The 68,743-nt window shown below is 35.5% G+C and overlaps 8 protein-coding genes, 2 long non-coding RNA genes and 2 pseudogenes across 22 annotated transcripts; 3 read left to right on the top strand and 9 right to left on the bottom strand.

Annotated features, from left to right (window-relative positions):
- Nucleotides 1-14,326: 14,326 nt before the first annotated feature.
- On the bottom strand, nt 14,327-21,056 carry LOC147536149 (uncharacterized). Its single transcript, XM_086640195.1, has 16 exons — nt 20,484-21,056; nt 20,282-20,387; nt 19,501-19,563; nt 19,237-19,407; nt 19,054-19,127; nt 18,538-18,640; nt 18,372-18,414; nt 17,911-17,973; nt 17,363-17,592; nt 16,488-16,608; nt 16,307-16,407; nt 15,898-16,011; nt 15,649-15,819; nt 15,411-15,557; nt 14,852-14,997; nt 14,327-14,635 (listed from the first exon to the last, which is right to left on the bottom strand). The coding sequence occupies exons 1-16, from the start codon at nt 20,545-20,547 to the stop codon at nt 14,487-14,489; spliced, it is 1,866 nt and encodes a 621-aa protein (XP_086496321.1). The 5' UTR covers nt 20,548-21,056; the 3' UTR covers nt 14,327-14,486.
- A 701-nt stretch (nt 21,057-21,757) lies between these two features.
- LOC147536148 (GDSL esterase/lipase At5g33370 pseudogene) lies at nt 21,758-22,542 on the bottom strand (annotated as a pseudogene).
- Nucleotides 22,543-22,844: 302 nt separating this feature from the next.
- LOC147536147 (uncharacterized) lies at nt 22,845-24,074 on the top strand. The gene is made up of 4 exons (XM_086644532.1): nt 22,845-23,107; nt 23,184-23,291; nt 23,397-23,425; nt 23,536-24,074. Exons 1-4 carry the CDS (start codon nt 23,099-23,101, stop codon nt 23,756-23,758), a joined length of 369 nt encoding a protein of 122 aa, XP_086500658.1. The 5' UTR covers nt 22,845-23,098; the 3' UTR covers nt 23,759-24,074.
- A 2,078-nt stretch (nt 24,075-26,152) lies between these two features.
- On the top strand, nt 26,153-30,604 carry LOC147536145 (uncharacterized). Its single transcript, XR_015226325.1, has 3 exons — nt 26,153-26,282; nt 29,727-29,818; nt 30,081-30,604. It is a non-coding gene; the product is annotated as an uncharacterized LOC147536145 (long non-coding RNA).
- Nucleotides 26,394-29,564, bottom strand: LOC147536146 (GDSL esterase/lipase At1g71250-like). The gene is made up of 5 exons (XM_086644530.1): nt 29,147-29,564; nt 27,944-28,071; nt 27,597-27,842; nt 26,956-27,211; nt 26,394-26,856 (listed from the first exon to the last, which is right to left on the bottom strand). Exons 1-5 carry the CDS (start codon nt 29,439-29,441, stop codon nt 26,639-26,641), a joined length of 1,143 nt encoding a protein of 380 aa, XP_086500656.1. The 5' UTR covers nt 29,442-29,564; the 3' UTR covers nt 26,394-26,638.
- Nucleotides 30,605-31,131: 527 nt separating the features above from the next.
- LOC147536144 (transcription initiation factor IIA subunit 2) lies at nt 31,132-35,753 on the bottom strand. Of its 3 annotated transcripts, XM_086644533.1 has the most exons (6): nt 35,376-35,550; nt 35,139-35,223; nt 33,243-34,027; nt 32,937-33,092; nt 32,787-32,837; nt 31,132-31,484 (listed from the first exon to the last, which is right to left on the bottom strand). In XM_086644533.1, the coding sequence occupies exons 4-6, from the start codon at nt 33,063-33,065 to the stop codon at nt 31,344-31,346; spliced, it is 321 nt and encodes a 106-aa protein (XP_086500659.1). In that variant the 5' UTR covers nt 33,066-33,092; nt 33,243-34,027; nt 35,139-35,223; nt 35,376-35,550; the 3' UTR covers nt 31,132-31,343. The 3 variants fall into 3 exon arrangements, with proteins under 3 accessions (XP_086500659.1, XP_086500662.1, XP_086500661.1); XM_086644536.1 differs by lacking the exon at nt 33,243-34,027 and having other exon boundaries at nt 35,164-35,223; nt 35,376-35,753; XM_086644535.1 differs by lacking the exon at nt 33,243-34,027 and having other exon boundaries at nt 35,376-35,574.
- A 1,952-nt stretch (nt 35,754-37,705) lies between these two features.
- On the bottom strand, nt 37,706-44,435 carry LOC147536143 (uncharacterized; annotated as a pseudogene). The gene is made up of 16 exons (XR_015226318.1): nt 44,161-44,435; nt 43,952-44,057; nt 43,161-43,223; nt 42,893-43,063; nt 42,716-42,789; nt 42,199-42,301; nt 42,053-42,095; nt 41,630-41,692; nt 41,104-41,334; nt 40,223-40,343; nt 40,042-40,142; nt 39,633-39,746; nt 39,383-39,553; nt 39,145-39,291; nt 38,573-38,718; nt 37,706-38,003 (listed from the first exon to the last, which is right to left on the bottom strand). The product of XR_015226318.1 is annotated as an uncharacterized LOC147536143 (transcript).
- A 2,246-nt stretch (nt 44,436-46,681) lies between these two features.
- LOC147536142 (GDSL esterase/lipase LTL1-like) lies at nt 46,682-49,232 on the bottom strand. Its single transcript, XM_086644527.1, has 5 exons — nt 48,840-49,232; nt 48,469-48,596; nt 47,953-48,195; nt 47,450-47,702; nt 46,682-47,157 (listed from the first exon to the last, which is right to left on the bottom strand). The coding sequence occupies exons 1-5, from the start codon at nt 49,120-49,122 to the stop codon at nt 46,925-46,927; spliced, it is 1,140 nt and encodes a 379-aa protein (XP_086500653.1). The 5' UTR covers nt 49,123-49,232; the 3' UTR covers nt 46,682-46,924.
- Nucleotides 49,233-51,437: 2,205 nt separating this feature from the next.
- Nucleotides 51,438-56,591, bottom strand: LOC147536141 (uncharacterized). 4 transcript variants are annotated; one of them, XM_086644523.1, is made up of 6 exons: nt 56,274-56,591; nt 55,610-55,756; nt 55,130-55,209; nt 53,032-54,927; nt 52,556-52,706; nt 51,438-52,473 (listed from the first exon to the last, which is right to left on the bottom strand). In XM_086644523.1, exons 1-6 carry the CDS (start codon nt 56,566-56,568, stop codon nt 51,746-51,748), a joined length of 3,297 nt encoding a protein of 1,098 aa, XP_086500649.1. In that variant the 5' UTR covers nt 56,569-56,591; the 3' UTR covers nt 51,438-51,745. The 4 variants fall into 4 exon arrangements, with proteins under 4 accessions (XP_086500649.1, XP_086500651.1, XP_086500652.1 ...); XM_086644525.1 differs by having other exon boundaries at nt 56,205-56,516; XM_086644526.1 differs by having other exon boundaries at nt 56,034-56,513.
- A 2,337-nt stretch (nt 56,592-58,928) lies between these two features.
- On the bottom strand, nt 58,929-59,931 carry LOC147536140 (uncharacterized). Its single transcript, XR_015226326.1, has 2 exons — nt 59,388-59,931; nt 58,929-59,345 (listed from the first exon to the last, which is right to left on the bottom strand). It is a non-coding gene; the product is annotated as an uncharacterized LOC147536140 (long non-coding RNA).
- Nucleotides 59,932-60,018: 87 nt separating this feature from the next.
- LOC147536138 (LOW PSII ACCUMULATION-like protein) lies at nt 60,019-67,772 on the bottom strand. 7 transcript variants are annotated; one of them, XR_015226320.1, is made up of 8 exons: nt 65,985-67,772; nt 65,331-65,888; nt 64,565-64,615; nt 64,288-64,458; nt 63,305-63,501; nt 61,993-63,214; nt 61,580-61,934; nt 60,019-60,524 (listed from the first exon to the last, which is right to left on the bottom strand). XR_015226320.1 is itself a non-coding variant. In XM_086644529.1 (4 exons), exons 1-4 carry the CDS (start codon nt 66,224-66,226, stop codon nt 64,320-64,322), a joined length of 990 nt encoding a protein of 329 aa, XP_086500655.1. In that variant the 5' UTR covers nt 66,227-67,772; the 3' UTR covers nt 64,072-64,319. The 7 variants fall into 7 exon arrangements, 1 of the variants encoding a protein (XP_086500655.1); XR_015226319.1 differs by having other exon boundaries at nt 61,993-63,501; XR_015226321.1 differs by lacking the exon at nt 61,993-63,214 and having other exon boundaries at nt 61,580-61,759.
- Nucleotides 60,127-61,479, top strand: LOC147536139 (photosystem I reaction center subunit IV, chloroplastic-like). The gene is made up of 3 exons (XM_086644531.1): nt 60,127-60,502; nt 60,810-60,875; nt 61,242-61,479. The coding sequence occupies exons 1-3, from the start codon at nt 60,242-60,244 to the stop codon at nt 61,344-61,346; spliced, it is 432 nt and encodes a 143-aa protein (XP_086500657.1). The 5' UTR covers nt 60,127-60,241; the 3' UTR covers nt 61,347-61,479.
- Nucleotides 67,773-68,743: the final 971 nt, after the last annotated feature.

Genomic DNA, 68,743 nt, shown 5'->3' with positions numbered 1-68,743 from the left:
ACCAAAAACTAAATAAGCCCTCACTCCTACATACTTAATACGAATTTCTCTTAACCTGCTTTATAAATTGGTTCGCCTTGCTCTGCAAATACCAACGGCCATGAGTAAATAGGTAGTGATTTTACTCACTTGCACAATGGGTTTTTTTTGCCGCAACTTTGGAGCATAAAGAAAACTTTCTAGGACAAAGACTTAGTCAATCGAGATTAGGTGTAGAGTCGTGCAGGTACGGGGGCCCACGAGTTCGAGCGGGTACTGGAACCCACGGATAGTCAACTTCCGGGTTCTGGCGGGTCGGCTAGGAAACGGTAATGGCTATTGGGGCAATTGGGCGGGCAAAACTTCAAAATCTACTTATCAAAGCACACCCCGAACCCGATACCAGTTTCGGGTAGGTCGGATTTTAAGCCATGAAAGTGTCAGGTATAACTAATATTTAATACAAATAAAGAGTTACTCAAGAAGAGGTACTACTATTCCATTTGCTTTCCATTTACCTAACCACTTTTAAAAAAACTGAACTTTTATAAACAATTATATCATTATGAGATTCAATTTGGATTATTCAACTGAGTTTATAGCTAAGAAACTTCATAACTGATTCAACCCATCAACTTTGATTTTCTAAAGACTAGAGCACTTCCCAACCTTTCAAGCTCGGGTCACAATCTATTAACTCATCCAAACTACCAAACATCTATATAATAAAGGAGGAGAATATTTTTTTTTCTTTGGAATATACTCTCATCTTTAGTGGCTAGAATTACACTTTTCAGATTGGTCTCCAAGGATTGAGATCACACCATCAAAACCTATATCCAAAGATTGAGATTACATCTTCCAAACTTATCTTGAAAATTGAGATCATACCTCCCGAACATATCTTTAGTGGATAAGATTACATCTCTTCAACTTATCTGTAACGGTTAAAGATTATAGAGTTGTTTGCACCCATTGGACAAAGGTTATATGCTCGCTCAAGAGCAAAATGAATAGAAAGCCATCATTCTTTTCAACTAAAGCGTTTTTGGTAGTTAGTATTACTAGTGTGTCATCTCAGTAAATAATTCTTAATTAGTGAAGGAAATAAGTGTTTCTTTTGTTTAAAGATCAGAATGGATTTGTTTGCTAATATTATTTTGTTTCAAAATATTTGGTTGTCATTAAGAACAGATGCTCATTCAAAGAATTGTTCTTTTTCGCAATTTGAGTAGCAAAAAAGGAATAAATGAGGTTGTTTATGTCTATGAAATACTAGACAAAATAGAAATATTATAGAAGATATATATAAAAGAAATTCTTGGATTTTCACTTTCTAGAAGACAAATCTATTTCACTTCATATTAAACTTGTCACAAAAAGTAATGTGATTGTCACAAAAAGTTGAAGTCAAAGTTAAATTTGTCACAAAAGCTGAAGTCAAAGTTAAACTTATCAGAAAAAGTTAGAACCAAAGTTAAGTCTAGAACTTGTAACAGAAGAAAAACACGTACGGTGGCCAAACAAGCTACATCAAAATCAAATGAAGCATGCATCTACGGCTGGACCACCACTAGACACCCTTCATAGGCATCATGGATCCTGACTGCTAGGAACGTGCCCTTATAGGGAGGGGTAAGGGAGTAGTAGCCTTTGTAAGGCAGAATGCATTGTCCCTTTATTTTCAAGGGATTTCACCACTTCATGAAAAGTGTTCTATCATACTCTGAAATAACATATTAATAGTTAGACACAACTTTAAAAAAGAAAGTAATAATGGAAATTAAACAACATTACTGTAGATTATTCACCTCAACATACGCCTTCTTCCAAATAACATCTTCTTAGAACTCAACTGGATGGGAGATGGTAAGTCATATGATTATACCTCCTCCGACGGGCCTTCTTCTTGAAGGCGTTCAATCTCGCCAACAACTAAATGAACCTACAAACAAATATTTGATTTTTATACTCTGCTTTACTAAATTGTAAAGATAATTTAAACTTAAATGAACTAAAGTAACTTACCATCTCCCATCCAGTTGAGTTCGAATCTTCGTTGTGTTTCATTGTTACTCCCCCCATATACTTATTGTCGAACGAAATGCTGGACAATATAATTGATAGCCACATCATATGCCCGCAGGATGAAATTTAAACATTGTATTCATAAATGATGGATTGTGAGGATACCAAGAGATACAAATATGGTGTACACGAAATGGGTTATTCCTGACTAACTATTAATTTCTTTCTTCTCCCCTGTCATTTCTTTGTTCAGAACCCTGAGGCAAGGAAACATTAGATATTTCTTCTAAACTTAACTTTCCAAAAGTTCACTAAAGACAACAGTCATCCCCTATGAACTTGTTTGCTTTGTAAGACACTTTTTCCAAGAACCAACTAACAACAGAGGAAACCCTATTCCTCTCTAACAATCTCAGCGTCACATAAATTGTCCTAAACTCAACAACTATCAGGCAAAATAATAAAACGAGTGGCAAACATGAATTGCAAAAGTAAAAACAAATATACATACAGTTCCATAAACGAAGGGGAGGAGGGGTGAGATCCTTTTCCTTAAGTGGGTGACAATAGCTTCCACGTAGTATCTCTCTTTGTTCACCTCGACCTTTTAAGTGAATTAATAATTAAATACATCCAAAATTTCATTCGTAAGAAACTAAGGTAAATAATTTAATACTTACTAAGTTATTAATAGGGTTATTTCCCTAATAGCCCCCAACTTTATGACCAGCTTCCCGCCTGACCCCCTAAATTAGCAAAAATACCCATATGGCCCCCTATTTCAGTTATCTTTCATCCGGAAATTTGGCCGGCCGGCGACCTCTGCCGGAGAAGGTGATGAGGTGGCGTAACAGATGATGTGGCGTGACTTGGCAGAGAGAGAAAAAGAAATGGAGGAGAGAGAGTAACGGAAAGTTAAAGATAACTGAAATAGGGGGCCATATGGGTATTTTTGCTAATTTAGGGGGCCAGGCGGGAAGCTGGTCACAAAGTTGGGGGCTATTAGGGAAATAACCCTTATTAATATGACACGTCCTAATATGGAAATTGATCTTGGTAGAGCATACCGGTTCTTCCATATGTATCCTAAATTCTTCCAGGCTAGTACAAACCAAAGTTTCAAAAGTTAACATTAAAACTATATATCTTTAACAACGATAACATATAAGTCTGAAAAAAATATAATAGACAGTTGAACTTCTCTGTACCATTTTGTTTTGGAAACCCAAATGATAGTTTTCTTAGATCTTCTAAACTGAATTCATAATTGAAGTTTGTGGTTTTGGTATGCCACCTTACAGTAAAATAAGCAAATAAATCTCAATATAGACCCCTCTTAATACTACCAAATCAAGTTATACTTTTAGAAACTATTTTTCTTACCAAGTATACCAGGATTTGAGATATCACAGTCTCTGGATCGAAACTCCCGACCATCACAAATGTAAAAGCCGACGGATCTTTAAAACATCTAGAGAAGTAGTCGCATGTTGCGCGACTGTCAACATTCTCAAAATCAGATGATTTAAACTTCTGCTCCAAACGAGAAAACCCCTTAAGAGAAACCAACCTTGAATAATATAATTCATGTAGCAGTAAATAAACTATACCCTCTTGACTTCGTGTTTTAATTTGTTCATCCGGCTAGTCAACATTTCCGAGGGTTCACGATCATTTTCCTCTTTGCGCCTTTTGGTAAATTGTAGCACGAATTCGGCTTCAGCTTCTGTTAAAATAATCTCAGTTGTAAACAACTGATAGATAAGCTGCAAAGAAAATTTCATAAAAGATTTAGTGGACCAGAAGATCCCCTCTATCAATAAAAAACATCTAATACAAATATTTAAACATACCTTTAGACCGAATTTTAAATCGCATGTCGAAAAAATTCCGCAAAAAGTTGATTTATAGTCTCCAACATCGACGCTATGTTTAAGAGATTTTCCACACAAAGTGTCTTGTAAGTCATATGGGTCATGCCCATATATTCCCTTCGATCTAGAAAGGTTTAGTCCTAATGAATATGATAAGTACTCGACATCTGAAAGTTCAGAAAATCCTCCTAGTTCAAACATATAAAACATAACCAAAAAACAAGAAATGAATATATAAGCCAAATTTAGGGTGATACTTAAAGCGTTAATTCAGCTCTTACAAGAACAAAACAAGATAGTACCGCGTTTCAATGATCTGTTAGCTTGTAGCACACTTTTAGTCCATTTGATAGAACCATTTCTATCACACCGATACAAGGTATGCCAACCTTATGGTCAATCAACCTGAATTAATACTAACTAAATACGAATGGTGCATAATGCATACATATAATGGTGTTTCGTAAATTGCTCTCAAAGTGGAACTCACAAGCTTCCCATTACTTCTGAAATACTCACTCGCCATTATGGCATTATATCAACTCAGGACATGCTTCGGTATAAAGTCGTTGAGAACACTTGTTATAACGAAAAACTTATCGTCTTCTCTATGTTGAGCAATATCAATCTAATGATGGCTGATGAGGTCAAAACCCCTTCCGATCGATATAAAACAAGAAATTGAAGTTAACTAGACATTTGAGATGAAGGTTCAAAATTGTAGAGATAGATAAAACCTTAAAATGATCTATAACAACTCTTAGAAGTGGATTTCTAAGCTTAGCAGGTATATCAAAGGTCAGTCAGAAGCTATGCTAGTTGGAGATAAAACTCGACACCTGGCTAGGTTTAAGGATGGGACTGCTTGAGTAATAAGAAGGGTTTGTTAGTATGGGCACGTCGAGTATGAAAAAGAGATAACAATCGTGTTTCCAATCCAACATAACTGTGGAGGCTGACAGCCTAGCACAACCACATGTAATCATTCAAGGACAAAAACCCCTTTGTAAATGTTTAATAATACAAGTAATTCAAACTTCCAAACATATATGAAGGTCTAAAAAGGATAAAGATAATGCTTACCCTGCAACAGGAATGGTAGTCAAAATATCTCTAAAAATATAATCATCGACCCACTGAATTGTTGCGATGTAACAATTGTTGGATGTTGAATTGTTGCGATGTAACAATTGTTGGATGTGAAGTAGGGACGAGCATACTTGCCGATCTCGTTAGCTGAAATTTCTGCAAGACAGTACAATGTTTATATATCACAAAGTAAACTGAGAGGTTCATATAGATTAATTTTAACTACATATGGATATATTAAAGACACGGATTAAGTACGAAACTCCTTTGATGCTCATTTTCATCATCAACATCGAAGACACGTTCTTGATTATACAGAAAATGCTGAGAAATAACATAAGTAAGTTAGAAGACGAAGTTCGTATGGGCCTATGACTATTACAGCCTATAGTGTTACAGTATGAAGTGCGTGTGATGTAAGTGTACGTTGCGTTGATTCATTTTATTTTGTTAGAAAATGAATACATTAAGAGGAAATCATTACAATAATATACGAGTCAGTATCAATTCGGATGGGCTCAAAACAACTAGCTAGGGTAGGTTCTAAACAACTCACACCTTATCAAAAATTAGTTTCACAACATACGAACCAAGCTACTGTAGAGAGTATATGGATATAAAGCATGAGAATTCAAAATGAAGTAGATGATCTGAATAAAGAACACCTCATTATATTTACACAACACCGGTTCCACTGAGATGTGTACATTCTCCGACATAGAGAGCAACAACTCTCGGATACGCGTAGGTTCAGTCTTTATAACTCCATGAAGTCGAATCCTCGCAATCTAAGATGAGGGCAGAAACAACATGAGCTCACTTTTAAGGGAAAAAATATATATAAAGAACATGAGAAGCTAATCCTCTGCGTTTAGACACCTACCTCGTTGAGAATGAGATCTAAAGCTTCCACACCTTCCTTCTCATCCATAAAACTCACAAGTTGACAAAAGTGTATGGGATGATATACTAATTCTTCTTTAAGGACATAATCAGTACCAATTATTTTACCGATTCCCATAGTAAGGGTGTTTGGAAATACCATATCCATCAGACTACGCCGGTGGCCTTCAGAGGAATTTAAAAGAGAAAATTGGTAACTTAAAATAACCACCAGGGACAGACTCACGTAGAGACTCGTGGGGTCACGGGCTCCCACGAGGTAAAGTTAATTTCTAGTTTCAGATATAAAAATGTAATGATATATAAATAAGAAGAGCTTTACATGACAAGATATAAGGATTTGTGGGATGGTGTGGGAGAGATTTGTCCGTTTCAAGACTCAGGTTCGACTCCCACCATCCCCATCTTATTTAGTTTCTTTCATTTTCTTAAGTTTGTTTGGTTAAATTCCTTTTAGCCCCTTCTTTTGTTCTTAGTTAGTGTTTACCCATTTACTTTTCTATTTTAACCCCTACTTATAAATCAGTTTTTCTTTAAAAAAAAAATTCTTTGTTAATTCGATGTAGGCTTTCATTAACTTTGTTAGGGTCATTTTTCTGTGTATTATTATGTCTTCTTTTTAATTTCATCTATGTAAATATAAATGTATTATTATATTTTCACTATTTTTTTAAATTCAGTCTATTGTCTTTTTTTAAATAATAAGATACGGTCCTCATTATTAAAGGCATAAAAGTTTTCTTTGTTTTGAAATAAAATTTATACATTTATTTTTTTTTTTATAAATTTTTTTTTTTTAAATTCTGTCTATTGTCTTTTTTTAAATAATAAGATACGGTGCTCATTATTAAAGGCATAAAAGTTTTCTTTGTTTTGAAATAAAATTTATACGTTTATTTTATTTTTTATAAAATTCACATATAAGATCAATTATACATATATTGTTATACATTGATTTTTTTTTAAAAAAAATTTCGACTGTCTTTTTTTTAACTATTTTAAAATTCGAATGTGTATAAAATTAATTATTTAAATTAAGACTATAGTTAATGGAACTCACAAGTCAGCAGTAGTCGAGTTGGCCAGCGGTGCAGTTATAAAAATAGAAAAAGCATTCGCTTGAATATTATAACTCGAAAGAATACTTGTGTTTGGCTTACCGATGAATCTTATGGATCGCAGATGCAAGCATCTTTTGGTTGTCCCTCGTGAATATTGTGGAAAAAAACGTCGAGGAAGTCGGAGGAGGGCCGGGAGGTGATAATTTTGCTCCGAAGTGACCTTTGACGAGGTTTAAAACATCGGAGACCTTTGAAAAATCCCCGACAATAATAATCGTCAATTCGTCATATTTCAGAAGTCAAAAATATCTCTAAAAATATAATCATCGACCCACTGAATTGTTGCGATGTAACAATTGTTGGATGTTGAATTGTTGCGATGTAACAATTGTTGGATGTGAAGTAGGGACGAGCATACTTGCCGATCTCGTTAGCTGAAATTTCTGTAAGACAGTACAATTTTTATATATCACAAAGTAAACTGAGAGGTTCATATAGATTAATTTTAACTACATATGGATATATTAAAGACACGGATTAAGTACGAAACTCCTTTGATGCTCATTTTCATCATCAACATCGAAGACACTTTCTTGATTATACAGAAAATGCTGAGAAATAACATAAGTAAGTTAGAAGACGAAGTTCGTATGGGCCTATGGCTGTTACAGCCTAATCAATCTATATATATATATATATATGTGTGCAATTTATTTAAATAATTTAAAAAAATCTCAATTTAAATTAAATAATTAAAAAAACATTTTGGTGATCAAAAGAGACAAATAAAAAGAACAAAAGAAACAATAATGAAACACACAAAAGGAGGGCTTATCAACTAATCAATCTATATGTATATATATATATATATATATATATATATATATATACAATTTATTTAAATAATTTAAAAAAATCTCAATTTAAATTAAATAATTAAAAAATAGTCTTAATTTAGATAATTTAAATAATTAATTTTATACACATTCGAATTTCAAAATAGTTATAAAAATCGAATTTCAAAATAGTCATTCACTAAAGTCTTAATTTAAATAAATAATTTAAATAAATAATTTAAATAAAAAATTTAAATAAAGAATTTAAATAATTTAAATAAATAATTTAAATAATTTAAATAAATAATTTAAATAATTTAAATAAATAATTAATTTTATACTCATTCACTAAATCTTAATTTAAATAATTAATTTTATACACATTCGAATTTCAAAATAGTTAAAAAAAATTGACAGAATTTAGAAGAAAAATCAAAATATAACAATATATGTACAATTGATCTTATATGTGAATTTTTATAAAAAAAAAATAAAATAAATCTATAAATTTTATTTCAAAACAAAGAAAATCTTTTATGCCTTGAATAATGAGCACCGTATCTTATGATTTAAAAAAAAAGACAATAGACAGAATTTAGAAAAATAGGCAAAATATAATAATACATAGATGAAATTAAAAAGAAGACATAATAATGTATAGAAAAATGAGTCTAATAAAGTTAATGAGAGCCTACATCGAATTAACAAAGATTTTTTTTTTTTTTTAAAGAAGAACTGATTTATAAGTAGGGGTTAAAATAGAAAAGTAAATGGGTAAACACTAAACAAAAGAAGGGGCTAAAAGGAATTTAACTAAACAAACTTATGAAAATAAAAGAAACTAAATAAGATGGGGATGGTGGGAGTCGAACCCGAGTCTTGAAACGAACAAATCTCTCCCACACCCAGTGGCGGACCCAGAAAAATTTCTCTGTGGGGGCGCATTTCCTTACAATAGACAATCGTAAATTCTCTAAACTATTGACGTGACATTAAAGTAAGTAATTTTTACATTTTATTATGATATTCTCGATCACAACAACTACCACTAACTAGTGAATCTTATTGACTACAATGTTTAATGTAGATAATTGGTTTTATATACCTTTCAATTATATAAAAAGAATATATTTAAATTTTATTACAAAAGAATGAGAGTCATTTATGTCTTGAAAAACATCACTACAATTTGCAGTTTTAAAAAGTTAAGAAAAGAGAGAACATAGTATCTTCTGAAAATATATAGATATATATATATATAAATATGTATGTATGAAAAAAAGAAAGCATAAGAATATTTATAAAAATATTTGGAACAAAATTTAGTTGTAATTAATAAAACGAGTGAAAGTCAGATTTATAAAGTAAAAGGGTACTTTGTAATGGGATTGAGTTATATGGTCTTCTTTGTAACTTTAATATTTTGGTTTGTTTTCCTAAACAATGGTTTGTTTTCCCTAAAAAAATAAAAGGGAAGTTTTATAAGGCCTCCCCAATTTTGTTAAAAGGCCTCCCTTTGTTAAAAGAGCTCCCATGAACCATTTTACTTGCTAAATTATCACGTAGGGGAGGCCTTTTAACAAAAACGAGGGGACCCTATAAAATCTCTCAAAAATAAAAGGGTAAAAAAATAAGTGATTTGAAAATACCGATAAAAAAGAAACAAAAAAAGAAGGGGGACAAGGTGATTCAAACTCTAGTGGTGGTAGTTTACATGAGGTAATCTAACCAACAAGCCAATACTAATCCCATCATCATCGTCATCATCATCATCATCATCGTCGTCGTCTTCATCATCATCGTCATCGTCACCATCATCGTCGTCATCCTCCTCCTCATCATCATCAATTTCGTCATCGTCGTCGTTGGCGTCGTCATCATCATCCCCATCGTCATCTTCATCATCATCATGATCATCGTCATCATCATCATGATCATCATCGTCATCATCATATTCTTCATCATCATCATCATTATCATGATGATCATCATCATCAACAGCATCGTCGTCGTCATCATCGTCATAGTCATCGGCATTGTCGTCGTCATCATCGTCATCATCATCATCGTCATCATCGTCATCATCATCGTAAATCGTCATCTCTTCTTTTTTATCATCATCATCATCGCCATCATCGCCATCATCACCATCATCACCATCATCATCGTCGTCATCGTCGTCGTCATCATTATCATCATCCATCATCGTCATCGTCTTCGTCGTCATCATCATCCTCATCATCGTTATTGCGTCATCATCATCATCATTATCATCATGATCACGAACTTCATCATCCATCATCATCATCGTCATCGTCATTGTCGTCGTCATCATTCATCATCCATCATCATCATCATCGTAATCATCATCATCCTCATCGTCATCATCATCAACATTACCATCCATCATCATCATCATCATCATCATCATCATCATCGTCACCATCATCGTCGTCATCCTCCTCCTCATCATCATCATCATCATCATCATCATCAATTTCGTCATCGTCGTCGTCATCATCATCATCGTCATCATCATCATCATCATCATCGTCATCATCATATTCTTCATCTTCATCATCATCATGATCATCATCGTCGTCATCATATTCATCATCGTCATCATCGTCATCATCGTCGTCGTCGTCGTCGTCTTCATCATCATCATCATGATCATCCTCATCGTCATCATCATCATCATCATCATCATCATGATCATCGTCATCATCATATTCTTCAACATCATCATGATCATCATCGTCGTCGTCATCATCATCATCATCATCGTCGTCGTCGTCGTCTTCATCATCATTATCGTTGTCGTCATCAATCATCATCGTCGTCGTCGTCATCATCATCATCATCATCATCATCATCATCATCATCATCATCATCATCATCATCATCATCATCATCATCATCATCATCATCATCATGGAATGCCTGTGATGTGTTTGATAAATGCTTGAAAGAGATGTTGTTGCTTGGAATGCAACATTAGTTGGTTATACACGACTTAGTTGGTTGAAATAGCTATAAAGTTGTTAGATGAAATGCCTGTGAGAAATATTTTTTCTTGGACAATCATGATTGGTGTTTATGTTCAAATTGAGAATTTCATGAAAGCTTTGGAAGTTTTTCGAAGAAATGTAAAGTGATGGTGCTAGAGCTTATAAAATGACTATTATGAATTTGTAGGGGTTTTAGCTAGTTTTTCGATACAACATTCTATTAGACAATATATAATAATTTGTAACAAATTTCATGTTAAATCAATTCAAAAACTAATTTGCAAACCATTTGCATGGCACTGCAAGGTGTTTGCAAGGCTCTGCAAGGTGTTTGCAAGACTCTGCAAGGTATTTGCAAAGCTTTGCAAGGTGTTTGCAAGATTGTGCAAGATATTTGCAAAAGTCATGCAAGGTGTTCGCAAGGCTCTGCAAGGTGTTCGCAAGGCTCTGCAATTTGTTTGCAAGGCTATCCAATGTGTTTGCAAAAATCATGCAAGGTGTTTGCAAGGCTCTGCAAGGTGTTTGCAAGGCTTTGCAAGGCAGTGCAAAGTGTTTGCAAGGCAGTGCAAGGTGTTTGCAAGGTATTTTCTTAAACTGGGGTTAGGTTGGTCTTTTTACTGAAATTGAAAATTACATAATTGCCATCAGGGAGGTGAAGCCTAAAAAACTTTGATGAATCCTTTTTAACCAAAGTCATAATTTCCTAGGGAGTTTTGACCAAAATTTCGTTAAAATAAAACTTCTAATTCTTAGAGGGCATGACAGAAAAATCATAGAGTGATGTCCCCTTAAAACAGTTGTCCATATAAAATTTCTTCATTTTCTAGTTGTCCACATAAAGTAGTTGTCCATATAAGAAATTAGTTGTCAACATGTTCTGTTTTTAAAACATAAGTTGGATATGACATACAAATCAATTTCAACTATCTCCAATGAACTCAAACTCTAAAAATTTAGAGTGTCACTTAGAATTTACAGATTTTTAAGCATTCATGGCAGAGAAAGACAGAAATTAAATAGATGTGAATGCATCATTAATTAGAAAATTTAATAGATTAGTAGCCCAGCTGGTAGAAGTTTAGCCTTGCAACTGTTAGGTCCTGGGTTTGATTCTGTAGGAGTGATTTCCATAACTTTTTTCTCTCTTTAGAGAAGGGTTGTAATCACTTTTTGGCTCTCAATTTATAGTTAAATTCTGATTTCACCCCTAATTTGAAACCAACTGTCTTTTTGGCACTCATTTGTGTCTAGGATTTCTTTTTGGTTCATTATTTTTTTCAATTTTGTGTTTCTTGTGTTGTGTTGTATTTTAATTTTGTTATTTTTTTACATTGATCTTTCTCTATATCACTTTATCTTTCTCTCACCTATAATTTATTTTTCTCTCCTCTTTTTTCGTCTTTCTCCACTCATTTATGAACTATTATTCTTAATTTATTATGAGTTATAAATCTTAGATAGTTTCAAATTTCGTTAATTAGTTGAGTCTGTCTAATTGTCAATTGACATTGTTTATTGATTCATATTTAGTTTATTTGATAGTCGATTAATATTGGTTGATGTTTGATTTATCTTAAAAAAAAATTGGTAGAAATTAAATAGGTGTGAATGCATCGTTAAAAATGTATTATTATCACTATAAATTCCCTTCAAAGTTTAGCCCCGTGTAAGTTTAAATCCTGGCTCCGCCCTGTTTCTAGAGTCGGTTATCTCTTTTTCTTTCTATGCATTTGGTGAGTTTATAATACTAACATTTTTGTTTGTCTCGCGGTCAGGAGCGAGCTCACATAGGGGCCCGTGGGGGGCCATGCCCCCACGACCCTAATGTGACTCGTATGCGTTAAGTTGCACTTGCCACTATATTATGTATCTATATTTTCGCCTTTAAACAAAGATCTTCTCTAGCTCAATTGGTGAAACGCCTGGATTACATTGTGGAGGTCTTGGGATCGACCCACACACAAAACACTAATTTTTCTACAATTTTCACTACTTACATTTTTCTCATAGAATATCCACTATTTACGTTAGTTAAAAGTATTGTTTGGTTTAGGATGAATACTTATTGGAAATACTTTATAAATTGCATGTGTTGGTCTAAAATTGGTTCTTATTAATTGAACTTATTCAATTTTGACCTCCTCAAAGTGACCAACTTAATAAAAACAGTTTCGTAGAGATAATGAATTTTCTAAATAACTCTCATAATTTTTATTTGGTATGACTTTTTAGTGACTTGTATTTTGGACTTCCAAATTTTTTTACACGTTTGTATAGTAACATGTTGTCAGAAAGAAAAGTTTATCTTTATTTTTTCTTCCAATACGATCACTTTCTCTTCATCATAGTTTTCTTAATCTTCACCACTATCTCTTCATCCCTTCCTTCTTTTTTCAAAATATTTTTTTGGAATTCAGTTGGGGAAAGATGCTAAATCATATTGATGAGAAAAATTAGAACTTACTTGTTGTACATTAAAACTACCACGACATATCTGAACTACAAATAAAATTTTGTTGAAATTTTGTTTTTTGATTCTAACCTGATCGTATACTACAGAATTCTTTCACTAACTATAACAAAAAAGTGTCCCCACTCATAAAATTTTCTGGCCTCGCCACTGAGTCGCAGTGAGGAAGAAGAAGCCACAAAGGCTGCGTCACTGTTGCATTTCATCTCCTGAAACAATCTTCCAAGTAAGAAATTTTAGGGTTTAGTTGTTGTTGTTGTTGTTGTTGTTGTTTATGTTACTAGAAGATCGATCATATCATATTTGACTGATTAATTAATTTCCTATGTTTGTTTGTAGAAGTACCGACATGAATTATTCCCTAGTAGGTAAGTATATGTTTTTGTTAGTGTTGAACTTGCTTGAGTTATGATGTTTGAATAGGTGTTTGATGTTTGAGTTATGATGTTTGAATAGGTGTCTGATGTTTGAATTATGATGTTTGAATAGGTGTTTGATGTTTGAACATAAATTAGGTGTTTTAATGACTACTATTAGTTAATGGATTATGATGTTTGAATTATGTCTTTGAGATCTTAATTAATGGATTATGATGTTTGAATTATGTTTTTGAACTATTATAGTTTTATGAGATATCAAGTCTTCTAGCTCCTTCTTTTTTTTGTTGACAGAGTTCCTTTTTTATTATTGTATTTGGCCGAGAGAAGGTTCAATGACTTTCGTCTTCCATTTTCTCGTGTATCCACTGGTTCTTTACCTCTGATTTTCTTGTTCATTGAAGAGCTCCTATCACGGTGGTTATGTTTACGTGAATCGTCTTTCCTTAATTCATTATAGAGCTCCCACTATGTGTCGAGAAGCTCTTTTCTACACCAAGCTATGTGGGGCAGAGCTGTGGTCTAAAGCTGTTGTGGCCGCAGTTGCTATGCCTTGTTGTTAGAACTTGACTGTCCTTGCTTGTTGTCCCCAATCAATGGCCACCGCAGGGTGTTCCAACAACCTACCAGGAAATCCTATTAGACAGGAAACATAATTTATGACGACCCGACTGAATAAAATTCAAGATATCCAAAGATTTATACAAAAAAAATTCCCATCTTCTTTACCAACATAAGATTGATCGACAAATTATTTGATTGAGGATTCAAAACGAAAGGGAAAGATACAGATAAAAGATAATAATTTAGGCGAATAAACTATCAAAACAATGAGGAAGTACTTGACGATCATTTCATCTAAGGATCATCGTCATAAGGAACAAAGGCGACAGGCGATGGAAGAATCATAATAGGTCTTCCACGATATTGAAACTCGGCTAAAATGGAAGAATGAGATGGTTGGTAACACCCAGAATTTCCTGTTAAGTCAAGCTGTTCTAATCTACCTGCACAAAATAACAAATATAATTAGTTCAAGATGTTTCTTCATTTTTATTCAATTAAGTTCAAAGTACGAGTAATTAAAGTATCGTCACCCTAAATGTGTCCCGGTTATAACACAATTAGAACCTGATTTTATCATTATCAAGCAATCTGAGTTTATCACAGAGGTTCATGTTGGTATCATCGCTTAGTGCAGCAGTTCGTACGTAGAGATGTACCTTTTGAAAGCTTCAGTGCAGAACATATAAATTCCAATGATTCCGAAGGCATAAAATTATACGCGGCATTGATTCTGATAAGTTGGGGAGTCCTGGAGATGAGTTCCACAATGAATTTTGCAGCTTCAATTCCACCTCGGTTCTTGCTGTCAAAGATAATGACATGTTAATATTCCAGAAGCAATTAAGTTTGAGTTCAGAAAAAGTCCATATTTAGCTATAAGCAAAAGAGCATTCTAAATTTGAAATAATGCATATTCAGTGAAAATGGAGAAAGTGGGAAACAACAACATTTTATGAAATTTTTTGGAAAAGGTAGGAAGATGATAGCATCTAACAACAAAGCTATTGATAAAGTACCCCTAGATGACCCAATCGTGCCTCGCTTGTCCAACCATTTGAGATCTGTTTCATTTTCGGATTTTGGCGAATCGGCCCAACAAGCAAGGCTCAGAGATTAAAGGAGGTGGAATTGGGCCATTAGAGAGATGGTATTGATAGAACATTTCATAAACCTAAACGTCACAAGTGGACTAGACATTAGAAATTGTATAACAACCTCATGTTGATGTAGGAAAGTTTCATCTCCTTCGGTAGTTTCTCGCAGAGTTCACAGAAGCCCGAAGTCCCCAGCCCAATTTCTTCAATATTGAGTGAACTAATGTTTGATGCACCCAAAAACTTCGCCAACGGTTCGGCAACTTGCCTGGACCAAAGTGAAATTGATATCAATATTTCTAGATGAACTTTAAAATGAGAAGTAACAAAAAATTCATTTAGAGCCAGATTTAAAGTACCTCCCAAGATCATTATCTGCAATAGAGAGAGAATCCAATACTTTCTTCAACGTCGAAAGTTTATCCAAAAGTTCAGTTACTCCATCATATGAGAGGTCACAATTCTCTATCTTTACATCAGATAAAGGAGAATCTTTTTCAGACGCCTCAACAAAAAATGGGATCAGATTTCTGCAAAAGTTGATTAATATTGTTGAAAATTTTGGCCAACGAATGTGAAGATAGGTTCGAGGAACAAGAACAACTTACCTGATTCCATCATCGCCAATAGGATTTTCACTTAAATCCAAGCTTTCCAAGTTAGGCATTTGGTGTAAAGTATATCTAAGACTGTTTATATCATCCTTGCGCAAGTTATTCCCCCTAATGTCAGATCAATTTTTTTTGTCAATATCTTCAATCAAATTTCCCAAGAAACAAAACAAAACTAAGGTGGTGTTTGTTTTCTTTCTCACTGTCTGAATTTGAATCATCTGAATAAAATAAACCCAAAATCAGTCATTAAGGCGAGTCTGACATCCCAAGTTGGACAAAGACAAATAGTCTGAAATCGACTCGAGTCAATTCAAACCTAAAGTGAAATTTCAATTCCAACTTGGAGAAAAAGAAAGTACTACCTAGGGGGGATGAAGGAAGAGATAAAGGCGGAGTCAAATACCGAAGATTAAGCACGCGCAAAGACCACAACGACTTGCTTGTTCCTACTGACGGCAAGCAGTTCGAGAATTTTCTGTTAACACCAGGAAGCCAACCTGCAATCTGCAAGCATTATCTATGGTACTTCTTACTGCTACAATTAGTAAAATGCAATAATCACTGAGCAGGAGTGCAGAACTCACGTTGTTGTCAGATAGGTCCAGAATAGAGAGACCAGATGAAGCATCGAGAAGGGTATCAAAAACCATCTTTGCAAAACTTGGGCCTAGGCGATTCTCGGAAAAGTGTAGGAAACACAAGGACCTAAAGCCACAAATACTTGTTTCAATAGCCAATACGAATAGTTGAAATTAACGTACATGTGCTGAAAATACAGTAGTTTCTACTCCATGAGAGACTTATACCAAGCATATAGCTGCAAGCCAGTTTTTACAATGAGAAATTACGAATCTACGACCACTTGGCCAGCTAACGACAGAAAATAGATAATATCATATTTTTCCCACCCTTACGTTTAATATAAAATCCATTCGTTTTCAAAAAAGATAAAATAATATCTTGTCCTTATTAAATATTTGGAGTTATACATTATAATTTATTCTCTCCCCGTTTCTCTTTTTCATTCTAACCTTCAACTACTTGGTTTTCATACAACATATTTATATGAAACAATAAATTCGTGAATCCACATTTCCTGTGTTTTTGGGTTTGGTATGTCTTCAAGTTCCAGTATTAAGAGTCAAACCAATTGTGGGTAGATAGATTTAGATATTTACACTTCAAGTCTTCACAGTCAAAATTTGCTGCACATTTTTTCCTAACAGTTTTAAGAGAAGTGATATTTAACAGCTTTATAAACCCCAAACTCGCGTCACCAAAGAAGAAAGATATTAGAATCTCTCTGCAACTCAATAATATCATGGTAACTGATAAGAAACCTCTCTGAAGGGCGAAGGTAAAACTATTCAGATATTTATAGTTAATTTGTAATTTGATTAGACAGATGACTATCCCAAATGGATGAACCAATGTGTAATGCCAGAATAACAGTTTATACCTTCCTAAGGAAAGAAAAGATACGAGTCCCGATGGTAAAGAGACATCATTGCTTTCAAGAACACTTGATGCTTTTATTGAGAAGCACTGAACCCCATGTGTTTGAATCCCATCGGTGTATAAAGAATTACAAATTGCATTGGTCACAGATGATGAAAATTTGCAGTATATGAACTCAAGTGATGACAATGCATCACTGTTCTGTTTCAGAAGCTTGCATGTCCCATTGACCTGTGCCAAAGTTGATCAATTTTTTTTTCCAATCCCAAAGTCAATCGATATTTAATTTAAAATTCCAAATTGAAGTTGACTTGTTACATACTAATAGGCAAAAACAACTTATAGATATGACATAGTGAGTGAAATTGACTCATATAAAATTTCCATGTCATGTTCTTTTGCCAACAAGAAATAAATGAACAAAAACAGAAAGAAGAAGCTCATGTTTTCCAACCGAAATAACAAAATGATGGCACAATCCTGGGTTTCTATTGTCAGAGTTCCTAATGTCTATGAGCAAAAATACCTATGAAATGATGTAATACTTACGTGCTCTTCGGATTTGATCCCTCGTATGACCAAGCTTCTTAGCTTGCTGTACCTTAATAATCTCTGGTAATTATAAAGTCGTTAGTTCAAGTAAACGACGAAGGGAAGTATCTACAAACATACTCAACAATTGAAATTATGAATAAAGATTTTCGTAGGCTTTTCTTATACGTTATTTTTCGGGTTTAACTGGAAAAGTAGAAAAGGACTCAGAAAAGATGACATACGGGACTATCAGAACAAAATGCTCGATATTGAAATCATTGAAGTCCATACTCATATACTTATTCGCAAGTTTCTAAATTGTAGACATCCAACAAGAAATAGCAAATATGCATAATGAATTCTAATAACAAAAAAGAAGTCTGATTGAATTTCCAGGGCGAGAGTGATACTGTATCTAAAGCTAAATAACTAAGAACAGATTTAGTTGTCCTCTATTTCTATAATGATGTACTTACAGATATCTCGGGAACACAGAGCACATTTTGAAGTCTCAAGCATCTGGAAGGAGAGAAAAATAATAAACAGTATTAGAAAAGAAAGGGAATCACATTTCCTGATTCTGAATCCCTGATTATAGTTTATATTGGAAGTGTGAGATACGGTGCTTTTAAATGCTATCACCTGGTGTAGCACCCAAATTCATGGCAATGGTAGGATAGTTTTGAGTAGGCACAAGTTGTGTGACATTGGCATCTTGTATGGCCAATAGATTTCAGAATAGTGTCTGCGCATATGGAGAAAGATAAGATAAATAAATTCTTTTTAACTAATTCAATGTGAAAGAACATACGAGAAGTTAGAGAACTAATATCATTACTATGTTAAATATAACAGAAATCTCCATTAATTCGTCTCGTCTTTATTGTTTCCTTCTTTCTATCATGCTTGCTCGATCGTAACCTTCCTTGACCAATGGCTAGATTGAGATCATGGCAATAACAACTTAACCACTAAATGTTGGAAGAAAATAATACTACAGTTTGTCTTTTTGTCATTGCTTCTAGAAAAAGAGTAGACCCTCGCTTGGCATAAAATATTGTCAAAAGGATGTATGTTACATGGAAGAATTAAGTATGCTAGACGTAGAGATCAGCATCATACAAGATCACGTACTAAATAAGTGATTTATAGCTTTACCTGGAATTCTTATTTCACCGAGACATCCATCAAAAGATGGAAGTAGTGCTGCCTCCGCTGATTTATCTAAGCAACTGTTCTTTCAAATAAATAGAAGCAGGGTTCTCAGTAGTAACTTAAAAATTCAAAAGCGAAAAGAGAACAGGACTCTGAATCATAGTTTCAAGAAGAAAGAAAACGCACTTCTGTAGATGTGTTTCCCAGTACATCTGCTGCCAGTCACCACTAAAACTAGTCAGCTCAAAACCTGGCAGAGTTTGCTTTGTCAACTGATTGATTGGTTGAGCCTGCCTGACACCATCAGGCCATCGTAACTCAAACAATGACTTCCAACTTAAATTGAAGGCACGATATCTGGAAATCAAGCATTTGAATCACAGCTGTACAAGATTATTTATACACACAATAAGTACCGAAAGACGTTGGATCATTGATTCAGTGCCAAACCTTCCACGTTTCTTTCCGTCCTTAAAACCATCAATTGTAGATTCATCAAAATGCTTAAATGACCTGTTGAAGAAAGAAGAACAAAAACAGTTACAATCTCCCCAAGAATATGTATACAAATTCCTATGGGCGGGCTTCTACTGCCGACTCCCATCAACAGACAAGAACAACGAACTTAAAACGAAATCACATTTGAACGTGGAATCACATCCGGAGCTGAAGCTTAACGCATTCTAAGTAACTTCGAAGTATTGCTAGAGCTGAAACTCATAAAACGTGTGATCTATAGTATATACAAATACAAATTCCACCAGCTAAAAAATATACTTTCAACCTGAAACGAACACGGAAAAAAGAAAAGAAAATATACGAGCATGTATGCGGTCTAGTAAATTTAAGATTTACGATCAATTCCTTACTTCTCTCTTCCAAGCAGATATCAGCAACCCATCTCTCTATTGAGACGTAATTCGAGTCAACTCTTCTTCATTATATTATATGCAACCCATCCGACAATCACACTTTCACGAGACATATACTGATTTCAGGAACGTAATTCACTTATCCCGTCCTAATCTTCTTACTTTAGGTACATTAGATATCATATAATTCAAATACATTCAAACCCACAAACTAAACTCATAACTCAACCAAATGTTAAAACTTTTTTAGCAGCAGACTAATTTCAAAAACATAGTTAGAAGACCACCCCAATCTGCCATTTTTGCAATTAAAATCACAAACAAGGAAACATCAAAATAAATAGAATTAAAAAACTAACATTTGTTGATGCAATTTCTGCAAACCCAAAGGAGGTAAACGGGTAACCAAGCAATCAAACAAGTCAGTTGGGAGTTCAAATACGTTTTGCAAATATCTTTCATCACCTGGGAAGGCAAAAAAAAACAAAGGAATTTAGTAGGAATTTAATCAGATAATTGGGTAGTAAAATTGAAGCTTCACCAGAGTAATTAGAGAAGTACCATGGATGATTTCTGATGCAGTTGAATCCAAACACAATGACAATAAATCTGGAATCTCTTTCATTTTTCAAAGCTAGTGTTTTCACCCCCAAAAGTAGAAGAAAAGAGAAACCCTAGAAGAGGGTGATTGGGGGAATTAACATTAGAGGTATCACATGATCTTCTAGGTAATAGGGTAGTTTTAGAACAAATTATGGAGGGAAAATAGTTTTGGTAGAAAATTTAGGTCTCGAGTCAGATTTTTAAACCTAACTTTCATGAAAAGCGAACAAAGATAATATAATGTTTGAAATTGTTGAACAGAATTTAGACGAAATCTGATGTAGACACCCAGGTTTCGCATAGATAGATAGAGAAATAGGGGTCGATATCTGGTCGTCTACGTCAAATTCTTGCCAATTTCAGTATCTCCCTTTTCGAACATATATTCATTTTTGATAAACAACACTATCTTAGTCTCATTAAAATATTGCAAATTTTGAACGTAATGTAAGAGCATATGAGTCCCATATCTTTCGAGGATGTAATAACTGGATAGTTAGAAAAGACAAACAGTCAAACACTACTCATATTAGAACGAAACCAACACCTTCATTACGTGGTGACTCTTTCACTTTCTTTATCGACTTTCTCACTCTTCTAATGGACAGTTGGTTCTCATCCAAGTTTGGTTTGTTAGCCTTTTCTATCATTTTTTTGTTGGTTCTCGTCCAAGTCTGGTTTGTTAACCTTTCCTATCATCTTTTTATTTTTCTGTCTAAAGTATCACTACGTCATTATAATTTGATTTGTTTAGTCAATATTCTAACTCATCAATGTTGTCCTCCCGAAAAATAATTTTCAAACTAAATTTCAATTTAGTGACTCAACTAGTAAACAACTGCGAGAACTCAAAAAGTGTATAGTTTTTCATAGAACTCTATTTTCGCCATCGCCCCATTTTGTTATATAATAAAAAGTTAAGTAATATCTACTTTTATGTTTTTATATTTGTGACTAAACAATATATGAAATCTTAATCCAACAATAAGAATAAAATGAAAGATCACATAAATTTCATTCTTACTAATATAAATTGGTTCACCATAAACTTAAGAAAAAAGACATCATTAAATTCAACTCAAGAAAATCTAACCCACAAGAATCCAAGATCAAATCCAAACATCTCAACCCTAATTTTCTTAAAACACACACTAGCTAATACTAATACTTATAATAATATCATGAAATCAAAACTAAGATAATATGAAGGTATTTTTGAAGGTAAAGCAAAATTAGGGCAAGGTGTCCATGGCCATGATAGTACTTAGATTCATTGGGTGCATATATTGTTTAGTCATAATTTCAATTGTTGAGTATGTTTCTGACAATGATTCTATTTGCCTTTTCAGTTGGATGGAAAGGATCCCAAAATGCATATTCATCTCTGTTGGGGCATATTTCTGACACAATTGAGCATATTCCAATCCCATTATATGGTCCTTGTCCACAACAAGCTACTTCTGATGTAACAAATCCTATACCAAAACACACACATAATACCAAGTTAATAATATGAGTGTTCGAGAAAAACCGAAAAGCAAAAACATTCTGAAATCGGGTCAAGAGGATGAAAAAAATGTCCCATAATAAGAGGGTCACGTAACGTTAAATATAGTCGCTAAAAACATGCACTAAGAATATTAAAACCGAGACTTTTACAAAATTTATTATCGATTCGTATTAACATTTAAATCATCTTAACAAGATACAAAAATGAAAAAGAAAAACATACAAAATTCGAAACAATTCTATATTGAAATATCTTACCATAAGCTATTGGATTAGTAATGAAATCATCATGCATGTTAAATGCATCAGCATAAATGAAGACATTTGTACCAATTTCGTTGTTGAGATCATTCAGCATTTCAACCAGTAGGGCTGGTGCATTTTGTAGAGCTGGTGCACACTCTCCATTCCTGCCTCTCATTGCCCTCTCTGCTGGTACACATCCCATTGGGCCTGTCCCCGTTAAAAGGACCCGTCGGGCTCCTAATTCGTATAGTCTCTGTAACATCATTCATTTTTACTAGATCACCTTACTACAGGAAAACATTTAAAAGAAGCGTAAAAAGAACTGCAAAAGTGTAAAAATCGTTAAAAAGAACACCTCATTGAAGCTCAAAGATTGGTGTAGACCGAGTGTATAAGAACTTGAGTACTTAACAAAGTCAATTGGGTCGGGGCAGGCACCATAACTCCAACTCCGTTTAGAGTTTGTAGAGAGCTTCATTACGGAAACCTTGAACAATGTTCATACAAAAAGTAAGAAACCCACAAACAATGAATATATAATTAGGAAACTATATTATGACATTCATGGTTTTGTTTTGATAAATTTGTAGCTAATTGATATATTTGAGTGCTCTTCGACATTGCTAAAGCAGTGTCGGGAGGAGAATTCCATATGTATATGTACTACGGTGCTCTAAAAAGAAACATAAAAAGTCAATCTTATTTTAAGAAAAGTCTTTATTCTCCGGAGAATTTTCATTATTGGTCAAAGTCGGGGCCATAATTTATCATCCATCGCAGAGAAAGAGAAAGGCAGAAACAAAGTTTCTAGGGTTTCTATGGCTTCGGTGAGTTTTTAATACTACTAATATTTCTTTTTAACCGACGATGATGAGTATGATGATGTGTTTGATGGGATATTAGGAACCATGGCCGAGTAATCGAGATCTTTCCGACGTTCTAGCGGGAAGGAAGAAGATTCCACACAGGCTGAGTCGTCTTTTAATTTCACCTCCTGAGACTATCTTCCAAGTTAGAAATTCTAGGGTTTAGTTGTTGTTGTTGTTTATGTTGTTGTAGAAGATCGATCATATCATATTTGACTGATTAATTAATTTCCTTATGTTTGTGTTGTAGAAGTACCAACGTGAATTACACCCTAGTAGGTAAGTAGTAATTTTTTTTTTTTATTTTCTTAGTTAAAAAGTTAAAACCTAGGGGCCGCTAGAGTTTGGTTTAGGGTTTTTGATGAGTATGGATCTTTCTATCTATGCAGTAACGTTTTTTGCTGGATGGAGAAACGTATGAACCCTAAACGACTATTAACAGAGGGGTTAACTTTCAAGCAAATGAAGAAGGCTACTACTGATCAGGCTGCTGCTGATGATGATGATGAGGAAACAAAAGAGGAGGGTTCTTCTTCTGATTTGATGATGAAGAAGAAGAATAGTAAGAAAAGACCATTTTCTTCTTTACTTATTGAGGGTTCAACAACATAAATAATACTCCTAGTACTAGTTTATGTTTTGTTAGTGTTGAACTTGATGTTCCAATAGGTGTGTGTTCGATGTTCGAATAGGTGTTTGATGTTTGAACATGAATTAGGTGTTTTAATTACTATCAGTTAATGGATTACAATGTTCGAATAGGTGTTCGATGTTCGAATAGGTGTTTTTGAACATGAATTAGGTATTTTAATTACACTATTAGTTAATGGATTATGATGTTTGAATGTTCCAATAGGTGTGTTTGATGTTTGAACATGAATTAGGTATTTCAATTACTATTAGTTAATGGATTATGATGTTCGAATTATGTCTTTGAGATATCTTAATTATTGGATTACGATGTTTGTATTATACTATTATAGTTTTATGGGATATCAAGTCTTCTAGTTTTATGTTGTCGAAAGAAGGTTCAATGACTTTCGTGTTCCATTTTTCTCGTGTATCCACTGGTTCTTTACCTCTATTTCTTTAATGGTAGAATAAGGTTCATGCTGTACTGGAGATCTAATGTGGTTAAGTTGAGCTGAAGCTAGACTTTGTGTTCCAGTGATAAATCTGGAATATAGATGGTTTCTTTTTTTGGTATAGCACTTCACATCTGATTTTCCAGATTACCCGCCAAGTAGTTAGGATGTAGATCAAGGAGTTGTAATATTCCTTATCCAGAGACATCAATACAAAGAGCGAAGGGTAAGGCAAAGCATACATTCCTTGAAAAAGGCCATTCAAAAAATATGTGATGCGAGTGATTAGTTTGAATATTATGTGACCCACATAGTCTAAATTCTAGATTTATGAACCTTGAGAGGACTTCAGTTGTTGGAAGCGAATTATTGGACAATATCAAGAGGAAGAGTTGAATTCTTGGAGTGCATTCAAGCGCAATTCAGGTTGTTAATTTCTAGTGAAGATATTATACATGGATTTCACAGTATACACTCCTGACTTGGTTGGGTTCCAATGGATTTGGTCTTCACTTGTATTATTTAAGGGGATAATGGTGATTTTATATACTATATCCTCTGAGAATAGTTAATCTAGCAATTCAAGATTCCATTCATGGGTAGTAGTTGTTGGATTGGTTTCTATAAACTAAACTTAACAGTGTGGAGACGATTACCGACAACAGGAAGTTACTCATGGTAGTGTTTTTTAGCTAAGTCAGACCGAAATCTGATGTGAGGTTTTTATTGACTCGAGTCAGATAATCAGATTTCATAATGTTTGGTTTTATCTGCCTCGTCTAAATGGCTGATTTGGGATGATTTTAGATCCATTTGATTCAGACAATTGAAACCTGAAACTAAGAAAAAGAAGAACGAACTGGTCCTAAAACCTGAAACTAAGAAAAAATTAGAATTTTATTTTTACCCCAAACAACTAACTTTTTCAGCTTCTTATTTCTTTCATCTACCACCACCATCTCCGGTGAAGTCCACCATTTCCGGTGACAATTTTTTTTTGTTCTCCTCTCCATCTCCGGCGAAGGGGAGGAGCCCCTTCGCCGGAGCTCTGGTTTCCAGATGAAACTAGATCTGGTTTCGTCTGGAAACCAGACGAGTTTGGTTTGAAGAACAAACCAGACGAGCTCCGGCGAAGGGGAGGAAACAGAAAAGAGAAGAGACATTGAGAAGAAAGAAAGAACAAGAGAAGAGAGAGAAGAAAGAGAGAAGAGAGGGAGATGACAGAGAAAGAGAAGAGAGAGAAACATAAAAGAGAAGAGAGAGAAGATGATGAAGTCGCAGGCAACATCCGGCCGGCGACTTTTTTCCGGCGACATTAAAGGTGTGTTTAGTTTATTTTTTTTATTTTCCACGGTCTTTCCCGGAAACTTTTCTGCTTTCCCCAAAACAGTGGCCTATAGCTATAGGTTGTAGAAACATATACCTTTAATGTTTCCTTTATATGATTCAAATACCTTTGATGTTGAGGGCAAGTTAGATAGAGCACGAAGAACACCTTCTTCTCCTTGAATGATGAATATTAAGAAACCATCTTTTTTTCGATTAGAATGAGAATTTTGTTAATTCCGGAATTCCCCTTCATATAGTATGCAAAAGAAGAAACCCTTACATAGTCTAGACACAACTAGGATGAGGCGGTGGGAACCCCATCTTCCTCTAGATGGCTGCCTTCTTGGGCCCGGCCTTGGTCTGGCCATGGCCTTAACCTTGATCTGGGCATGGCCTTGGCCTACGCCGAGGCCTTTACCCTTAGGCCTGGCGTTGCCGAAGCTAGGCCACGTGACAGGCCCGGTGCGTCCCATGCACGACACCATGCCCATGGTGGTCTCCACCCCTTTGGTCAAGACCCGCACCTTTCTTCCTTTTTTTAATTGCAACTTTTGATCAAGTCAGACATCCTTATGTGTGTAATCCGTTGTAGGATCCAGTTGCCATTAGCCTGGAATCAACTATTTGGCTCGACGATGGTAGTTGGTTTCCAGCTAAAACTCCAATCCCTAATGCGATTGAACTTGATGATCTTTACCGATCCTTTCCGACTATTTGATCAAGTAAGTTTAACTCTCCGTTCGATTTACATATACAGTCATGCCATGAATATGCTATGTGTGTATTTATAGTTGATTATTAAGAAGCATGAAGATCCGGTTGGGGCCTTTTCCGCCACATATCAATGAAATAATATTTTTTTAAACGCAACGAGTGCGCGCATCATGCATAGTGACTTATGTGAATACTTGCAATGAAATGTATTTTTTTTCAAACAACATAGAAACTAATTATAACTGGAAAATCAAGCGTGTCTCAGAGTTATTCCGGAGTAGTTACACAACCTCAGTTCCATTTTTACCGATATGTATAGTAGTATAGACTGAACTAGTACCCGTTCATGGATCGTAGGGATTTATTATATTTGAGCCATTTGTTGCATGTTGATTGGGTAACAATCAGAAGGTGGACCTCTCCAAACTCTTTCGGCAAGGATCGCATTCACTGCTTGTGTCGGATGGAAGGCATCCCAGTACACATATTGATTCCTGTTTGGACATGGAACTGAGAAGCGACGACAAGTTATTCCTGGACTTCCTTCAATTCCACAACAACCTCTGTCGACCACATTTAATCCTGCCAAAACCATTACCTTAATGTCAAGTTCACCACAACCAAACTTGTAAGTTATTTTGGACTTGAATATGAAAATAATGAAACATCGATCGATCTTACCATAAATAGCTGGATTATTGAGAATATCGCCGAGGGCACCATACATATTAGAATAGGCAAAGATGGAACCTGGATGATTTTGATTGAGTTGATCAACTAGTGTATGAAGACCAACATTGAAGGTTCCAAGTATCTCGTTCGCGTAGGAAAAACACCTTCCCGGTGGAGCTTGACCCGTAGCTAGTTGATTAGGAGTGCATCCTAATGGTCCTATACCTGCTATCAGAAACTTCCTTAGCCCTACACTGTAGAGTGCCTGTCATTATGAAAATAAAAAATTAAAGCATCTATTATTATAGGTAATGTTAAGTTTGTGATCTTCTAAACGAAAATCAAAGGGGAGAGGATCTAGACATTATATTCTTGGTACTAGATTGTTGTTCTCCCGTGTGGTACTATTTTCACAGGTAATAGCAAAGATATTAAATTTGGGTCTCTGCCGGAAACAGAAAACTTTTATGGGAATATTTGGTTAGTATGGAAAACATATTGCTCATTGCCTGTTATTCCTTTTTAGTTGAGTTTTTTTTTTTTTTTGAACTTTTAGTTGAGCTTGAAATCGAGATATTATGGTCACTTCGGTAGAAACTTGACATTCAATATTGTTGGTAAACGTATGTATCTAAAATTTATAAGCTTACCAGAATCTGACGGGTATAGCTATTAAGGAGAAGGTTGGCGAAGTCCTCAGGACTGTAGTTATCGCTAGAAGGGTAGAGAGAGGGCATGAGGTAATTGTTGATGTAATCGTTGCTGCCGAAGGCCAACACTGCAATAGACCTTGCCAAATAATGGCTTAGGTTCGTACTAGGTCCCATCTGAGCCCTTAGTTGGTTCAACGTCGTCTCGAAATTCAGGACTTGTTGGCTCAAACTATACCTTTCTCCCTGCAAACCAAAAGTTTTATAATAAGGGTGAACTCTTTTGAATGGACACCATGTAATTGAGGAAGAAGTCGATGAGGAAGAAGTTGATGAGGAATAAGTACATAGTGTTGGCCGGTCTCATCAAGAATGCCTGCATCTGCTGTAGCATAATTGACTCCACCAAGTATTCTTGCACCTCTTGTGTTTGGATCGGCATAGGCTGGAGCATATTGAAGACCCAACTTCTCCACTGCAATAAAACTCAGTCTTCAAATGAACGAAGAGTTCGCGGACTAGGCTGGAAGGTTCATGTATTGATCTTAGTCCTACAATACTGATCTACTAGACCTAGTTATAAGGTTGTACATATCTAACATGTATATGTACAACTCAGCTAGGCTATTTGGTACATGCCTAAGTTAGTTTAGTGGAGACGAAACCTGGGAGTGCTTGAGGGTAGGTTTAAACCAGCGTCCATTGCCACAATAAGTGATTTTGAAACATAAATAAATGTAAACATACAAAATAAGAATGCACAACTGTTATCCTTCCATTTGGCCTCTCCCCCAACCTTCTGATGTGGCAAACTTTCCGTTGAGTATATTCTCTCTCCATTTGCTCCACGCTCAAGTGATATGTCGCCACATCAGGCGGAGCGCTGGGACAGAGACCAAGTTGAAGGCTGAATAGAATTTCTCATGTAATAAACATTTTACATGGTATATAATAAGACTTTTTCATGAGAAACTAGATTTACAAACAGTGGTTGAACAAGTTAAAAACTTCACACCATTTTAACAACCATTTCTCCGACCATTTCAAGAAATTGGATGCCTATGGGTAGTTCACTGCACTTCTATTTCACAGTCGTCCATGCTTGGGTCGATGTCATGGTGCCTATAGACAGCTCAAGTGTCATATGGGTCCTATAGTCGTGTGGGCAGCGTCACTGCCCGAAGTAAAAAAACATGGGAACACCCCGCTTCACTTTCCCGAAGTTCATACTCCATCTGGAGATGGAATTTGAAGTCCAAATCTTGCTAGTGCCTACAGAAAAACAAACTCTAACGAATTCGATCAAGGTTAGCTGGAGCTTATAGGACTCTTTAGGAATTATATGGCTGATAATGAAGTGGGCTTTCAACAAAAAGAAGAAGATTATGAGACGGCCCATGCATCATTACATGTATGCCTAAAGTCTGAAGACTAAAACTACATCAAGTTTGACATCTAGCTAACCTTTGCGAAAGTGCTTTAAACAAATGACCACATTAGAATTGAAAATGCTGAGAAATTTTGAAAATCATGTGGTTAAAGTATGATACCAAGAAGATCAACAATGGTTCTTCCATTAGAGAATCTCCCAGTAGCCCATCCGTTAAAATCAACTCCATAAGGTCTGTAATTAGCTTTGGCTATAGAATTAAGATAATTGCTATTTCCAGTATCAACCAGTGAATCTCCAAAAACAAACATTGCTGGGACCATTGGTGCAGCTCCTACCACTCCATTTGAGCAAGTGATCAGGAGGAGTGTAACGATGCCCGAAACACCGACAAACCACTCTCCTCTTTGTATATCTCTATTAAGCATCCTAAACTCAATTCTTCCTTTTCCCATTATGTATTTTGTGACGAAACATGAAATGTGGGTAAGTATGCTTGATGGATATAAAGGGTTTCTAAAGATGTAGTCTTGTCTGGTACAAGAATTTAGTTTTGTAACGTATAAAAGAATAACAAATTCTAGGTAAGCAATCCCATGAATTTCATGCTTTTCGTGTTAGCTTTATTCCTTTATTTATAGCTTCCTTTTCCCATAATTTTCAGCCTTAAAATTGATGCCAGCATTAATAACTTCAAAACTTGTTTATATGAGTTCATTATTATAATCTATTCGAAACAGACGAGGACAAAGAGCTTGCAAAACTCCTCACCGGGTATCAGGATATGGTTGGCTTTCTTCATGTTCATAAAGTAGCCCAGACCAATACACAGGTACTCATGAAATTTCTATATAGAAATGGTTAGTGATCTTAAATAGAGATTCATTTGCCGCCATCGAAAATCCATTATTAGATGCAAGCAAGTGAAAGTTGATAAACCTGTACGGAAGGCACTCACTCACTTTCAGATTATATTGCTGTTTCGGTCATTTTACATGGGAACCCATTTTGGGTTTGGCTTCGATTTGTAATTTGTTAAATATGAATCTAGTATTGATTGTTTAGCCTTTCTTACTTGTTCATTTACTTGGCAGGTTCCTGTAATTCTTGAAGCAAATACGTTCTCAATAAAGCTTCATCGTCGAAGATCTTTGGTGTTAGAGAGACTAAATCAAGCTCCAGTTGATGGTTCAAGTGGTAGTTCGTATGGTGGTTCTTCTGGTAGTTGTTCTGGTTCCTCTAAACCTTCTATCCTCGATTTCTAGTTCTCAATATCAAAATTTTAAGGGAGAAGTTGGCAAACAAAGATCAAATGCTTATTGACGGCAAGTCTTCTCCCCTTGTTCATTACAAGGTATAGCCAGTACAGACAAATGGTGGCAGAAGATCATCATTCGTTTAGATATTAGGTTAATATTATGGTCAAAGAGATTGCGCTCAAAGATTTCTATCAAATTTTGCCAATTTTTGTACTTACATTTTTGAATAGTTGTTTAGATTTGTTAATTTATGGCCTGGTTAGAGTGTTAGTTTCTTCACTTGATCACTTTGTTCAGTAACTGTTCTGATCTTGTTTAAGAGGTATAATATTGATCAAAATTAATTAGAATTGATCATAGATGACTGAGTGAACATAAAATAAACGAAATTGATAGCACTTTTAATCATCATTTTTAATCTGCTTGTTCAGTTAAACCAAGAGCTATTTTATTCTCTTCTCTTAGATTGTAAAAATGACTTTGACCTCTAGTTTTATATCATACGCCCTAATAGAAAAAATAAGGGCTCCTATTTATTTTTGGAGATTAATAAAGGCCAAGGGCTCCTATTTTTTGGAGATTAATAAAGGCCAATACGAACTAATTCCGTGGAGGTTGGGAGGTTGGAGTAGCGTGGTAGTGTGTGTACCCTAGTAGTTTTGGAGGCGTATGTGCTAGAAACTGTAATTCAATCAACAACTTGAAAAGTTGCGCCAGCACAACTTCAAAACATACGCCTCTAAAACGACTAACAAGATAAAACCCGGACGGGGTATAATAGAAACTCAACAAATGGGGCATCAAGAAGTTCTTTAGATTTCTGCTGCAGAGAAGGCTCTAACATCACATTGTCTATGCCTGTTTAATAGAATTAGAACCCTAAAAGGGAAAAAAAGAACCGTGATTCATGAATTTACTTAGAAAATGTGATTACATGCTAATAACAACAAAGTTCTTTACCGAGTATAAAACCATTTCTTGGCAGAGAATCATTTCCAAGAATACCAGTTCTCTACCTCTCTCTCTCTCTCTTCTATAGACCTATTGATAAACTGCAGCAAGAATTTCGTTTCTCTTTACTTGAATTCTTGAAGCAACTCATTGTGTGAGCAACTTCGAGTCACAAGCTACTATTTTTACCCTACCAACGTTCTCCTGACAGTCTTCGTTCTTGAACAAGGCATCCTGTAAGATGAAGGTCCATACATTGTCACAAAACCTGTATGTATGCAGATGTCCCTGTAAAATAGAAAGACAGTACGCGAAAAATTAGAGAGTTAGCTTCAATCTGACAAAATTTGCGAAGGGTTAGACAGAGAGAACTGCTCATTTGATCTGCTTCAATCTAGAACGTTTGAGCTTGTCTTCTTCAATATAATATAAGCAAATGTGGAGGCAAATAAATAACCATAATCTAGTGTCTCCAGTTGAATTTCTTTTCTCTGGTGAGTGGAAAGAATTATCTGATAGGGAAATATCTTGGCCTACATAGGTGCACAGACCAATAACTTCTAGTAATCACATCCTGGGAATTTATGTAAATCTGAATTAAACTTGCCACCGAAGACAACCCACCATCTCAAAGACATTGCCCGAGAGTTCTCTAATATGTCTAGTGAGACAGTGAAACTTTTATGGTTTTGTAGTTGCAACGTCTAAACTCTAACCAGATTTACCCCATATAGATACTGAGCAAGAAAAAACAGTATTGCTTGGCAACTGTCAATTTTAACGAGAAATAGCCAAATTATTTTAGATGTATACACATGTTCACTGTCTTCAGATACTAGCACATGAACCTTTTGGGATCTTATTACATGGAAGTATATTGTTGTATACTTGTATATACATAATCCACAATGACTGACTGAAGTATAATGTTTCAAGCCTTAAGAGAAGTACCGACGAAAAGCAACTCCAACCAATACTATTGTACACTAAATAGACTAGAATTTTTTTTTTTCATGTAAGCTTATCCTTCCAAATTGTGGAGACCTTCTTTATATCAAGAAATTTTGAGAAAATAACAGCCAGTGGTCGTTATTACCATTGTGAACCTAATGCCCTAAGTGGGATACTCTACAATCTCAATTGGAATTTTGGAGTGAAAGCAACTTTACAGGGAAATCAATCATTTTCTCTAGTAAAATGGCCTCCTAATGCTTTCAGGACAGTGGCCGAGCGCCAAAATTTGAAACACATCTCAAGTGGAGGCTCACCTCCACACTACCCACACAGCTACAGACTGTGGTAAGGAAATAGAGAAAATTGGGCAAATTTTCTTTCGTAAAATATGATTCATCGTTCTTTCACGCTTCAACTCCTTATATAATGTCTGCTGGCACAAATCAAAAGTTCGAGTTCCGGAGTTTTGCATTGGAGAAGTTCCCAAAGGTGAGTTTCTCTATATGACAAACCAAGCTAAAGATTTTTTTTTTTAGGTTTTGCATTGGGGATGCTCAGCTAGTCAGAGCTTTGCCTCCAAGAATCCTGAAACTCTAACCTATATAAAACTCAACATAGGAATACAAAAAAGCTCACCTTGATGGTAACTTTGCTCTTAACTTGGGTTTCCAGAGCCTCTGTCATTGACTGATAAAATTCACAAAAAAATAGACCTAAATATTATGAAACATTTTAATTCAAGAACAAATAATTCAAGAACAAATAATTTAAGAAATTGAAAATTACCTTATCAAATTGGATAAGAACTTGAATCGCAAGGTCAGGACTGAGAGTTGAATTAGAAACCATCTCATCTAGGGTTTCTGTTAAACACATACCAATAGTCGACCTCCTGTAAAGCTCAAAAGTCGCCATTCCGGAATCTTGATATGTTTGATAAAACTGAAAACGGAACCCTAATTGTTAAATAAAACGAAACCCTAATTGTTAAATAAAATCATATCTACAAAGTTTTAATGTAAATCAGAAGAAATTGAATACAAATCGATGATAAAGAGAAGAAAGAGGAGAAGGAATTTTCAAAAATTATACCGATCAGAGAGAAAGCGAGCGAGAGTTGAAGCTTTTATATGGTCGGGGAAAGAGAGAAAGAGGGTTTTATAGCTAAAATTGTAGGCGGTGGATGCACTTGTCTGTTTTCAGATCTACCGTATTATCTCGTGTGCAAGAATCTTGGCCGTTTAAATCAGTACTCTATTTTTACATCCAGTCTTTTTAGGGAAGTTTTATTGGGCACCCGTTCTTGTTTAAAGGGCCCCTCTTTGTGGATACGATACGTGTCCACCGAATTCACAAGAGAATATTCGGTAAGAACCCACCAAATGCACAAGAGATTATTCAGTACGAGTCCACCGAAATTCACTCAAGTAGTCTATTTTTGTAAATGTGATGGACTCGTACCGAATTCACAAGAAGGGCCTTTATACCAAGAATGGGGCCTACAAAACTTAACCTTTTTAAAGTCACATATAACATATGTGAACTGCTCCATTAACACAAAAGAGGGATAACAACTAACAGTTCATCATCAAGATTGGCCTAGCCAAATGCCATTCTTGTGAAGAAACCGCATTAATCTAATAACACTTCTGCTAGTCTAATGAACTGCCTTTTCATCACCATTGATAGCTTTGATTATGTTGTTAGAGTCTCCTTCCAGTATTAGAGTTCCAAAATTCAGGTCTTTGGCCATTGCTAGAGCATGAAATTCCGCCAATGCGTCCTCTTCATCTATTGTTTTGCAGCGAATATGGATGATTTTCTTGCAATACGATTAGCACGAGAATCGTGAAAGACGATTCCTATTGCTGCCTCCTCTGTAATTTTAGTAAATGAAACATCAAAATTGCACTTGATTTTGTGTTTGGTGGTGGGGAAATCTATTTCTTTAATGGTAGAATAAGGTTCATGCTGTACTGGAGATCTAATGTGGTTAAGTTGAGCTGAAGCTAGACTTTGTGTTCCAGTGATAAATCTGGAATATAGATGGTTTCTTTTTTTGGTATAGCACTTCACATCTGATTTTCCAGATTACCCGCCAAGTAGTTAGGATGTAGATCAAGGAGTTGTAATATTCCTTATCCAGAGACATCAATACAAAGAGCGAAGGGTAAGGCAAAGCATACATTCCTTGAAAAAGGCCATTCAAAAAATATGTGATGCGAGTGATTAGTTTGAATATTATGTGACCCACATAGTCTAAATTCTAGATTTATGAACCTTGAGAGGACTTCAGTTGTTGGAAGCGAATTATTGGACAATATCAAGAGGAAGAGTTGAATTCTTGGAGTGCATTCAAGTTTCCATAACTTAGATCAGAAATCTGTCACTTGCAATTCAGGTTGTTAATGTCTAGTGAAGATATTATACATGGATTTCACAGTATACACTCCTGACTTGGTTGGGTTCCAATGGATTTGGTCTTCACTTGTATTATTTAAGGGGATAATGGTGATTTTATATACTATATCCTCTGAGAATAGTTAATCTAGCAATTCAAGATTCCATTCATGGGTAGTAGTTGTTGGATTGGTTTCTATAAACTAAACTTAACAGTGTGGAGACGGTTACCGACAACAGGAAGTTACTCATGGTAGTGTTTTTTAGCTAAGTCAGACCGAAATCTGATGTGAGGTTTTTATTGACTCGAGTCAGATAATCAGATTTCATAATGTTTGGTTTTATCTGTCTCGTCTAAATGGCTGATTTGGGATGATTTTAGATCCATTTGATTCAGACAATTGAAACCTGAAACTAAGAAAAAGAAGAACGAACTGGTCCTAAAAACTGAAACTACTACCCAATAAAACCCTAGTTCTGTTTGATTATCTGATTAGATGAACATGAGACAACGATGTACAGAAATGCAAAATGAAAACCCTAAATTAGTAATAACAAATCAAAATGAGTGTGTTTACGTAGGCTTACCAGAGAAACCCGCGAGAAAGCTTACCAGAGATGACCAGTTCGTTCTTCTTATTCCCTGATGATGGAATCGAGCAAAACCCTAGTTCTGTCAAGATTCGAGCATAACCCTTTTAGAATCAAGCAAATGAAACTAAGAAAAAGAAGACCTAAAACCTGAGAACTAATACCTAATAAAAACCCTAGAATTTTACTAGGTTTTACTAGTTATGTTAATCGATTTTGAGTGGATGAACTTACCTGATGATGCCTGGGGTTGGAATCGAGTGAAGAAGAGGTATTTCTCGAGTGATTTTGAACTGCTGAAATCGATTTTAGAGAATAGCATCAAGTTTTGCCCTAGCTATTGGAGGAAGAGGGAATGGAGGGAGTGAAATCCCGTGTTTTGCTTTTGAGTTGAAAATGGACTCAACTCAAAAGGCTTAAAACTTGAGGGACCAATTTGTAAAATATGTAAAACTACCCTCTTCACTCTGCCAACTCAGGATGCTATGCCCGGTTGGACTGCCAACTCGGCTCGCCGGGATTCGGCCGGGAAAACCGCCGGGCATAGCATCATTTTTGAATAAAAAAATTCACTCTATTACACATAGAAACATCCCAAAACTTTTCTTCCCCAGAATAAATAAAAAATAGTATAGCTTGTCAAATACCCAAACATGGCTCCTTCCATGGCTTCCACAAAACAAAAAAAATATTATTCCAGTTAGTTGTTTCTTTGTGTTTTATTATGTAGATTGTAATACGAACTTTAGGCTATCTTTTTTCCAAGATAGATCTGAAATTTGATTAGAATCCACATGTTTCTTTTCTGGAGTCTGATTTGATTCGAAGTCTCTACCGAATCGAGTCAACAAGTTATGTTCTTAAAACATAAGTTAGATCTCACATACAAATCAATTTAAAACATCTCCAATGGAAGTATGGAATACTCAACCTCTAAAACTTAGTGCCACTTAAGATTTGTCGATATTTTATTAAAAAAGCTTCTCCAATGGGACACTCTACTAGACTCTATGATGATGTGAAACATTTATTAATAGAGACTCTCAAGAGAGACACTCTAAAAACTCTATGTAATTTGAGAGTGACATACGTATTAAATAGAGGTAATTGAGAGTGACAAACTAATATGAGTGTTTACAGAGAAGGGCGAATTTACTTCAAAATCCATGTACAATTCCCTGCTAAAAAGTATACCATCTTCATCACAATATTTGGAATTACCAAATAATATGTGTTGGAGAAAAATCTGGACTAAAGTGGATGTAATCCCTCGAGTGAAGTTTTTTATATGGAGGTTATTAAATGATGCCCTTCCAACGAAGAAAAGAGCTCTCCGATTTAACTATCAAGTTTCGACAGTTTGCTCAATTTGCAATATGGAGGAGGACATCGACCATATCTTTCGTCGATGTAGACTAGCAAGGGAAACATGGATGAATTATCCACTGAATCAAAGATTAGAAGGTGACACTCAAATTAGAAACATAATATGTAGGTGGTTCGAGGGTGAAGAAGGAGAAGAAACTGTGGCGGTAAGATTATATGTGTTATGGGAGTTGTGGAAAGCAAGGAACAAGTGTATATTCGACGGGGTGATGCCGGATAGTTACTCCATTATACAAAGTGCTCTATACACTTCTCAGGAATACTTAAAAGCAAAGAAAGAATCAGATCCAGATAAAGAAGAAGATTGAAGGGAGCCTATTCGATATTGGCTACCGCCACCAACAGAAAAATTAAAAATAAACTTTGATGCAGCTTATAAAAATGGAAAAGCAGCGCTAGCCGCAGTTTGTAGAAATGCAAAAGGTGAGTTCGTGTTGGCTTTAACAAAGTTAACTATAGCTTCATCAGCGATGTAAGCCGAAACAAAAGCTGCTACACTAGCAATGAAAATAGTATCAGATTTACATCAATACCATTTCTTAGTGGAGGGTGATGCTCTAACTGTTATGGAAGCTTGCAAATCAAAAGAAGATAACATGCCGTGGAAGATTAGGCCATTTATAATGGAGATCAAGAAGAAAGCGCTACATCTACAAAATTGCATCTTCACACATTGTTTAAGAGAAGCAAACAAAGTTGCACATTTTTTAGCGCAATCTATTTTTAATTCGAATCATGTAATCAACGAGGAGTTAACTCAATCTCCTATTTGTATTTTGAGTCAAGTGGTTATTGATAAGGCTCGCTTAGACTCTTCGGTCAATTAATAAAACAAGGCAACTGCCTAATTTCATCAAAAAAAAAAAAGGTAATTTAGAGATCTTCATTGGAGATTAAAAGAAAATTTAGAGTGTCACTATAGTGACAGTTAGGAAAGAGAATATTCATTAACACTTACAACTAGGACTTGGAATGTTTGATAGAATATATGGAGATGCTAGCATAATACCAATTTTCCAGCTGATTAAGAAAAAAAGTTGAGCCAATCTTGTCTAAAATTTAATTCAAAATTTGACATTTTATCTTTTGAGTGATCCGATAACATACCAGGAGATCATAATAGACACGAAACATTTTTTATGACGACCCCAATTAAAACAATTCAAGATATTCAGAGATTTATAAGAATTTTTCCCATAAAATTGATCAACAAAGTATTTGATTGAGGATTCAAAAAGAAAGGGAAAGATACAGATACAGATAAAAGATAATAATTTAGGCGAATAAACTATCAAAACAATGAGGAAGTACTTAACGATCATTTCATCTACGGATCATCGTCATAAGGAACAAAGGTGACAGGCGATGGAAGAATCATAATAGGTCTTCCACGATATTGAAACTCGGCTAAAATGGAAGTATGAGATGGTTGGTAACACCCAGAATTTCCTGTTAAGTCAAGCTCTTCTAATCTACCTGCACAAAATAACAAGTATAATTAGTTCAAGATGTTTCTTCATTTTTATTCAATGAAGTTCAGAGTACGAGTAATTAAAGTATCGTCACCCTAAAAGTGTCCTGGTTACAACAAGCAGGCACAGTCACGTTCTGCTAACACGACATAGCGGCCAGGGGCTGGCTTCTCGCCCACCACTATGGCTTCCCACTAGGTCGTGCAGCTAAAAATGTGAGTGAAGCAAAATAGACACGAGAGTTTGGAGTTGTCAAATTGAAATGCAAAATTGGTGGTGAAAAGAGCTTTCCTACACATAGTAGGAGCTCTTTAGTGAATAAGGAGAGAAATGGTGGTGGTCAGAGGTGGTAGTCGGAGATGGGGAAGAAGAAAGAAGTTCTATTAACCAAATACTTCGGATTGGGTAGCGGATGACTCCGAAATAACAGATAGTGAACTAGCGAACATCCCAAATTGTCTGAGTTTAACGCAAAGGCTCATGTTGGTATCATAGCGTAGTGGTCCTATACATATAAATTCCAATGATTCTGAAGGCATAAAATTATACAGCAGTTTGTACGTAGAAATGTACCTTTCGAAAGCTTCAGTGCAGAACGTATAAATTCCAAAGATTCTGAAGGCATAAAATTATACGCCGCATTGATTCTGATAAGTTGGGGAGCCCTTGAGATGAGTTCCACAATGAACTTTGCAGCTTCAATTCCACCTCGGTTCTTGCTGTCAAAGATAATGACATGTTAGTATCCCAGAAGCAATTAAGTTCGAGTTCGGAAAAAGTTCATATTTAGCTATAAGCAAAAGAGCATTCTAAAGTTGAAATAATGCATATTGAGTGAAAGTGAAGAAAGTGGGTAACAACATTTTATGAAAACTTTTGGAAAAGGTAGGAAGATTATAGCATCTAAAAACAAAGCTATTGATAAAGTACCCCTAGATGACCCAATCGTGCCTAGCTTGTCCAACCGTTTGAGATATGAATTTCGTTTCATTTTTGGATCTCGCCAAATCGGCCCAACAAGCAAGGGCCAAAGATTAGAGGAGGTGGAATTGGGGCCAGTAAAGAGATGATATTGGTAGAACTTTCATAATCCTAAACGTCACAAATGGACTAGAGTCACTAGATATTAGATATTGAATAACAACCTTATGTTGATGTTGGAAAGTTTCATCTCCTTCGGTAGTTTACCGCAGAGTTCACAGAAGCCCGAAGGCCCAAGCCCAATTTCTTCAATATTGAGTGAACTAATGTATGATGCACCCAAACACTTCGCCAACGGTTCGGCTACTTGCCTGAACCAAAGTGAAATTAAGATCAATATTTCAAAATGAACTTTAAAATGAGAAGCAACATAAAACTCATTTAGGGCCGAAATTGAAGTACCTCCCAAGATCGTTATCTGCAATAGAGAGAGAATCTAATACTTTCTTCAACGTCGAAAGGTTTTCCAGAAGTTCAGTTACTCCATCATATGAGAGGTCACAATTCTCTATCTTTACATCAGATAAAGGAGAATCTTTTTCAGACGCCTCAACAAAATATGGGATCAGATTTCTGCAAAAAAACGATTAATATTGTTGAAACGTCTGGCCTACAAATGTAAAGATAGGTTAGAGGAACAAGAACAACTAACCTAATTCCATCATCACCGATAGGATTTTCACTTAAATCCAAGCTTTTCAAGTTAGGCATCTGGTGTAAAGTATATCTAAGACCGTTTATATCATCCTTGCGCAAGTTATTCCCCCTGATGTCAGATCAATTTTTTTGTCAATATCTTCAATCAAATTTCCCAAGAAACAAAACAAAACAAAACTAAGGTGGTCTTTCTTAGCCTTCTCATTGTCTGAATCTGAATAATCTAAATCAAATTAACCCAAATCGACCAAAATCAGTCATTTGGACGGGTCAGACATCCCAAGTCGGACAAAAACAAACAGTCTGAAATAGACTCAAGTCAATTCAGACCTAAAGTGAAATTTCAAGTCTGACTTGAAAAAAAAAGTACTACCTAGGAGGAAATGAAAGGCAGAGTCAAATACCGAAGATTAAGCACACACAAAGACCGCAATGACTTGCTTGTTCCTACTGATAGCAAGCAGTTCGAGAAATTTCTGTTAGCACTAGGAAGCCAACCTGCAATCTGCAAGGATCATATATGGTATTTCTTACTGCTACAATTAGTAAAATGCAATAATCACTGAGCAGGAATGCAAAACTTACATTGTTGTCAGATAGGTCAAGAATAGAGAGACCAGATGAAGCATCAAGAAGGGTATCAAAAACCATCTTTGCAAAACTTGGGCCTAGGCGATTATCGGAAAAGCGTAAGAAACACAAGGACCTAATACCAGAAATACTTGTTTCAATGGCCGATAGAAATAATTGAAAGATTAACACAATACTTGATTCAATGTGCTGAAAATACAGTAGTTTCCTCAGGGAGACTTATATCAAGCATATAGTTGCAAGCCAGTTTTTACAACGAAAAATTACGAATCTACGACCACTTGGAAGGCTAACACAGAAAATAGAATGTATTTTTTTTCCACCCTTAAATTTAATAAAATCCATTCGTTTCAAGAAAATAAAATAATATCTTGTCCTTATTAAATATTTGTAGTTATACATTATAATTTATTCTCTCCCCGGTTCTCTTTTTCTTTTTCATTCTAACCATCAATTACTTGGTTTTTCATACAACATATTTATATGAAACAATAAGATCCTGAATCCACATTTCCTGTGTTTTTGGGGTTGGTTAGTATGCTTCAAGTTCCTGTATTAAGAGTCAAATCAGTTGTGGAGAAGAGAGATTTAGATATTGATATTTCAAGTCTTCACAGTCAATAATTAACCGTATATTTTTCCTGCAGTTTTAATTGTAACAGAAGCAATATTTAACAGCTCTATAAACCCCAAACTCGCGTCACGAAAGAAGAAACATATTAGAACCTCTCTGCAACTCTATAATATCATGGTAAGAAACCTCTCCGAAGGTAAAATTATTCGGCTATTTATTGATTAATACTTAAGTTGATTAGACAGATAACTACAGCAATTTGATGAACCAATATGTGTAATGCCAGAATAACAGTTTATACCTTCCCGAGGAAAGAAAAGATACGAGTCCCGATGGTAAAGAGACATCAATGTTTTCAAGAACACTTGATGCTTTTAGTGAGAAGTACTGAATCCCATGTGTTTGAATCCCATCAACGTATAAAGAATTACAAATTGCATCGATTACAGGTGATGAAAACTTGCAGTTATATGAACTCAAGTGATGACAATGCATCACTGTTCTGTTTCAGAAGCTTGCATGTCCCATTGACCTGTGCCGAAGTCAATCGAATTTTTAATTTCAATCCCAAATTGTTAGTCGGCAAGTTGACTTGTTGACATACTGATAGGCAAAAACTACTTATTGATGACATAGTGAGCGAAAGCGAGTCATAAGATTTTCATGCCATGTTCTTTTGTCAACGAGAAATAAATGAAGAAAAATAGAAAGAAGAAGCTCATGTTTTCCAACTGAAACGAAAAAATGATTGCACAATTATGGGTTTCTATTGTCCGAGTTCCTAATGTCTATGAGCACAAATATCCATGAAAAGATGTAATACTTACATGTTCTTCGGATTTGATCCCCCGTATGGCCAAGCTTCTTAGCTTGCTGTACCTTAATAATCTCTGTTAATTATAAAGTCGTCAGTTCAAGTAAATGATGAAGGAAAGTATCTACAAACATACTCAACAATTGAAATAATGATTAAGGGTTCACGTAGGCATTTCTTATACGTTATTTTTCGGGTTTAACTGGAAAAGTAACAAGATGCTCAATATTGAAATCATTGGAGTCCATAATCAATATACTTATTTGCAAGTTTCCCAAGTTCTAGACATCCAACAAGTAATAGCAAATACGTTGAATGGACTTCAATAACAAAAAGGAAGTCTGATCGAATTTCCAGGGCGAGGGTCTTACTGTATCTAATGCTAAATAACTAAGACATAATTAATTGCCTTCTATATCTCTAATGCTGTACTTACAGATATCTCGGGAACACAAAGCACATTTTGAAGTCTCAAGCATCTGGAAGGAGAGAAAAACAATAAACAAGTATTAGAAAAGAAAGGGGAGATCAAGCCAATTCAGTGTATGAAGTGTAAGATACGATGCTTATGAATGCTATCACCTGGCGTAGCACCCAAATTCATGGCAATGGTAGGATAGCTTTGAGTAGGCACGAGTTGTATGACATTGGCATCTTGTATAGCCAATAGATTTCAGAATAGTGTCTGTGCAAATCAAGAAAGATAAGATAAATAAGTTCATTTTAACTAATTCAATGCGAAGAAAATATCGAGAAGTTAGAGAATTAATATCATTATGATGTTAAATATAAACAGCAGTCTCCACTGATTCATCGTGTCTTTATTGTTTTCTTCTTTCTATCATGCTTGCTCTATCATAACCTTCCTTGACCAATGGCTACAGCGAGATCGTGGCAATAACAACTTAACCACTTAATGTTGGAAGAAAATAATACTACAGTTTATCTCTTTGTCATCGCTTCTAGAAAAACAGTAGACCATCTTTTGGCATAAAATATTGTGAAAAGAACGTATAATACATGCAATAAGAAAGTATGCTAGAAGTAGAGATCATCAACATACGTCACCACATACTAAAGAAGTTAGCTATAGCTTTACCTGGAAGTGTTATTTCACCGAGACAGCCATCAAAAGATGGAAGTAGTGCAGCCTCCGCCGATTTATCTAAGCAACTGTCGTTTCAAACAAATAGAAGCAGGTTATTCAATAGTAACTCAAAAATTGCGAAAAAGAGAACATGACCTTGAATCATAGTTTCAAGAAAAAGAAACATACTTCTGTAGATGTGTTTCCCAGTACATCTGTTGCCAGTCACCACTAAAACTAGTGAGCTCAAAATCTGGCAGAGTTTGCTTTGTCAATTGATCAACTGGTTGAGCCTGCCTGAAACCGTCAGGCCATCGTAACTCAAATAATGACTTCCAAGTTGAATTGAAGGCACAATATCTGGAAATCAGTGTTTGAATGAGAGAAGTGGTAGAAGAATATATATATATACACACAATAAGTACCGAAAGACGTTCATCATGATTCAGTGCCAAACCTTCCACGTTTCTTTCCGTCCTTGATGCCATCAACTGTAGATTCATCAAAATGCTTGAATGACCTGTTGAAGAAAAAGAACGAGAACGATTACAATCTCCCCAAGAACATGTATATGAATTCTTATGGAACTTTTGCTGGCTTCTACTGCCGACTCGCATCAACAAACAAGAACACATACTTAAAACGGAATCACATTCAAACATTGAATCACATTTGGAGTTGAAAAGAACAATGATTTTCTGATGCTTTCCAGGTAACCTTGAAGTATTGCTAAAGGTGAAACTAACAAAACGTGTGATATATAGTATATAAAAATACAAGTTCCACCAGCTAAAAGAAATATACTTTGAACCTGAAACCAATGGAAAAAAGTAAAAAGTACGAGCATGTATGATGTTTCGGTAAATAATAGATTTACGATTACTTCCTTACTTCTCCCTTGCAGGCCGATATCAACAACCCATTGTTCTATTGAGACGTAATTCGAGTAACCCTTGTTTATTATATTATATGCTATCCATTCGACGATCACACTTTCACAAAGCATATACTGATTTCCGACCCGTAATTCACATATCCCATCCTAATCTTCTTACTTGAGGTACATTAGATATCTGATAACTCAATAACATTCAAATCCACAATCTAAACTCATATCTCAACCAAATTCTAACTCTTTTTAGCAGCAGACTAATTCAAAACATAGTTAAAAGACCCTCCAATCTGCCATTTTTTGCAATTATAATCACAAACAGGGAAACATCAAAATACATGGAATTAAAAACTAACATTTGTTGATGCAATTTCTGCAAACCTAAAGGAGGTAAACGCATAACCAAGCAATCAAACAAGTCAGTGGGGAGTTCAAATACGTTTTGCAAATATCTTTGATCACCTGGGAAGCAAAAAAAAAAATAGGTTAATTAGATAATTGGGTAGCAAAATTGAAGCTTTACCAAAATAATAAACAGTCATTAATTAGAATAGTTATAAAGTACCATGGATGATTTCTGATGCAGTTGAATCCAAACACAGTGACAATAAATCTGGAATCTCTTTCATTTTCCAAAGCTAGTGTACTACCCAAAATCCACGATTTTTACCCCCAAAAGTAGAAGAAAATAGAAACCCTAGAAGAGGGTGATTGGGGAAATTGGGGAATCAACATTAGAGTTATCACATCATCTGGTATTAGGGTAGTTTTAGAACAAATTATGGAGGGAAATAGTTTTGGTAGAAAAATGAGGACTTGAAGAGGATGGGGTAATTGGTAGGGTTATTTCCCTAATGGCCCCCTACTTTGTGACCAGCTTCCCGCCTGGCCCCCTACTTTACAAGAAATACCCATATGGGCCCCTTCCGTTATAACACCGTCACTCTCTCTCCTCCATCATGTTTTCTCTCTCTGCCAACTCACGCCACATCATCTATTACGCCACCTCATCACCTTCTCCGGCAGAGGTCGCCGGCCGGCCAAATTTCCGGCCGGCGACCTTCAATTTTTTTTCTCTCTCTCTAAAAAATAATTTTTTTTTTTATTTCTTCTCACATCTCTCTCTCTCTCTAAACTCCGGCGAAGGGGGTTTCCCCCTTCAAGTCCTCATTTTTCATCACGAACAGCTCCGGCGAAGGGAAACCCCCTTCGCCGGAGTTTAGAGAGAGAGAGAGATGTGAGAAGAAATAAAAAAAAATTATTTTTTAGAGAGAGAGAGAAAAAAAATTGAAGGTCGTCGGCCGGAAATTTGGCCGGCCAGCGACCTCTGCCGGAGAAGGTGATGAGGTGGCGTAACAGATGATGTGGTGTGAGTTGGCAGAGAGAGAAAACATGATGGAGGAGAGAGAGTGACGGTGTTATAACGGAAGGGGCCCATATGGGTATTTCTTGTAAAGTAGGGGGCCAGGCGGGAAGCTGGTCACAAAGTAGGGGGCCATTAGGAAAATAACTCTAATTGGTAAGGGAAATGAATTGGGGACTCGCTAGGGATACTCCCAAGTGTACTCCCCTTCACATGACAAGGTTATTTTGGTATTTTCATTCTGACAAAACTGTGAAAAGACCACAATAGCCTTCTTGTTGTGAGGGGGAGTACACCTGGGAGTATGCCCAAGGAGTCCCCTGTCATCATTGAATTGGTAAATGCTTGTACACCACTTAACTGGACTATGTACTTCTGAATGAGGTGGGGTTTTGGTGATAAGTACGATAACTGTCGAATTACCACTGGTCTAAGGTCCGACGAAATTATAGACTGAAGTCTTACGGACTAAATGGCCTAAAGCTCACAAAAACGACTTTATTTATATCCAAGTTCAATATTCCTGAATCTTTACTTCTATGAGATCAAACTTGGAACCTCCTCATTGTAGAGTAGATGCACTTACTAACGTGGCTACCCGTTGTTGGTCAATTCAGACCTCGAGTCACATTTCAAATTTAACGTAGAGAAAAAAAAAATCAAAAAGAAGTGATAGGATGCTTGAAATTATTACACATGCTTTGGTTGAAATTTAACGTGGAGGGCCATGTTTCGCGAAATGTTGTTTGACAGATAATATAAGGTCAGGCCAATGTTAGTTGTCCACGTCAAATTCCAGTCTCCCTTTCTTTTCTTTATCTTTCTCTGTATTTTTCCTGTTCAGAGTCAATTCAGACCTCGAGTCAAAATTTTAAATCTAACTTTTAGGAAAATCAAACAAAGATAATAGAATCTCTAGAATTGTTGGATTGAATTTAGACGAAACTTATCGTAGACAACTAGGTTTCGCATAGTTAGAGAGAGAAATAGGGTCCGATATCTGGTCGTCTACGTCAAATTCTTGCCAATTTCAGTATTTTATTTAGAGCATTCATTCATTTTTGAAAAACAAACACTATCTTAGTCTCACTAAAATATTTTAAATCTTGAACCCGGTTAGAAAATGTACGAGCATATTTTTTTTTTGACTTGAGATAATGTAAGAGCATATGACTCCCATGACAGTCACATATCTTTAGAAGATGTAATAACTGTACAGGTGGGTTGAAACTTCCTCGATATAAAGTACTATATATTACGGACGGAAGCCTACTCTATACCTAAACGAAACCAACGTCTTTATTCCTAGGTTGATTTTTTCACTTTCTTTATGGACTTTCTCACTCTCGACTTTTTCACTCTGTTTATCGGCTTTCTCACTCTCGTCTTTATTCCTAGGTTGATTTTTTCACTTTCTTTATCGACTTTCTCACTCTTTTAATAGACAATTGGTTCTCATCTAAGATTGGTTTGTTAGCCTTTTCTATTATTTTTCGAATAGATAATCAAAAGTTACTATCCAACATTCAGAATGTTTTCATTTTTTTCTGAAGTATCACTACGTCATTATAATTTGAGATGTTTAGTCAATATTCAAACTCATCAATGTTGTCTTTTTGAAAAATAATTTTCAACTAACTCAACCAATAAACAACGGGGAGAACTCAAAAATAATTTTCATAGAACTCTGTTTTCGCCCCATATATGAAATCTTAATCAAACATCACACAAATTTCACTCTTACTAATATAAATTTTCATCTTCTTGGTTCACCACAAACTTAATGAAAAGGACATCATTATAATCAACTCAAGAAAATTTAACCCACAAGAATCCAAGAACTAATCCAAACACCTTAACCCTAACTTTCTTAAAACACACACTAGCTAATACTAATACTTGTAATAATATCATGAAATCAAACTTAAGATAATATGAAGGTATTTTGGGGGGGGTTAAACAAAAATTAGGGCAAGGAATCCATGGCCATGATAGTACTTAGATTCATTGGGTGCATATACTTTGTTGAACCAGTCATGAATTTGGAGACAATGATTCTATTTGCCTTTTCAGTTGGATGGAAAGGATCCCAAAATGCATATTCATCTCTGTTGGGGCATATTTTTGAAACAATTGAGCATATTCCAATCCCATTATATGGTCCTTGTCCACAACAAGCTACTTCTGATGTAACAAATCCTATACCAAAACACACATATAATACCAAGTTAATAATATGAGTGTTCGAGAAAAACCGAAAAGCAAAAACATTCTGAAATCGGGTCAAGAGGACGAAAAAAATGTCCCATAATAAGAGGGTCACGTAACGTTAAATATAGTCGCTAAAAACATGCACTAAGAATATTAAAACCGAGACTTTTACAAAATTTATTATCGATTCGTATTAACATTTAAATCATCTTAACAAGGTATAAAAATGAAAAAGAAAAACATACAAAATTCGAAACAATTCGGTATTGAAATATCTTACCATAAGCTCTTGGATTAGTGATGAAATCATCATGCATATTAAATGCATCAACATAAATGAAGACATTTCTACCAATTTCATTGTTGAGATCATTCAACATTTCAACTAGTTGAGGGTTGTATAGAGCTGCTGCATTTTGTAGGGCTGGTGCACACTCTCCATTCCTGCCTCTCATTGCTCTCTCTGCTGGTACACATCCCATTGGGCCTGTCCCCGTTACAAGTACCCGTCGGGCTCCTAATTCGTATAGTCTCTGTAACGGTAACGCCATTCATTTTTATCAGAACAGCTTACTATAGAAAATACATTTAAAAAAACAACTGCAGAAGTAAAAAAACATTACAAAGTTTAAGAAAACGGTGACGACTGGGTGTTATTAAAATTTATGTGACAAAAAGTTACTTGTTTTTAAAAGGCAGCTGGGTCTACTTTTGAATCAATTCAGTTATCTGGAATGCCAATAAAAATGGAAATTAGGAAGCTGAGAAAATGAAGAACTTTACCGAAAGAGTTTTCCTATACTCAGTAATGAGAAGACGGACATAATTTTCGATAGAGTATTGGCGAGATCTTGGTGACAAAGGAACCAAGTAGTAATTGTTAACGAAATCGTTACCACCGAGGGTTATGAGAACAAGAGCTTCGTTCACCAGTCGTTCCGCGCTGTCTGATCCAATTAATGCACTTAGACGTTGCTGGTATTGCTGAAAATAGTCCAATTGCTTACCCATATGGATAATATTTAACTGCACATGTATCAGTATAGTAATTAATTTGAATACTTACATCTGTAATAAGGTATTCTGAAAATGAACTATTATAGAGTAATTGGCAAATGTTAAATTACCACGGTTTCAGAATTACAACAGTTGAAAATTTTGAACTTTTAGGCCACGGTTTTCCTTTGAAAGTTTGAAATTGTTAGAAAACCGTGGCAAATTGAATTTTCTATCATACTAAACTGAGAATTCGAAACAAAGTCGTTACGTAACAATAACTTGAGACAGATATCGGCTTACAAATTGTAGTCCAGTATCGACGAGGATGCCAATTCCGGCTGAAGCAAAATTAGCACCAACTAGTAGTCTCTGTCCATTTAGCTCTGGGCTTAAATACGGCAATGTCGGTTCCGTACCGAGTTGCTCACCTGATTTCAAAAAAAGTTATCGATAAAAATCATTAAGTAATTAACATGTGTGACTTAGATTTATGTGTATTTTACGTAGTTAAGCTGATGTTCTTTTCTTTAATAATATATATCTTAAGATTACCTAACATATTCCTCAAATTCAGACGTATGTTATAGCTGAAAACTCATGACCTTGATATGAACATTATATAATATAATTGCGATAAAATGAAGCATAATCATTAGGGAGAGAAACTTAACTGATAATGTCTGGTATAGTAAGCCCATTAGAGAAACGTCCTGTGGGCCGACGAGTTGGAAAATCGATGCCATAAGGCGGGGAATCGGCACGAGCACTAGTAACCAAGAAGTTATTATTACCCGTATCGACGAGTGAATCGCCAAATACATAAAAAGCTCTTGCATTTGCTTGAGGTAGAAGTGTCACATAAAATGTCACCAAGAGAGATAAAGTGAAGAGAGTAGTACCATTAACTAATGACAATGAAGAACTACCCATAGCTTCTCTTACTCTAAGACCCATCTTTCTCTAAACAACTCTCTCTCTCTAACAACTTAAAGTGAGCAAGCAATGGTGATATGTAAATGTAAAGATGGTTTTATAGAATGTTTTATGAGAGGTTGTTAGCATGGTTTATGATCTTGACTTTCTATTGTGGTAGCTTTAGCTCTTAAAGCTCTTAATATCAACTTGCTTTGTTTTTCAGTTTCCACTACAACATTTCCCACTCATATTTTCCATTTTTGATTACATATTAACTTTCTTTAGCTACCTCTTTTAGAGGGCGCATCACCAAGTCCCTGAACCTTCTAAAGTATGCAAATTCTAATACTATTCATCTAATGATCTTTTATTTGTTAAGTAAACTTTGATTAGTTTCTAATTAGAGTAGTGAAGAAATAATGCCAAGAGGTACCTAATTAGATAAATGTGAAAACACTAATACATGATTTTACGGATGTTAATCCCGTCTTTACAACTTAGATCTTGTGGATTAGTCGAGTGCAGATAACATGATCTCCATGTAACTATGTAAGAAAACTACATACTTTCCTATAACTCTTATTCAAACTAATTAGTATAAATTAGTAGGTAAAATTGGGTTTATCTTCATGAGTAAAAAATGTCATGGAAACATATCCATCATGCACTATTCAATTAGTCCCAGAGTAATCAGGAAAATTAATACGACTATTTCTACTTCTTCTATTTTAGGTTAGAATGGTATTAATTACTTTGACAATTTCTCAGATTATTCTTTTAACTTCGCTTTTCAGTCCACTTTTATAGAGCATCATTAAACTGCTTCTTTAAATATGTTTCTCTAAATATTCAACTTGACAGACCTAAAATTCTATATTAGGTTTCCATTTATTAGATGTATAAATAGTTGCATCCATTTAGAGTTATGTTGTTGATATAAATTGACTAGCAATTTCAAAATAACATATATGTGTGTATATAAATTAAACTGCAGAACTTCAAGTTACTATACATTTTGGTTTATTTATGAAGAGCTACCAATAAGGAAACCCTAAATGCTAGATAAAGGTACTATTTATTTAACCTCCCATGTGAATGAAGAATAATTAGTGATCATTTAAAGTAGATTAGATGAATCCACCTTCCATGCAATTAATCTCTCAGAGATAAAAATAAACATCAAACAAAGGATAAAAGTGTCATTTAGAAATTTGACTATCGACTGCAACATGTGGAAGGATGCTACTCAGAACTACGTGTTGTTAAAGAAGTTATGAACGACGCTATAGTGATTTCACATTGATTTGATGATACTAATAAAATTCATCAATACATTTTATCTTAATCTTTATAAATACAAAAATAATTTTTTTTGGAGTATCTAATTAAACTGATTTTTCTTATTTATTTTGACAATCATAAAAACCCAAAACAAAGAAAAATTTCTATAACATTCTAGAAGACCCATAAATGAAATTAAGAAGACTTTTTTTTTTATGAGATTAAATTAAGAAGACTTAATTCCCTTAATGCCATACCCAACATTGAAAGGGAATCATCTCAATTTCAACTCACTTATTAGCCATTAAATTCTAGTAGATAGTTATGAATAAAACTTGTTTAACCATTATTTTGGTGCCCTACTAATTACTTTTCATTGTATGGCCATTTACATATTTCAATTTCTCTTTTATAGTGGCGGGTGGGTAAAGGCTGTTTCAGTTAACGGTCAGTTTCATCAGATCATCAATACCAAAAATCATATAATATAATTTTCTAAGAAGAGAAACTAAATGCGAAGGAGACCCATTAAAAATGAAGTTATACAGATCAATGACAAAATAGTCTTATTCAAATTAACCCTTAAATCATCTACAGTACTACTTATTGAAGCCCAGAGATTGGTGTAGACCGAGTGTATAAGAACTTGAGCACTTAACAGAGTCAATAACTATTAGCACCAGCTCATAACTCAGGTTCATATTTGAATAGGGCCGAGCCAGGCACCATCGATACGTAGACTTTCGAATGGGTCAGGTCAGGTAAGAAATTCATGTGTTCAGTTGGGTGCTCGGGCTAATACCAGACCAGGCCTACCGGGCCAAATGCTCGAGGGAACTTTTACTATCAAGCCTGAACCATTAAAATTTAGGATACGGGGTGGACACTGGGATCTAGGTGCCTATGTGGCTCAAGATGGATGCGGACAAACGGATCAGTCTGCTGGCTCACTAGTTAAAATTGCACCATAGTACATCTCAATGTGGATTTCTCCTATTGGCAATGCTTTAGCAATGTCGAAGAGCACTCAAATATATTAATTTGCTACAAATTTATCAAAACAAAACCATGAATGTCAGAATACAGTTTCCTAATTATATATTCATGGTGGGTTTCTTACTTCTTGTATGAACATTGTTCAAGGTTTTAATAATGAAGCTCTCTGCAAACTCTAAATAAAGTTGGAGTGGTAAAAAAATGCAGATCTATATACAAACTTGGATTGATAAAAAAGAAAAGCAAATCAAAGATCGAACAATGAGAATACAACTATTTGAATCATTAAAGAAATGAGAAAGTGGGCAATGCTATTTCGATTATGATGATGAAAATAATAAAATAAACACGGATAATTGAGGGGCGAGACAAAAAGACTTACTTCCTAAAGCAATTGATTCGTGAAGTCAAATAGAGTTTTATCCACGAGCTCTTCCAGCATTTTTTCTTCAATTTCCTTCCCAATACCATCTATTTCCAAGTTCAGAAGCTCTGTCCACCCTCTTCCCACAACTTCTTCTCTCACGACCACTTCCACCACTAAGCTGCTGTGATCTCCGTTATCATTCGCAGAACACTTAGGTTCACTTGAAAACCAGTCCTTTACTCGACTCCAGACTTCTTCCTTAATGGCTGATTCATGTACTGAGAAGCTCTTTCTGGGATTACTTGACAACCTTGTCCACAGACTAGTTTCTGATCCACAACCCATAATATCTGCCAGTGCTGTATTTACACAGTCGAATAAAAGTTTCTGATTTGATCTTCGTTTCCTGCATTTTGTTCCTCGCCATTGTTCTCTAGTTTCTTTTTGATTGAAAATTTTTTCCAATAATGATGGGTCTAATGGACACTCCGGTGAATACCATCTGGTAAAGACTAAATCAGATTGGTGATTCCAATCTAAGGCTGTGGATGAGAGTAATGATTCAACAAACATAAACCGTTCCTGTTCTTCCTCTGCTTCAGTGAGGGGTGGAGTTGAACTCAAGGGATCTGGTGTTGCTACTTCTGAACACGAATCGTCCCATGACAAGGACCTTGCTAGTGATGCAATTGGTGGAGATTTCGAAATTAAATTAAATTTTAGAGATTGGAGATGCAATGTTTCACCTGTTGAAAAAAAAGTAGCAGAATAAGTTAGATAAACGGGTCGATAATTTAATTTGTCGGATTGAGAAAGTTACCGACTAACCTTGAAAGTCTGACTTGATATTATCACAAGATGATGGAGTTGTATTAAGATCATCTTCAAATGGCCTTTCAAGAACTGATATAGGACTTGGCTGGTACTGGTTCTCACTCTGACTTGCAGATATCCAAGGTTTAGCAACATAGAACTCGGCCTACAAAAAAAAATATTTTCAATGAGAAATGCCCGTGACTTGAGAAACATGGAACCAAGTTACATTATTAATCACTCATTAGTCATTAGTGGAATTGGGGATATTACTTCAAAAGATTTTTGCTAGGATAATCTCAAGCACGGACATGGGGTTAGTTCCGAAGCAAGTCGTAGGCGAGAAATCAGTGCAAGTGAAACCAAGATATCACCTACACTATGAGCGGAAATCTCGAAAGTAAAGCTAACATTTACAACTTTTTTAGCAGACATACATAATCCTAAAAGTGATATTTTGGAGGTTGAAATGAACAAGAAAGTTGAAATACCTCATTAGAGGAGGAAGCACGTTGTTCTGCTTCCATGACGGAAGCTTGTGAACCGTTCCTACTATATGGTCCTAAAGGACACGGCGAGGACAATCCTTCAATGTTAATGCCTGTAAGAGGAATACTGTCATTAATGGTGAGAGGCTGCTTTGAAGCATCTGGTAGTTCACCACTGGCAGACAGTAACTTATCTTGGCCACCAACCACATGAGATCGATTCAGTTTCTGTTGACTTGGTTTCTTTGTTTTTGAGAAAAACAAACTAGAAACTTTGCCCTTAAACGATGACTTCCCACTTTTTGACTTTTGTAACGAATTGCTGGATTTACCGACCTCGGGACTGTAAACTTCAGTGTCCTGTTTGGCCCCATACATTGTAGATGATACTGGGAGGGACTTCGATCTGTTTAGATTCTTAGGAGAATCTTCCCCACCCTCATCGTTGCCCCTAACATTCGACACGCAAGATAATGGAAAGTTCAGCTCTTCTTCACCACCACAAGATCTACTAGTTGGAAAACCATGTTCTCTATCAACACCCGACTTCTTTGTCTCAGAAAGAGAAAGCATCTCACCTAATGTACTAGAGCTTCTCCTAACATGTTTTTGCTCTTGACCTATTCTGTCTGATGCCACCATGGACCACCTTTCTGAAAGGCGTTTCTTTGCTTCTCTGCAAACCGATGACTCTGGAGACAAAGATGCTCTACTAAAGGAAGGTGACAAAGGACTGCCAAACCTATTGGCATATTCCCACGAATACCTTGAAGTCGGTGTCATGACTTCTGAGTCAGAGAGGTTTCCTTCATCAATATACTCATTTTCTGACCTATTGAAGGAGCTCTCGTCACCAATATATCCATTGGAAAATCCAGAAGAATGCATAGTCTCCTCCTGCTGACTATTCACTTTTTCATGTATATGATGCATGATGTTCGTTGTAACTTCTTTTGAGGATCGTGTTTCACCATTATCGAGTTCTTCATAGGAATTTTTACTGTAAACTTGTCTTGTTAACGAGGGAGGAGAAGAAGCCACAGCCTTGATGTTGTGGGTTTTTCCAGGGCTAGGCTTTAGAACCACTATGGGCGTTGATTCAGCGGAATGATCGCTGTTATGATTGGTAAAGAGAGAAATTTTCCCAGGTTTGTTTTGATCCCGCGCATGTGCTTCAATTGACTGATTGAGTTTCTTCTTTTGTTTTTCCGTCTTCCTCTCGAATCCCACGTAGTCATTATTCTCCATCATTCGAGATGGTTTTAGTACCGTGATTCGTGTTTGAGAAGGTGGGGAAATAGATTGTGGCTCATACAGTTGTTGAGAGAGCAGAGAATTTGGTTCCTGCAAAAACTTGAGGAAAAAATCTTTGTTTGAACTCAGAACCTCTAATGCATCTTGGAATTCCTTTGACTGCCTAAAATTTTCATTTGTGGCTAAGCATTTTGCTTCATTGAACTTCTGACGAATTAAGGCCATCATCTTCTCATTTTGATGTTCATTACGACTTACCCTCTGAGGCGATTTAGTTTTAGCATAGCTAGTTTTCGGATGATTCTGCCGGACTTCATAGACATCTTTGCATTCTGGTTGTTCCTCATATGGATTATTCGCCCGAGGCCCTTGCTTATCCAAGACATCATTTTCTTGGTGCATGTATCTATGCGGCGTCTCTGATATAGAGAAAGTACTTCCGCAATAACCTTTTGACTGACTTTTCTGTGTCAATGTGTTTGGTTGCGACTCTGGGAGCGCATCAAGGCCCATTAACTTGGCTATTACACTGGGTGGAGTCTGCTTGGGGTCCATGTCTTTAGACATTTCTCGGGCTCTAAGCATCTGCGTAGGTGGTCCATTAAGTTTGTTGTTTGAAGAAGAACTTATCAGTTGACTTCGTGTCTGCAAGATCCACACGAAATGGTATATGAATCAGCACCGAAATCTCATATGACTCGAGATCTTTTGGCTGTCAAGTATCAAAACGCCTCCAATTTAGAGTCGGTTGTCTTACACATGAATAAAACGGCTTAGCACATACTAGATCCATGAATTTCATAAACAAAAAATTGAGTGAAAACACAGAGACTTCAAATGAACTTACTGGTTTGTTCTCTATCTGATCTCCAACGGGATTCAATGCATTCTTCACCACATCTGGTCGACTCTTAGGAGGTAAAATACCTGATAAGCACCCAGTTAGACTTAGTAAAGAATATAGATGTTCACTGAATTGATCGAATATATCATACTAAATGACCAACATCTCATAAACAGTCCTGAGTCAGGGCTTGGCACATCTAAGGACAACAAAGTAGTAAACACTTCTAATCAAATCATACGAATGCTTCAATTTTCTCGAATTAGATAGCCTACTATACAAAATTATTCAAGGTGTGGAGCAGAATCTAAGTGACTTAATTCAATATTTCTTCCCTAGAAGTTTGTGTTCATCGAACAAAAGAGTAACATTAGCCTTCAATATCCAGTTCAAAAAACAGGAATCTGCAGTAAATAAATTCAGAGGGACTAAGATGCTCTCTCGTAAAGGAATGGGGGAGTTTTGATATGCAGAGAAAATCACCATTTCGATGTTCTTTGTCTGTGAGAAGCTTGTTTCCCGTCACGCCCGGTCCGAAATCAAAGAGGTTAATCACTCTTCCCATGCATCCAGGGAAAGGATTGTCAACATCTCCTGCTCTTTCTTTCTTAATACCATTCATCTTATCACCTGCAAAGATAAACCAGAAGAAAGTTTAAAAGGGGAGAATCATGTAGAACCAGAAATGCAAAATGGGACAGTGGGTCTTTATTTACTTTAGATTTACATGCATTGAAAGGCATCAAGATAGCAAATTTGCAGTCAATTAAGAAAATGCACAATGAAACCCTAGATTTTCAGCTGGGCAACATCATAACAGAGAGGGGAAGTGAAGATAAAAGTTCATCCCAAACAGAAATCAGCCAACATCAAGCATAAAAATGGGCACTAGTGAAGTAAATCTCACCATAAATAGATTCTTAATTCAAAAGGAAATAACCCCAAAATCATAACTCTTAGGCTTTTGAAAGAAGCTAATCAACCCATAAGAAAAACCCTAGATCCATTACATAATCAGTAATCAAAACCAACCTAAATTCATCCAATTGACACCTTTAACAATGCAAAAAATGCATACCCAAACTCTAAAGGAGCTGTTTTTTCTCTCTCTAAGAAGTAAATGCGTTTCAGAGACAGAGAGAGGAACCTTGTCTGAGTCGATTTGAAGTGATTATTGAAATGTCGCCGGAATCTGAAATTCCGGTGCATCCGTACAAAAGGAAATGCGTTTGGGTAATTGGCGGGTAAATGATTATTCTGAAGTGTTTGGAAAAAAAATCCCAACTTTTTTTTCTGAGTTGTTTGGAGGGAAAGAAAAGGTGAAAATTCTCTTCTTCTGTCACTCGTATAAAAAGGGGAGAGAGCGACAAGTGAATGTGAATGTAATGGGAAATTGAAGGAGAAAGAGGAGTAACAAAATTATAACCATTATAGTCCAACATTATCAATTATAAACAAGTAACACAAATGTTATTTGGTCTACGGTCAGACTATAGTCCCAAAACTGATGTGGCCAGCGTACATTGGTCCGGACATGTGAAGTGAAAAATGTTCGAATTAATGGGAATCGACCACATTAGTTTTCTAGGTTGTCCCCGGCTCCCATTTCCAGTCCAAACAACATTATTCAACGAGAAAAACTATGCAAGTGATTTGTCGTGATTAGCAGATATTGGAATCGTCAAAAACACAAATCATGGTACGGGAAATTGGGCGAAGACCCAAATTTTTAATTTTTTTAAGTAAAAAGGACAAGTTTTATTTTTTTCAATTAAAAATCCAAATTTTATATATTTTAATTAAAAACTCACATTTTTTATTTTGTTTGGTGGAAAACTGTTGTTAGTTATTGGAAAGTTGTCGCAAGGTATTGCAAATAAAAAAAATACTTAAGAAGCTAAAGACTAAAAAATATTGACTGGCCCATTTTCACCAAAACAAAATTCTTTTGAGGGAATTTTGACAAAATTTTACATCACAGTCCTTAATTTTTCTTGTTTTACGTGCTTTTACTAAAGAAAATGACAATAGAGTATTTGTTTATTGACGAAATAACAATCTATATAAGACAAATGGAAAATCAGATAAGAGAGAATCATCATTGTTTAATCATAGCGATAAATCTGCCGACAAGGTATATATAATTAAAAACAAAAAACACGACCATAGTTATATTAGTTGTTTAATTTTATTACGTGATCCAATGCTTGAAATCCGACTGAAAAGATTTAAGGTAAATAGTCATTTTAATTCGGTATGCAACTTGGTCTTGTATTTATGATTAAAAAGTAAAAACATTCTTAATATGAAATTATGAAATGGCATTGATAATTAATATTTTTATATGGAAAATGAGAACCCTTACTACTATGTAGTAATCCACAAACCTAAAGGTTATTGTGAAAAGATAATAAAAAAAAACTAAATTAAAATTTTACTGTCTTGAATAACTTGAAATATATACTGTGTTTATAACGAAACAAAAACAAATCAAACTCAAGCGTTTCATCCTAAAAATTTATACCCCAACCAGTAAGATTTAGCTGCTTACAAAAAAAAATGTCTACCACCTAAGCGATCATTGTTGATGTATGCATAACTATCATCATTAATTAGTGAACATGATTAACCTTGGTTAATGTGACGATGATCATCAATCACGGACCTTAATCAATTACTAATTTTTTTTTTGTTGAAATTAATCAATTACTAATTAGTCAACCATTCGTGGAGGGTTCTACCAATTTGGACTAGTGAAACCTTCTCGAACCAATTAACACTTTATACTCCAGTAAATTTTTATGCATCTGTTATGAAAATCAGAATTCAAATCATACTGTAGTAAAAAGAACTTAATGATTAACATCCACTATTACAAACAAATCATAGAGCATCATGTACAATATTCACCACTATAAACGAATAAAAGATTGTGAATTTGGACTACCTAGTGAAGAACTCAAGAAAGTATATAGATAAGTGATTTCCCATAAGTAAGGGATCACCATAAAATCTTTCTTAGATTCCTTGCTTTTTGTCTCCTCCAATTATTTAAGGAATAGTCACCTATCTTTTTAATAAACCACATATCTTCCCCACCTAAACACACATAAATTCATGCAAAAACGTGAAATTATCTGGTCGATTAAAGATTATTTTACATTAATCTTTTGTAAACAGAGCATTTCAGACACATGGTAACAAGTTCCAACTAGTCTTGTGTGATTATCTATAAGATTTAACGAATTTTTAGATATTTGTACATAGGAACATTTGTCCAATATTTCATGATTGTTTTAGAGTAATAAAAAAATATTTGTTGTTATTGATACAAACAACCTACTGTAAGAAAAGAAATATGTTAAAAGTAAGACAAGAAGTATGAAAAGAATCAATTTTTTGTTGTTTTTTCTAATAACTCAATAATCATTTAGACGAAAAAGAATATTATAATGTAAAATTAATCTCGTTTAACTGCGATAACTATGAGAAATTACCCCCTATATATTCTAATGTTTATGCCACACTAATCCAAACAAATATATGTATGACAGTATGAGAGAGTAAAACAACGGAGATAACCCATTTTTCTAAAAAAGTGTATGTTGAATATTACTTAAAGTAAATGCAAAGTTCGGATCTTGCTGTTGTAAATGGGAATGCAAGAAGAAAACTGAAAGATAAAGAAGATAGAAAACCGCCCTACCTTCAAAACCTTGTTTGGTGTAAGATCATGAACCATAAGAGCACTAAAGGATTATCTTTATATCCTACTTGGTAGAAGTAAAAAAAAATAAAAAGAGCATCTAAGAGTTTGAAGTCATTTCTTCCCTAACCAAGAGACATACATATCAAGTCAACCAAACATAAAAGAGTGCAAGGATCATCAACTAAGCTTGCAAGATATAGAGAATCTCATCCGCGAATTGAACAGTGCTACAAAGCAACAAGTCAATTCATTGTCATTCACATGATAATGACCATGACTCATGACGTGTTTCGAATATACAAACTACAAAGAGACTATATATACTTCCAGAGGGGTAACTCGTTTGTAGATACAACCTTCTCACATGGGAGGGTTGGTCTGGTGTTGGCGATGGTGGGTTGAGTTGTGGCTTACTCGCCTACATACAATAGGGTTGCCCCGTTTGTTCATCTAGTATACCCACCAAAGGAAAACTCCATATTGTCGATATCTGACCAGGAAAGAAGGCCACTACAACTTTTTTTTTTTTTTTTGTTGAAAGAAGAAGGCCACTACAACTTGATTCAAAAATTTGGATTCTTTCCCATGTTTCGTAAATATCACAGATTAATGTAATACACGAGAATAAGAAAAGACCGCTAATTAGGTATCAAATGAAGCAAAAGAAGTACGATATAGACAACCTTCTCACATGACAGTGTTGTGGTCAAACTCCCCACAGATCAGCCCGCAGATAATCCATGAGCTGCCTGTCTCATATGAGAAGTCTATATGTCTAGATAAACCGCCCGTCCATACTTATAACCCTTTCACATGAGGGAGCTGCGAGCGGGTTGCCCGTGGATCAACCCGCAAACAACTAGCAGGGTGCCTCTCATCGCAGCCTTAAAACAATAAGAAATGTTTTGAGCATGTTATGTGCTTTTATATTATTATATATGCGATAAGCGATTTGAGGCTGTTACCACATGTTGATTCTTTATGTTATGTTCTCGTTTGATTACGCGAACTCTTACACATTATATAAGATCATAGCTCAGGCTCTAGTCAAGTGAAGCACTTAACTATGAGTTCAATATTTTTTTTCTTTGTACCTTCAAATTGAAAATACTTGACAAATTTTTTAAGCAGAAGATGACGTTATCCAGAGGATGGATATGGTGCTGATGTGGCAACACACAAGTGGTGGAAAATGATTCTTATAGCACATTAATGTCCTCTTATGCAGATATTTTCTTTCCCCCAAAAGAAACAAACAACAAGAATTCATACAAGGCCTCTCAATCTTGCGATCTTCAAAACCTGATCCAAAATTTCACCAAACTAATATTCACTTAGATATCGAAAACCCACAAAACAGATTAATCTCGAGAGAGAGAGAGAGAGAGTGAGAGAGAGAAACAGTCATGGCAAGTTGTTCTGTGCCGTCGGCTGCATCCGGATTTGTGCTGACATCAAGTCTTTCTTCCACCACTACCACCACTTCATCCCGGAACAGCCTATCTTTCCCTACTAAGATTTCAAGTAATTCAAGGCTAGTGGTTCGTGCAGCAGAAGAATCCGCCGCTGCCACTCCTGCCCCAGCTGCTCCAGCCGCTACTAAGGAAGGTGAAGCTCCGGCAGCTGCCAAGAAACCACCACCAATTGGACCCAAGAGAGGAACTAAGGTAGTTTGGTTCTCCGATTTACCTGTATTTGATGAACAATTATGAGCATCACCCATTTCACAAGCATTCCACAAATATCGGTTTCAAATAGTAAAGAAGACTGAGGAGTATTAGATATGTACAGAAAGGATTGCATTTAGTAAGATGGGATAGTCCCACATGGATACTTCTTCTAAAACTAGCTTACACTCCTTAATTCTTACACAAGTGATATATATATATATATATATATATATATATATATATATATATATATATTTATATACGTAAATAGATAAAGCTAATCGACTTCAGATGGCTTTGACAGGTTAAGATTCTCAGGAAGGAATCATACTGGTACAATGGTATTGGATCTGTTGTTGCCGTTGACCAGGTATGTTGTTTATCTCCTATTAACTTAGGTGGTGTTTTGTCTTTTTTCAAGTTCATAGATAAAATCTGACTCAGGACCTGATTTCACCAGTCACATTTTAAAATATTTGTTTCTTCATCTGACTCGTACATCTGACTTGTTGGCTAGCTGACTTAGGCTAATTTTGGGTTCATTTGAGTCAGACATCAAGTAAGTCTATATTAAGAGCCCACTGTCTGATAACTCGAAATGATTATTGTAAACAAGTCAGACTAAGATGATTCAGACTCCTGCGAGTCAGATTCAAACTACAAAAAATTTACCCTAAACACTGAACTGCAGACCACGATATGAAGTCACTGACGTATAAATGTTTTGATAAAACAGGATCCTAAGACTCGCTACCCAGTTGTCGTTCGGTTCCAAAAGGTCAATTATGCAAATGTGTCTACCAACAACTACGCCTTGGATGAGATTCAAGAAGTGAAATGATGACTCGTAGTATTGAAATATCATTCCATGATTATTCAGTTGTCAAGCTTTTGTATCATACTTCTCTGTTTGATTACTTTTTCTGTATTCTTATTCATATTCTAATGAAAGCCAGAACTGAGTGCTAGCTTAATCATCTAGGCATATTTTTTTTCTAAATCCAAACTAACGATTAAGATCACAGCACAGAGAGATCTAATAGTCCCTAGTAACCAAAAATAAAGAAGAATTACCCAGAAAACCATGAAACGAGGGTCTGCAATTTCCAAATCCAGTCTCGCATTCTCTTAAAACAGTCATCCGGGGTCATTTGTTATCTCTGACACAATATGCTCCAATCCTACCATCACCCGTGAAGCTTCAAATAGCAGAGAAAGTGCAGCAACAACCACCCTAGACCTGATCAGCAATACCTGCACGTTAGGATCAATCACGAAGAAAGTTTCAGAGCATCAAGAAGCCTATTATGCCTGTTTAAGAAGGATAAAAGATTCAGGGAACTAGGAGTGTCATTGTCATCATATATGTTTCTGAAAAATATTTACCGAGTGATTTCATAGTTCAACTTATTACATAGAGCCAAAATTACTATGTATGACAGTTAGAAAATTCGACATACAAACAAAAAAAAAAGAAGTGGTTGAACTGCTGACAATATATCAACATATACCTACTAAATCCTAATAAATATAATACACGATCCTTGATTATGTATTAACTACGTCAACAGAGGTTTTTAGCATACTAGGTGATGCGAACTGAACGTAAGGTCCATGGTCAAGGAACTCTAGCCGAGAGCATGATGTTGGGTCATCTCCTACGGATTATTTTATTCTCTTTCTAAACTGTGCAAGACATGAAGCTTTTACGTAGTGTTTACATCACTTAGCGTCTAGGTTCAAGTTACAACCTCTCTAAACCCCAACTTTACAAGATTGAAGAAAAGTAAACGTGATCACACTCAGGATATGTCTTCTTAGACCAAAACTCCTATACATGATAATATTTTCTACAATATGCGAGTCTGACAACAAGAATATCAGAAAGCTGTTAGTACTCCTCAACCATCATTCATTAACATTAACTCATCGATCAATCTTGCAACAAAAGAAAAGAATAGGTAGAATAGCTTGTTGGGTTAGACTGAGGCGATTACTATAAGTGATTCCAACAATGATAAGCAAGCAGACAATATGCAAGCCTTTATGTATCAAGATTATTCAGGATAATTAGCGTGATAACCTAAAAATTCGGCCCCCTAAGAACTTCAGGGACATTTCTTTAGTAATTTCTATTTCCTTTTCCTAGTTCCACTTGTTGTTGTTAGGTATTCTATTCTTACTGTTTCCTCCTAGTAACATTTATTTTTCGGTACCTGCTACTACTACAACTATCACGGTAGGGAGTCCCTTAACCTCGAAAATTCAAACTATGTCAGTTCGCACACTTATTCGCTCACATGTCTACTTGACTGGTCACAGGAACATTTCCTGGCTCATCATCCTTTTGTACTAGATCAGATAGGCTTGTTTGAGGAGAATAAGTGGAATCAAATTAGAATGATAACATGTGAGCTTTCTCGTCTCATGTTCACCCTTCTCACAGAATTGTACTTTGGGAATTTTTGGTTCAAAACTTTCAGAGTGAACTATTTTTGCAAGTTTATATAGTGCAATTTGGCAAGTAAATTGGCCGCTATTATAAATGTACCTTATTCAACAGCGTTCTGGTTCTTAAACGACAAGATTCTTCCAAAAAGAAATCTATATACGAGGAAATGTTAACGTGAAAATAATGCTCATATTTTCAGAATTAGGATCTAGCGTACCACAATTTGAGAAAACTATGTGCCCTTAAGATTCAATCATCTGCAGTTTAAGAATATCATGTCACTGTATGTGGGAATTTATAGCCTGAAATTGTGAGTATGTAAACCGAGATAGCGACAGGATATAAGCTTCTAAGGTCCCCAACTCGACAAAGATATCACTGGATCATCAACTACTGAACATATAAATCATGCGCACGTTTTGGTTTTCTTCTCCACGTGAATCATACTTTATATAATCCATTTCATTCAGTAATATCCATGAACGAAACTGACCTGAACTTCTCTAGTTCAACTGTTCTTCCATTAATCTGTAGAAGAAGCGTCCTGGAAATTCAGACAGCCAGGCGATATTTAATATATATTGTTACTTGTTAGCAACAAAAAAATATACTTCCTGTGAAGTTGAAAGATCCACCAAGAGAAAACACAAAATGAAGACCTGGTATAATAATTGAAAAGGTTCCCTATGGAGAGTTTTCAGGTATTCAAGGTCCCCTAAAAGTTTCTCCAGAAGAACATTTGCTTCTAGAGAAGAAAGATGTATTAGTGAAAGGAAGGTAAATGGAGAGAGAGAGACTATTCAATTGGACATACTTCCCTCTCCAATCTCACTAATACTAATTACGTGGGAAAATTTGACTACAAACTAGCCTTAAACTGCTTCTTTTACATGCCATTTGGTGCTCCAATACATTCTCATATACGCGGTGCGGTAGGGCCACAAACCAAAATTTATGGCTTCGCCACTGCTCTGTACTGCTGTTATTGCGTACACTAGTACGTTTAAGTTATGAGAGCTATATCTTTAATCTAAAATTGGTGTAGCTCGAGTAACATAGGTCACTCCAACTTAACTCAAGTAGAAGTAAAATTGATAGATCCATTGGTGTGAAGTGGCTACGAATGAACAAAATTTTACTATATAGTAAATCCAGATATAAGACTTTACATGCTATACTGTTTTTATGTATGACAAGAATTTCGAAACTACAGTTTGTATATCTCAATTATCATATTGAGCAAAAACCCAAGATAGACAGAGTCATAATTCATATAACTCCAATGAGTTGCGGAGTAAAAATGGCAGTAAAGTTAAAGAGAAGCACTAACTTTAAAATAGTATATCAAAAGAAACTTCTGCTTTAAACTCTTCCATCCATGCCGTCAAGTACACCTCCCCATAAGCCCTTAACTGGTGGTAACTGTGCAACAAAAGCATTCCAAGGAGGGTAACCAACACCACTCCCTCGTACACGACCATCCATGCGCAGAGACATATATCTTCAAAAGTAATCACAAAGATTAAGTGGGAAACTCGAAGTCCATAAGAAGCATAAGTTCGTGAACCTACAGTACGCAATAAAAGCAACAGCAAGAAGACACTTACACAGGAAGCTCTGGTGACACATTAGCCATTTTCTTTTGTTCATCTAACCACCTGCCATACATAAGATATCATGATACAGAGAGAAACATAATGAAGAATGCCAATTATCCTCTAGCTTAAAGTTTCATAACTCAGTTTTAATCTTATATGACAATGAGTTCCGTTCTTCCAAACTGAATCCCGTAAACTCGAAGGATTTTCCCATGTTGAAAATGCCTCGAGTGCGGGTAATATTTAACATGAAAAGCGACCCAAGAAACCATTTACCGGCAAAAGGTTTGGCCCAACCAGTTTACGTTATGTTTGTCCTAGTCTTATACAGGGAGGATTGTCCATGTATCCTGTTTTTGGTCTTGGGAGAGAGTTTGTGGGGGCGTAGTGCTAGAGTTTTAGTGCATTACATATACTAAAATCCTTGAGAAATCTTTGTGATCTTACATATTGAAAATCATTGCGCCATTGTTCGCCCTGGAGTAGGTTTTATAGCAGCAAACTTGTGTAATGTGTGATTGCTTACTTGCATTATTGTTTTTCTAGTTCTTTTGATCTTCATCCTAACACCTCCAAATATACAAAATTCACAAGACCTAATCGAAAGTCTAAAATTCGGGTTTAAACTTAAAATACCTCATTACTCAATTCAAAACCCATTTCAGCCTTACGAAATATTCATACTTGAATTACACTAATCTCAAACACTACTACTTAATCAAATATAAATTTGTACTCGAAAATTGAAATAGAAAGAATTTAAACTTCAACCTACCTGGACCATTCATTAGCATAAAGAGGAACCAACTGCCAAAGTCTCTTCCTTTTTTCAACATCAATCTCCTCACTTTCTTCAAACTCAAATTTGGGTAAATTCCCATCTGTAGCAAAAGGAACTACTAATACCCCTCTCTCAATTAATCTCTCACTAAAAGGTTGACAAAGTTTGAAACTTTCCATAATATAATTCACAGGTCCAGCAAGAACAACAATTCTAGCAACTCCCCTTAACGAAGAAATCGAAATAATTCTATTTTGATCAATTCTAAGTTTAAGATTAGCTAAACTTTCTTCTCTTGATAGTCTAGCTAATTGGGCATTTTTAGACTTATTATCTCTTGAATAAAGAAATGCAAATAAAACTACTGCTCCAATATCAATTCCAAGGGATTTCAAAATCTCACTAAAATCACCTGATCTTGAAATTGTTCCAATTAATTGTGAAAGTGCTATTAATCCTCCTAATGAACCACTAGCAATAAAAGCTAGGTAAAAGAACATTCGAAATGTACGAAATGGGGATAAAACTTCACTCCTAATTTTCGCAGTAGAACTGAAATCAAATCAAATCAAACGATAACAAAATTAGGGTTTCAATGAACAAGTTATTCAATAAAAGAAAAAACCCAAGAGTTTGAGATTTTGGTACCTGATTTCAGTTGAAGAGGGTTTATTAGTAGCTGAACATCTGATAATGGAGATCTGCTTGGTTCTTAGGGTGGTTAATTGTAGAAGAAGATGGGATTTCTGATGAATTGGGGAGATTTGATTAGTTTGACTGGTAATTTGGCGGGAAAATAAGAAGGTTCCTCTGAAATCTGGCGGGAATTTATGGTGTTGAAAATTAGGGCATCTGGTAGTAGAGGAAAGAACATGTGAAATTGAAGCCATGATTGATTGACTTGGAAGTGGAATTTGGGATTTTGAAATTAGGGCATCTGGTAATGGTGTTTTTCGTAATGTGTGTTAAGATGAATTGGGGATATAGTGATTTTTTTTAGGGTTCGAGAGTCGAGTTGGGTAATGACAGTTGAATGATCAATTTCTTGCCACGATGACTTGCCACGTTTCTAGAGATCAAAGTTCTCTCCCACTAAGGCGGTGTTTGTTTTTGCCATAATATGTGATTTTTCCGCTTATGATTCGTCTAACTCAAACGCACATAAAATAAATAAAAAAATTTACTGTTTATACGAGTCAGACATCACGGACTTGACAAAAATGAATATCTTGTAATTAACTCAAGCAAGCATTCTGTATTTCGTCTTCATCAAAAAAAAAAAAAAAAAACATTCTGTATTTCTCTGATAATACTATTTCTACCAACTAATTCGCCAAATGTAGGTCAACTAATTCACCAAATGTTTTGATTTCAACTTAGCTAGGGGTGAGAAAGGGTTGGTTGCGAACTAGTTCAGCTCGATCCAAAACCAAACAAAACCTTAACTAACTACCAACAATTTTGTTAATTCGTCGACGAAATTCAGGCCAATCAGAGTGTCAACCAACCATATTCGACCAGGTTTAGTTTAGTTCGGTTGAGCTCGATCAATACAGGGCCCTCTCATTTTTTTTTAAAAGGCCCCCCTGATTTTTGTTTCCTATATGACTTTTACAAAAAAATCTTACTTCAATAGAAATATACACTTTTCAAAACTGCCCTCTGTATTTATCACTCTACCTTTCTCTAGTTTCTATAAACGCCCCACATTTATTTGTTCTCGGCGCCATTTAAAAGCCAAAACTGGGATGTTTTTACATATAAAAAGAGTGCCAACAACAATAACATTTGGCGCCTTTAGAAATTCCCCTGTTTCTTCTTCTCCATTGTTTACTTACTGTTACTTTCTGTTGAATCTCTCTCTCTCTCTCTTATCTAGTTTTCAGTAACGGGAAAATAACATCAGAATTATATCACAAAAAAAACGTGTGATTTTCACAACCGTACCACAAAATAACGTTTCCCACAAACCAAGGAACTCTCTCATTTTTCCCATGCAATTCATCAAAATTCTTATATCTTACATCTGGCTCTTGCCCAATCTACCACCCATTCAAATCTATCCACTTTAAAACCCTAATCCCTTAAAAGACTGACTGACTTGTCTTAAAACCCCATCCAAAACCCTAGAACGTCATATATCTTCTAACTGACTGACTTATGCCACTTGGCATATATCATGTTACCTTTTCCGGTTCCTTAAAGGTTCCCAAAAAAAGCAAACTCTTTCTCTTTAGTAGTAGTAGTAGTTGTACTTTTAATAATAACCTAGTACAATCCAGGTGTTCTATATCCACATTCTAAGTTTGCCAAAAATGGAAGTAAACCCATGACAGGTGGATACCCTTTTTCACTCTTTATAACCATTACCCACATCACTTTCTCTCTCTAAAATCTCTCCCCCCAAACCCCCTCCCTCTCTCTCTAAATATGTCTAAAAAGTAAAACCCATTGAGGGTTTTTATAGTAGGTACTAGTAGTATTGGTTTTGTAATGGATGAGGTTAGTAATAAGCCTAATATGGTTGGTGGTAGTAAGAAAGGAGTGAAGAAATCTTCTCCTAGGAGGGGTTCAAGAAAAGGTTGTATGAAAGGAAAAGGAGGTCCAGAGAATGCTCTCTGCACATACAGAGGTGTTAGACAAAGGACTTGGGGGAAATGGGTAGCTGAAATAAGAGAACCTAATCGTGGTGCAAGACTTTGGTTAGGGACATTTAATACATCACTTGAGGCAGCTTTAGCCTACGACGATGCGGCCCGTAAACTTCACGGGCCGTCCGCTAAACTTAATTTACCTGAATTCTGTATTAATTTCGACCCGAATTGTCAATTAAAGTCATCGAGTTGTAACCGATCAGACGGTGGTTCTACAAGTGGTTCTGCTAGTGGGTCAGGTGCGAGTTCTAGCCCCACTGGAACCGATACAAATACTAATCTAATAAAAATTAATGATGAATTAAAAGTTTGCCATGATGTGAAGGAAGAAGCTATGTGGGATAATTTAGTAAATAATTTGCTAGTGGAAGAACCAGGTGATGGTCCTGGGTGGTCAGGAATTGCATCAGCAGCACCAGGTAATGAGTTTGAGTCGGCAGTGCAGGGAATTGAAAATAATTGGGTAGGACCAAGTATGATAGATGGAGATGAGTTAATGAGTTGGGACACCTTGCAATTTTCATGGCCTTCATGAGGTAATATTTTTAGAGTTGTAGCTCTCTGGATAGTACGTCCAGAGTTAGAGTTTAGGGTTGCAGGTAGTGCATGTAAATATGTGTGTTAGTTCAAGCTCCATATGCATGAGAGTGAGTTTTGTAAATATTTGTGTTTGATTAAAAGTTAATGTGTTTTATTGAGTTATTAATTAATAGTATGGTGAGCTCCAGTTTCGCGAGGAACTTTCTATTAGAA

This window comes from Eschscholzia californica, unplaced genomic scaffold (assembly GCF_041429995.1).
Source record: "Eschscholzia californica isolate CP2 unplaced genomic scaffold, dmEscCali1.0.p SCAF_5, whole genome shotgun sequence".
Taxonomy (NCBI): domain Eukaryota; kingdom Viridiplantae; phylum Streptophyta; class Magnoliopsida; order Ranunculales; family Papaveraceae; genus Eschscholzia; species Eschscholzia californica.
Note: the sequence above shows the minus strand (reverse complement) of the source record. Positions and strands in the feature narration are given on the sequence as shown.

Excerpts from the sequence above, each read along its gene's own strand:
- LOC147536146 (XM_086644530.1), bottom strand. The coding sequence starts at position 29,441 with ATGGGAAAAGGAAGAATTGAGTTTAGGATGCTTAATAGAGATATACAA. Across the intron at positions 27,843-27,943 it reads ATGAGACCGGCCAACACTAT|GGAGAAAGGTATAGTTTGAG; the intron begins GTACTTATTCCT and ends TTTGGTTTGCAG. Across the intron at positions 27,212-27,596 it reads GCTATACCCGTCAGATTCTG|GCACTCTACAGTGTAGGGCT; the intron begins GTAAGCTTATAA and ends TCATAATGACAG.
- LOC147536149 (XM_086640195.1), bottom strand. The coding sequence starts at position 20,547 with ATGAAAGAGATTCCAGATTTATTGTCATTGTGTTTGGATTCAACTGCA. Across the intron at positions 17,593-17,910 it reads GGATCAAATCCGAAGAGCAC|GTCAATGGGACATGCAAGCT; the intron begins GTAAGTATTACA and ends ACTTTGGCACAG. Across the intron at positions 16,012-16,306 it reads TTGCGCGTGCTTAATCTTCG|GGGGAATAACTTGCGCAAGG; the intron begins GTATTTGACTCC and ends ATCTGACATTAG.
- LOC147536147 (XM_086644532.1), top strand. Across the intron at positions 23,292-23,396 it reads CTCCTGAGACTATCTTCCAA|AAGTACCAACGTGAATTACA; the intron begins GTTAGAAATTCT and ends TTTGTGTTGTAG. Across the intron at positions 23,426-23,535 it reads CGTGAATTACACCCTAGTAG|TAACGTTTTTTGCTGGATGG; the intron begins GTAAGTAGTAAT and ends CTATCTATGCAG.
- LOC147536142 (XM_086644527.1), bottom strand. The coding sequence starts at position 49,122 with ATGGGTCTTAGAGTAAGAGAAGCTATGGGTAGTTCTTCATTGTCATTA. Across the intron at positions 48,597-48,839 it reads TACTATACCAGACATTATCA|GTGAGCAACTCGGTACGGAA; the intron begins GTTAAGTTTCTC and ends TTTTGAAATCAG. Across the intron at positions 48,196-48,468 it reads TCGATACTGGACTACAATTT|TTAAATATTATCCATATGGG; the intron begins GTAAGCCGATAT and ends ATACATGTGCAG.
- LOC147536138 (XM_086644529.1), bottom strand. The coding sequence starts at position 66,226 with ATGGCTTCAATTTCACATGTTCTTTCCTCTACTACCAGATGCCCTAAT. Across the intron at positions 64,616-65,330 it reads TATGCTAATGAATGGTCCAG|GTGGTTAGATGAACAAAAGA; the intron begins GTAGGTTGAAGT and ends TATGTATGGCAG. Across the intron at positions 64,459-64,564 it reads GTGTCACCAGAGCTTCCTGT|ATATATGTCTCTGCGCATGG; the intron begins GTAAGTGTCTTC and ends TTACTTTTGAAG.
- LOC147536139 (XM_086644531.1), top strand. The coding sequence starts at position 60,242 with ATGGCAAGTTGTTCTGTGCCGTCGGCTGCATCCGGATTTGTGCTGACA. Across the intron at positions 60,503-60,809 it reads GACCCAAGAGAGGAACTAAG|GTTAAGATTCTCAGGAAGGA; the intron begins GTAGTTTGGTTC and ends TGGCTTTGACAG. Across the intron at positions 60,876-61,241 it reads CTGTTGTTGCCGTTGACCAG|GATCCTAAGACTCGCTACCC; the intron begins GTATGTTGTTTA and ends TTGATAAAACAG.
- LOC147536144 (XM_086644536.1), bottom strand. The coding sequence starts at position 33,065 with ATGGCGACTTTTGAGCTTTACAGGAGGTCGACTATTGGTATGTGTTTA. Across the intron at positions 32,838-32,936 it reads TTCTTATCCAATTTGATAAG|TCAATGACAGAGGCTCTGGA; the intron begins GTAATTTTCAAT and ends GAATTTTATCAG. Across the intron at positions 31,485-32,786 it reads AGAGCAAAGTTACCATCAAG|GGACATCTGCATACATACAG; the intron begins GTGAGCTTTTTT and ends TCTATTTTACAG.
- LOC147536141 (XM_086644523.1), bottom strand. The coding sequence starts at position 56,568 with ATGTTGGACTATAATGGTTATAATTTTGTTACTCCTCTTTCTCCTTCA. Across the intron at positions 54,928-55,129 it reads ATCAGATAGAGAACAAACCA|ACACGAAGTCAACTGATAAG; the intron begins GTAAGTTCATTT and ends TGGATCTTGCAG. Across the intron at positions 52,707-53,031 it reads GTGCTTCCTCCTCTAATGAG|GCCGAGTTCTATGTTGCTAA; the intron begins GTATTTCAACTT and ends TTTTTTTTGTAG.